The sequence below is a fragment of the Cibotium barometz genome, chromosome 35, assembly GCF_041138505.1.
Source record: "Cibotium barometz isolate CiBa-2024 chromosome 35, ASM4113850v1, whole genome shotgun sequence".
Lineage (NCBI taxonomy): Eukaryota > Viridiplantae > Streptophyta > Polypodiopsida > Cyatheales > Cibotiaceae > Cibotium > Cibotium barometz.
Window position 1 is genome coordinate 16,454,636 of NC_141080.1, and position 72,089 is coordinate 16,526,724.

Sequence of the window (72,089 nt, forward strand, 5' to 3'; positions counted from 1 at the left end):
ACAACTAACTTTTTATAATATATTGTAAATGTGTAATTTTCTCATATAAATGTGTGGTTTTTTTATATAAATGTGTATTTTTCATATTTTATAGACTTGACTATGTAAATGGGGGGGGGAGATAATGGGACAGAGAGAAATTAGATCTGATATATGTTGCTCTCTCATGTTCTATCCTCCCCATTTTTTTAAACATGGACTGCATCACCACTAGGCACACAGTTATGATTGTGGCTATATGTGCAGATGTAGCCACGTTCCCCTAACCTGACCAAAGCTAGATAACATAATTTCAAAACTCCCAAATTCCTTTATTGAGTCGTAGTTGTGGATATGACTAAGCCTTAATTCTCTTGTTAGCTCCTATATCAAATACAAAGAGGAGGAGGAGATGTTGTTGTAGTAGATATAGGAGAAACAAGCTAACCAAGATCTACTCCCAATTATCTCATGTATTAATGTAACAACATGGGGCTCATAACTTGAAGTGATGCTATGAATGAACGAGTAAAAGAGGCCATCCACTTACATATCCATATTTTCTACTTAGCCTTTAGGGTGTGTTGAAGAATCTAAAGATAGATATCAACTCAAAATAATCAACTTCCATACGGGCCATAACCTTTAATTATGAATAAATATATACCTTTGTAATCAAAATTGATGTAAATCAAAGGCTCTATGCTTTCCTACCCACGTGTAGTCCTCCTACTACTACTGAGCTAACAAATGAGCCTACCTCTTATGTGTGCTAAGACCAATTCGATAATGTTGGCAATAATTTATGTGGAGACATATCTATTACAATCGATTTATGCATGTATGATAATAATGATACATCACTTAAGTGAGGTTTTACACACAATTTTAGACAACTTTGGGGATGTTTAATATTTTTCTAATTTTGCTCAATTTTCTTACAACAGTTTGCAACAATGTCCATTCTTCTTTTACATTTGAAAATCGGATTTGTAATTTAAAGTGAACCCTACTGTTTTCTTTTGATGTTTACAACTGATTATCTTGTAAAAAAAGATTATTGATTATGTATATATTCACAAAAACCTTATTAAAACAATATTTCTACAACATATTTAAGCGTATCTTTACTCCATCAAAAATTTCACATGGACCTATCCACAAAGGACTCCCAAGACATTGAAAACATTTTCTTTTTATTTTTAGTACAACCAATTGGGTTGAAGAAACAAAAAATATCTAATAAAAAATCCCCAAGGAATTTTGGATTGGAAATTTAAGATAATCAAGAATTGGGAACTACACTAGTACAAAATAAGATGTTAATCTCTCCAAGTGGGGGGGAAATTTTAGTGTGAAATTAAGTGCAGGAAGTTTTACCCTTCAAATATTAGACAACGAAAAAAAGAACTGAACATATTTCAGACAACGAGAAAGAATTTAAATACTCATTAACATATACGACAATGAAAAATAATTTAAATACCCTTCAGAAGACGAAAAATAATTTAAATACTCATCCATGTATTTGAAGCCCACTAAACAAGTCGATTACATGGCATAGATACCATGGGCTTTGATAGTAGAAGTGAGCTTCTAATTATAATCTAGGTGTTAGAGATTCAACTTGAATTGACACTGGACATCATCTCAACAGAAGCTTATTGTTATGTGCATGCTGCACACTTATTCTTAAAATCTAAACCCTACTCTACATATTTGAGTGGACCGATGCCTCTTCTGCACACACAAAAAACATGTAATGATCAGTAAACTCGAAACAATGTCAATAGAAGCTATTCAATGTTGATACAAAGTATATCATTGAGCTTCTTACCTAGTGGTATGGCTATCTTCTTCTTCTGGCTAGCATCAAGTTTATCGTCAAGTTTCTTCTCTTCATAAGGCAAAGTACACACAAATAGAAGGCATCTATCACTACAGCAGTCCTTGTCTTTTGAGCATACCCCCCCAAAGGGTAAACAAGAAGGAGCAGCTTTGTCTGCACAAATGTTGTCCACACTATATGTAGGTGCACATATAATCATCAAAATAGAAAGCTCAGCAAACTCCCTTAGCTAAGCTCAACCTTGATCATAACGGAGTTTGGTGTTGATATCCACATTATATATAGGTGCACATGTAAATAATAGAAAATTAAACAACTTAGCATACCGCACCTATAGCTTAGCTTAGTCTTTGCAAGTAGGTGCCCACAAGGCATGGCATGATTCATGTGCTTCCATATTGTACAACAGTAAAGATAGCATGTTATTAAATTCAAAAGCTATCAAAGAAGAAAGTATAAGTGGGCTTGAATTTGCAGCACACAACCGTACAACTACTAATTAGCATGGCTATATTTATATTACCTGGAATTGCTACCTTCTTTGTATCCACTATCATGGGAGCCTTGGGGCCTTACTTCTCCTCGTAAGGCAAAGAGCATAGGAACAGAAGGCCTAGGGGCTTTCTCTGCATTTCACACATAAGGCAAAGAAGGCAGCTTGGCTTTGAAGGTGCAAAATTATCTCACCACGGGCTTTGAATAAACACTTAACAAGTCCTAATAATACAAACAAGCGCTTGTTCCTTGGATGTTATTACAAACGACGTCATCACCATTAGTATTGTTTATTATTATTATTTTTTGATGAAATAATACTTTAACAATACCGAATACATGCGCGAAGGATGCGAATTAATATTATGACCCTTCAATACTATAAATGATCATAGTGTTGCTGTAATTCTTGCCCATGCCGATGGCTTTCATCTTATTTTTCCAGCACTATCATGGTCATGGTGTAAGGACCACCACTATCATGGTCACGGTGTAAGGATTTACCTGCAATGGCTACCTTCTTGTTGTTGTCCATTATAATTGGAGCCGCCTCGAGTTTGTAGTCCTCATTATTGTAAGGCAAAGTGCATAGGAATAGAAGGCAGCTGTCACTGCAGCAGTCTTTGTCCTTTGAGCAAACTCCACCGATGGGTAAACAAGAAGTAGGGCCTCCCTCTGATTGGAGTTTTCGTGTGTACATGCACATGACACACACACACACACACACACACAGAGCACATCATTGCTTGTAAGCACACAAACTTTTGTGGAATAATAATATTGGGCTCCTATTAATCTACATTCGTAATTCTAGGCATGATATAGACATGGCACAGTAAATGTGTCATGGTACGTAGAGGAAGCTATTGGAGCCTTCTCTGCGCGGAGACAACACAGGTGTGTGCAGAAATATATTTCAACTCTACGAATCATAACATTTGAAATGGTTTTATATGTCTTAATTTCTCACCTTGGATGAGGGCTAGCTTCGTACTAGCCATTGCCACCAGGCCCTCTACTTCCTTTTTCTCGTAAGGCAAAACACACACAAATAGAAGGCATCTCTCACTGCAACATTCGTTGTCCGATACGCACACAGTATCGAGGGCTTTGCAAGGTGTTGGTGCCTTCTTCTTCATGTCTGCATGAATCAATAAAGATGTAGAGATTAATGAGTAATATGCACGCATGATCAGTTTGTTTAAGCTGTCAGTAGAATCGCATCACTATCCTGAAGATTGGGTAATTATCCTTGGACTGCTATTTCCTTGCTCATATGCGCTGCGTTCCCCATGAGGCCCTCCATTTCCTTCTTCTCATATAAAAGGCTGGCAAGACGCACAGAAATAGAAGGCAACTGTCGCTCGCTGCAACACTCTTTGTCCGTCGTGCCAACGCTAGCGAGGGGCTTGCGTGAATTAACAACAACTGGCCGGGGGCCTTGTGTGCATCACAAATTAATTCATGGGAGCAATGAGAAATGTGACTGAGAAAGGCTGGCCCTCTAGAGACGTACAGAGTCGCGCGTTGTGTGGCAGCGGACACAACGAGATTCAATACAGAGACTAAAAAAAAGAAAAATTAGGACATTAAAGCATATGATGTTATTGAATTATGTTAACGGCGGCAAGTAATTACCGATCATGCCGATGGCTTTCATCTTATTTTTCCAGCACTATCATGGTCATGGTGTAAGGACCACCACTATCATGGTCATGGTGTAAGGATTTACCTGCAATGGCTACCTTCTTGTTGTTGTCCATTATAATTGGAGCTGCCTCGAGTTTGTAGTCCTCATTATTGTTGTAAGGCAAAGTGCATAGGAATAGAAGGCAGCTGTCACTGCAGCAGTCTTTGTCCTTTGAGCAAACTCCACCGATGGGAAAACAAGAAGTAGGGCCTCCCTCTGATTGGAGTTTTCGTGTGTACATGCACATGACACACACACACACACACACAGAGCACATCATTGCTTGTAAGCACACAAACTCTTGTCGAATAATAATATTGGGCTCCTATTAATCTACATTGGTAATTCTAGGCACGATATAGATATGGCACAGTAAATGTGTCATGGTACTTAGAGGGAGCTATAGAAGCCTTCTGTGCATGGAGACAACACTGGTGTGTGTAGAAATATATTTCAACTCTATGAACCATAACAAATTTTGAAAACATTCGAAATGGTTTTATATGTCTTAATTTCTCACCTTGGACGAGGGCTAGCTTCGTACTAGCCATTGCCACCAGGCCCTCTACTTCCTTTTTCTAGTAAGGCAAAATACACACAAATAGAAGGCAGCTCTCACTGCAACATTCGTTGTCCGATACGCACACAGTAGCGAGGGCTTTGCAAGGTGTTGGTGCCTTCTTCTTCATGTCTGCATGAATCAATAAAGATGTAGAGATTAATGAGCAATATGCACGCATGATCAGTTTGTTTAAGCTGTCAGTAGAATCACATCACTATCCTAAAGATTGGGTAATTATCCTTGGACTGCTATTTCCTTGCTCATATGCGCTGCGTTCCCCATGAGGCCCTCCATTTCCTTCTTCTCATATAAAGGGCTGGCAAGACGCACAGAAATAGAAGGCAACTGTCGCTCGTTCGCTGCAACACTCTTTGTCCGTCGTGCCAACGCTAGCGAGGAAAGGCTGGCCCTCTAGAGACGTACACAGTCGCGTGTTGTGTGGCGGCGGACACAACGAGATTCAATACAGAGACTAAAAAAAAGAAAAATTAGGACATTAAAGCATATGATGTTATTGAATTATGTTAACGGCGGCAAGTAATTACGACATTAAAGCATATGATGTTATTGAATTATGTTAACGGCGGCAAGTAATTACCGATCATGCCGCTGTTGGCGATAGAGTTGATCACGCGAGCGCCATCCGTTAAGACTATCTTAACGTACGATGACACTACTAGAGTAGTAACCAAAGCCGCGAGCAACACATGAGCACGCATCGTGGAGTCGAGGGGCTCGCGGACGAGATATATAAGCTCTCTTCTATACTATACTGCAGCAGCTGCACTGATCTGATGAGCAGGGATGAGAAAGCTAGAAGAAAGAGTGTATCATGTAGACTGCAATGCATTCAGAGCTCAGCGGCCACTTCCTTATATAGCCACCACCACCACCAGATTAATAACCCTGATTCATTAAACTGCCATATAATTAACTCCTCATCCTACAGTACGACATTAATAACGAGTCTCCATGTCATCGAGGACCCTGTTGCGGCCAACACGAGCAAATCGACTTACGACATACGGCCACACCACCACGCTCCATCCGACTACTACTACTAGTACCACCTCAGGATAGATAGGCCGCTGAATCAATCCAATTTTTGCAACAGCCAGCCAATTCAACTTAGTATATTTCTAAATTCTTTTCCCTGCGCAATCTTAGTAAAATTTCAAAATTAAAAAGATCATGAATCTGCATACTTGGTTCTTTAATTCCTTGTCAAAAGCCTCCTCTGCCTCATTCATCGTCTCTCTCTCTCTCTCTATTAGACCAAAAGAAGCTTTCGGTCGGTTCGTACTCCTCGGCAGCCGGGCGGTCCTCCACCACGCGCAGCGCAGCGCACCGCGCTTAAAGAGAAGAGCATTACCCACGACGTGGATTCAAGCGCCTCGTGTCTGACTCTCACCCCGTGACCCCAAAAGCTTTATTAAGACCAGTGTTCACAACAGCAGAAAACATTTCATTTTGCTTAAGAGAGACCAAAACCTTGGTTTTGAACTTGAAATTTTTAAAGGTTTCTATTGCAAAAATATAACTAAAATGCCTTCAAATTTGCACGTCTATTTTCGAATTTCAAGGTTAATTTTTGAGATTTGCCATTCATCTCACATTAAACCTCCGTTTTTCGTAAACACTGACTGCTTTAGACTCACTCTAGAGTCCCGATGCTTCCCTCCCCCCCCAAAAAAAAACATTTTTCCCGGCCAGTGGAAAAAAAGAAAAGGTTGGAAAAACCTCGATTTTATTGTGAAACATTCATGATTGTTCGGGTTTCATAACTAAAATTCATAAAATTTGACCGGCCGTGCAAGCCTAGAAATTTGTAAAACTTTACCAAACTGTGCAAGCTCCTCCACAATTGTCAACGCCCGTCGAAATGATGTTTTCAAAATGCATCAATAAATGTGTTTCCTTTCAATATTTCATTGCACATCTTATGCTACGGCAAGCGAGGGAGAGAGAGAGAGAGAATCCTGGTAACAACATCATTTAGTCATGATCCATATATGGATTGGACGTTGAGCAGTTCCATGGTTGCTCAAAGTGTTGAATACATTGACACCCATTGTACAATGGTGGATTGGACATTGAGCAATTCCATGGTTGCTCAAAGTGTTGAATACATTGACACCCATTGTACAATGGTCTTGCACGTTGAATAGTTCTAAGGTTGCTCAAAGGGTTCAGTATTGACCTTCTTCATGCAACGATGTTGCAAGCTATTGAATAGTTCTAAGGTTTCTCTTGGTATAGTCTAAATTCTCTAATTAATCATCCAGTTGTAAGTGAATACTCTATCATCAAATGAAGATTCTATGATGGGTCTCGTCCTCATCGTCAACAACTAAATATAGCACAAAGCAAAAGCATTAATGGTGGATAAGCATAGAACTGTGACATAGTTATTCATGGTATGATTAGTACGAGTTCTTCACGCCCTAAAACACCAAATATTTTGAAGTCGTTAAAATCATAGCTCAAGTAAGAAAAGAGAGACAAAAGGGTAAGGAGAAGTGGGGAGAAGCTCTAAAGATACTCTTTAGAAGTCTAGAAGATACGATGAGGAAACAAATTAAGATACTCTTTAGAAGTCTAGAAGCCTTGCGATGCTCCTTAGCTTTTGCAACTCTAGCTTTAGCTTCTTCTTGAGCTTGACGTTTAAGTAGGTCATGTGCTTCTTTCTGTGTGTGGGCAGCATGCATTTGTTGAAGCATGGCTTCAGTTAATGGTTCATTGTATTTCTTGAGACGACTTCCATTAATGAAGTTAGGAATTTCCTCACCTTCTAGTGTGTCTAAACGTACTGCACCACTTGGAGTAAGCTTATTAATCACAAACAGTCCTAGGCCACGTTTCTTGAGCTTTCGCTTATCTTCTTAAGTGTGTACAAGAGCACAAGGTCCCCTTTTTTGAATCGGCCAGTTGTTACATCTCGATCATACAATTGCTTTTGTCTCCTCTTCTCGGCATACATTCCCATTAGCGCCAATAAGCGGGTCTCATCAAGCTTTTCCAATTGATCAATGCGTTGAGAAAGCTCATGACCAGTCCAGTCCAATTGTTTAGCAACTCGTAGAGTAGGTACAAGAAATTTAATGGAAAGAATTGCATCTAGCCCAAGAGCAAGCTTAAATGGGGTTGTGCCCACCACAGATGTTTTATAGGCTGTTCTATATGCCCAAAGAACTGAGTGCAACTTTTGCTCCCAATCAGTCCTATGTCCCTCAACAATCTTTGTGAGTGCTGTGCAGAGAATCTTGTTAGTACTCTCAGCTTGACCATTTGTCTGGGGATGATAGGGTGCAGAACGCTTGTGAATTACCATAAATTCTTGAAGTAAAAACTCTACGACCTCATTCACAAAGTGCACACCTTGATCACTAACAATTTCAATAGGTAAGCCATAGCGTGTAAACACGTACTCATACAGGAACTTGGCTGTGGTTCTGGCATCATTTTTGACTGTAGCCTTTTCCTCTACCCATTTGGTCAAATAGTCAGTGGCGACTATAATATATTCGGCATGCGTGTGACGAGCTGGAGGTTTAATGGGACCGACAAAATCAATACCCCATTTGGCAAAAGCACGTGTGATTAACATAGGCCGCAATGGCATATTGTCCTTTGTGATGGGAGGTTTGGTCCTTTGACAATCGTCACAACGTTTTACATATTCTTCGGCATCCATCTGTAAGGTTGGCCACCAAAGCCTAGACCACCTAATCAACTTAGCTATGGTATTTCCCGAAAAGTGTCCACCCCCAACACTTGCATGTGCATGAGTCAAGATTTTCAAGTAGTCAGCTTCACATACACATATGCGTAAGTTGCCATCCTTGCCCCTCTTGTAGAGTTGGCCCTCTATCAGCATATAGTTGGCCGCTTCAACTTCAATAGCATGCTTTCGATATTTAGAAATTGCTCGATCAGTATGACCATGTTGAAGATAGTCCACAATATACTTGCTCCAACTTGGTGTAGTTGAAATTTGGAATAATGTGACATTATGAATTAGTTTTTGAATTTCACATGAAGCATAGTTACGAACAAATTTTTCAGGATCCGCATGCATGGTAGGCCACCATTGCCCATCCTGAGATATGGTGTGTCTATTGGTGGTGTTATGAAGGCCATCACCTAGCATCCTCACAACATCATTCCAGTTGGAGATCAAAGGTGTTGTAGCCAGTTCATACTGGGGAGGACAATTGGAGGAATTAGTTGAAGCAAATTGGGGAGTGTTGAGGTGTGCGATTCTGTGAGCTGAAGGGCTGAGGATAGGAATAGAGTTGATTGGTGCCCTTGGAACTGGGATTTTAGTATCCCGTGATTCTCGTTCCTTTATGTTTTCTTCTTGTGTGTCTGTTGTGGTGGTGTTATGGAGGCCATCACCTAGCATCCTCACAACAACATCCACCTTCCCTTCTACTAGTGGTGTTATAGAGGCCATCTTGTGTGTCTGCTGGTGGTGTTATAGAGGCCATCACCCAGCATCCTTGTAACATCATTTCACCTTCCCTTCTATTTGATCTAGGGGATCATGCAACCTTGGTAGTGCCATCATGCAAATCATAATTTTGGCATCCATTTTCCTTGACATCGTTTGACACTAAGTTACGATCAACATTTGGCTTTTGCATGTAGCCTCTTGTATATGTTGTTTATGCATGACCACACTTTGATGTTGGGGATGAGATCATTGTAGGAGGGGAGGATTTTTAGTATGCACGTGCACATGGGGCATGGGCCTGAGCACCTAGAACTTAGGGCATCTTTATGCATATGAGACTAGGGTACATGTGGCCTTGGGACCATAAAAGGAACATGGCCTATGTACTTTGTACTTTTTAATTTCTTTTAATAATATACACTTTATATTTCTTAGAGACTATGGCCCAAGCTTCTATGGTGACTGCTGCTCATATGAGTAGCACATGTGTGTACTTCATACTAATGAGTACAAGGATGTATTATGTCATGGTAGACTTCCCATGTCTAGGTCCTACTCCATATGATGCAGTGGATCTATGCTGGTACTCCCTTCATGAGTACAATCTCCATCTCTATCCAATATTCCATTCTTACACATATTATTCATAGGCTCTATGCATAGTCTTTATACATAAAGTTTATTTCATAATCTTTGTTAAAGCCTAGAAGACTATATGACTCTATGCATAAGACTATATGCATAGAGTCTATTACACATAGTCTCTCATCCATAAGACTCTATGTATAGAGGAGGTATAGAGTCTATTGCATAGTCTTATAGATAAGAGTCTTTTGCATAGTCTTATGTCTTTTGTATAGCATTATGCATAGAGTCTATTACATAGTCTTATACAAAGAGTCTATGAGGTATAGACTCTTTAGCATAGTATTATGCATAGAGTCTATTACATGGTCTTATACATAGAGTCTATTACGCATAGTCTTATGTATAGGAGCTTTAAGTATTTATGTTTATGCATGGGTGATGGCAAACAACTTGTAGCGCGATGTTACATGTGAAGGAGGAATATATATCATGGTATTCTCTGTAAGTATCTATTTAGCCTCAATCTTGTGTAAGATTCATTATCTTTCACCTCTCATTATCTTTCACCTCTTAATGTTTATACATTACTATGATTATCTTCACGTTCACTTACACATGCACAAGTAAGAAACAGGGGGCTTCCCTTGCATGCATTGTAGAAAACTACAACGAGCATAGGGGGCTCCTATTATGGTTGTAGGCACAGCACTAACTTTTTATAATATATTGTAAATGTGTAATTTTCTCATATAAATGTGTGGTTTTTTTATATAAATGTGTATTTTTCATATTTTATAGAGTTGACTATGTAAATGGGGGGGGGGAGATAATGGGACAGAGAGAAATTAGATCTGATATATGTTGCTCTCTCATGTTCTATCCTCCCCATTTTTTTTAACATGGACTGCATCACCACTAGGCACACAGTTATGATTGTGGCTATATGTGCAGATGTAGCCACGTTCCCCTAACCTGACCAAAGCTAGATAACATAATTTCAAAACTCCCAAATTCCTTTATTGAGTCGTAGTTGTGGATATGACTAAGCCTTAATTCTCTTGTTAGCTCCTATATCAAATACAAAGAGGAGGAGGAGATGTTGTTGTAGTAGATATAGGAGAAACAAGCTAACCAAGATCTACTCCCAATTATCTCATGTATTAATGTAACAACATGGGGCTCATAACTTGAAGTGATGCTATGAATGAACGAGTAAAAGAGGCCATCCACTTACATGTCCATATTTTCTACTTAGCCTTTAGGGTGTGTTGAAGAATCTAAAGATAGATATCAACTCAAAATAATCAACTTCCATACGGGCCATAACCTTTAATTATGAATAAATATATACCTTTGCAATCAAAATTGATGTAAATCAAAGGCTCTATGCTTTCCTACCCACGTGTAGTCCTCCTACTACTACTGAGCTAACAAATGAGCCTACCTCTTGTGTGTGCTAAGACCAATTCGATAATGTTGGCAATAATTTATGTGGAGACATATCTATAACAATCGATTTATGCATGTATGATAATAATGATACATCACTTAAGTGAGGTTTTACACACAATTTTAGACAACTTTGGGGATGTTTAATATTTTTCAAATCTTGCTCAATTTTCTTACAACAGTTTGCAACAATGTCCATTCTTCTTTTACATTTGAAAATTGGATTTGTAATTTAAAGTGAACCCTACTGTTTTCTTTTGATGTTTACAAATGATCGTATTGTAAAAAAAGGCTGTTTATTATGTATATATTCACAAAAACCTTATTAAAACAATATTTCTACAACATATTTAAGCGTATCTTTACTCCATCCACATGGACCTATCCACAAAGGACTCCCAAGACATTGAAAACATTTTCTTTATATTTTTAGTAAAACCAGTTGGGTTGAAGAAATAAAAAATATCTAATAAAAAATCCCCAAGGAATTTTGGATTGGAAATTTAAGATAATCAAGAATTGGGAACTACACTAGTACAAAATAAGATGTTAATCTCTCCAAGTGGGGGGGAAATTTTAGTGTGAAATTAAGTGCAGGAAGTTTTACCCTTCAAATATTAGACAACGAAAAAAAGAACTGAACATATTTCAAACAACGAGAAAAAATTTAAATACTCATTAACATATACGACAACGAAAAATAATTTAAATACCCTTCATAAACATATGAGACGACAAAAAATGATTTAAATACTCATCCGTGTATTTGAAGCCCACTAAACAAGTCGATTACATAGCATAGACACCATGGGCTTTGATAATAGAAGTGAGCTTCTAATTATAATCTAGGTGTTAGAGATTCAACTTGAATTGACACTGGACATCATCTCAACAGAAGCTTATTGTTATGTGCATGCTGCACACTTATTCTTAAAATCTAAACCCTACTCTACATATTTGAGTGGACTGATGCCTCTTCTGCACACACAAAAAACATGTAATGATCAGTAAAATCGAAACAATGTCAATAGAAACTATTCAATGTTGATACAAAGTATATCATTGAGCTTCTTACCTAGTGGTATGGCTATCTTCTTCTTCTGGGTTAGCATCAAGTTTATCGTCAAGTTTCTTCTCTTCATAAGGCAAAGTACACACAAATAGAAGGCAACTATCACTACAGCAGTCCTTGTCTTTTGAGCATACCCCCCCAAAGGGTAAACAAGAAGGAGAAGCTTTGTCTGCACAAATGTTGTCCACATTATATGTAGGTGCACATATAATCATCAAAATAGAAAGCTCAGCAAACTCCCTTAGCTAAGCTCAACCTTGATCATTACAGAGTTTGGTGTTGATATCCACATTATATATAGGTGCACATGTAAATAATAGAAAATTAAACAACTTAGCATACCGCACCTATAGCTTAGCTTAGTCTTTGCAAGTAGGTGCCCACAAGGCATGGCATGATTCATGTGCTTCCATATTGTACAACAGTAAAGATAGCATGTTATTAAATTCAAAAGCTATCGAAGAAGAAAGTATAAGTGGGCTTGAATTTGCAGCACACAACTGTACAACTACTAATTAGCATGGCTATATTTATATTACTTGGAATTGCTACCTTCTTTGTATCCACTATCATGGGAGCCTTGGGGCCGTACTTCTCCTCGTAAGGCAAAGAGCATAGGAACAGAAGGCAACTGTCACTGCAGCAATCTCTATCCTTGGAGCAAACACCACCAATGGGCAGACAAGTAGGGGCTTTCTCTGCATTTCGCACATAAGGCAAAGAAGGCAGCTTGGCTTTGAAGGTGAAAAATTATCTCACCACGGGCTTTGAATAAACACTTAACAAGTCCTAATAATACAAACAAGCGCTTGTTCCTTGGATGTTATTAGAAACGACGTCATCACCATTAGTATTGTTTATTATTATTATTTTTTGATGAAATAATACTTTAACAATACCGAATACATGCGCGAAGGATGCGAATTAATATTATGACCCTTAAAAATACTATAAATGATCATAGTGTTGCTGTAATTCTTGCCCATGCCGATGGCTTTCATCTTATTTTTCCAGCACTATCATGGTCATGGTGTAAGGACCACCACTATCATGGTCACGGTGTAAGGATTTACTTGCAATGGCTACCTTCTTGTTGTTGTCCATTATAATTGGAGCCGCCTCGAGTTTGTAGTCCTCATTATTGTAAGGCAAAGTGCATAGGAATAGAAGGCAGCTGTCACTGCAGCAGTCTTTGTCCTTTGAGCAAACTCCACCGATGGGTAAACAAGAAGTAGGGCCTCCCTTTGATTGGAGTTTTCGTGTGTACATGCACATCACACACACACACACACACACACACAGCACATCATTGCTTGTAAGCACACAAACTCTTGTCGAATAATAATATTGGGCTCCTATTAATCTACATTGGTAATTCTAGGCACGATATAGACATGGCACAGTAAATGTGTCATGGTACGTAGAGGAAGCTATAGGAGCCTTCTCTGCGGGGAGACAACACTGGTGTGTGCAGAAATATATTTCAACTCTACAAATCATAACATTCGAAATGGTTTTATATGTCTTAATTTCTCACCTTGGATGAGGGCTAGCTTCGTACTAGCCATTGCCACCAGGCCCTCTACTTCCTTTTTCTCGTAAGGCAAAACACACACAAATAGAAGGCAGCTCTCACTGCAACATTCGTTGTCCGATACGCATACAGTAGCGAGGGCTTTGCAAGGTGTTGGTGCCTTCTTCTTCATGTCTGCATGAATCAATAAAGATGTAGAGATTAATGAGCAATATGCACGCATGATCAGTTTGTTTAAGCTGTCAGTAGAATCGCATCACTATCCTGAAGATTGGGTAATTATCCTTGGACTGCTATTTCCTTGCTCATATGCGCTACGTTCCCATGAGGTTCCCCATGAGGCCCTCCATTTCCTTCTTCTCATATAAAGGGCTGGCAAGACGCACAGAAATAGAAGGCAACTGTCTCGTTCGCTGCAACACTCTTTGTCCGTCGTGCCAACGGTAGCGAGGGGCTTGCGTGAATTAACAACAACTGGCCGGGGGCCTTGTGTGCATCACAAATTAATTCATGGGAGTAATGAGAAATGTGACTGAGAAAGGCTGGCCCTCTAGAGACGTACACAGTCGCGTGTTGTGTGGCGGCGGACACAACGAGATTCAATACAGAGACTAAAAAAAAGAAAAATTAGGACATTAAAGCAAGTAATTACGACATTAAAGCATATGATGTTATTGAATTATGTTAACGGCGGCAAGTAATTACGACATTAAAGCATATGATGTTATTGAATTATGTTAACGGCGGCAAGTAATTACCGATCATGCCGCTGTTGGCGATAGAGTTGATCACGCGAGCGCCATCCGTTAAGACTATGTTAACGTACGATGACACTACTAGAGTAGTAACCAAAGCCGCGAGCAACACATGAGCACGCATCGTGGAGTCGAGGGGCTGGCGGACGAGATATATGAGCTCTCTGCAGCAGCAGCAGCAGCAGCAGCAGCACTGATCAGATGAGCAGGGATGAGAAAGCTAGAAGAAAGAGTGTATCATGTAGACTGCAATGCATTCAGAGCTCAGCGGCCACTTCCTTATATAGCCACCACCACCACCAGATTAATAACCCTGATTCCTCATCCTGTTGAGGACCCTGTTGCGGCCAACACGAGCAAATCGACTTACGACATACGGCCACACCACCACGCTCCATCCGACTACTACTACTAGTACACTACCTCAGGATAGATAGGCCGCTGAATTCTTTTCTAAATTCTTTTCCCTGCGCAACCTTTTTCAAGGATTGGAATCTGCATACTTGGTTCTTTAATTCCTTGTCAAAAGCTGTAGCTGCCTCCTCTGCCTCATTCATCGTGTCTCTCTCTCTCTCTCTCTCTCTCTCTCTATTAGACCAAAAGAAGCTTTCGGTCGGTTTGTACTCCTCGGCAGCCGGGCGGTCCTCCACCACGCGCAGCGCAGCGCACCGCGCTTAAAGAGAAGAGCATTACCCACGACGTGGATTCAAGCGCCAAAACGTTTCGTGTCTGACTCTCACCCCTTGAACCCAAAAGCTTTATTTAGACCAGTGTTCACAACAGCAGAAAACATTTCATTTTGCTTAAGAGATACCAAAACCTTGGTTTTGAACTTGAAATTTTTAAAGGTTTCTATTGCAAAAATATAACTAAAATGCCTTCAAATTTGCACGTCTATTTTCGAATTTCAAGGTTAATTTTTGAGATTTGCCATTCACCTCACATTAAACCTCCGTTTTTCGTGAACACTGACTGCTTTAGACTCACTCTAGAGTCCCGATGCTTCCCTCCCCCCCAAAAAAAAAGACATTTTTCCCGGCCAGTGAAAAAAAAGAAAAGGTTGGAAAAACCTCGATTTTATTGCGAAACATTCATGATTGTTCGAGTTTCATAACTAAAATTCATAAAATTTGATCGGCCGTGCAAGCCTAGAAATTTGTAAAACTTTACCAAACTGTGCAAGCTCCTCCACAATTGTCAGCGCCCGTCGAAATGATGTTTTCAAAATGCATCAATAAATGTGTTTCCTTTCAATATTTCATTGCACATCTTATGCTACGGCAAGCGAGGGAGAGAGAGAGAGAGAATCCTGGTAACAACATCATTTAGTCATGATCCATATATGGATTGGACGTTGAGCAGTTCCATGGTTGCTCAAAGTGTTGAATACATTGACACCCATTGGTCTTGCACGTTGAATAGTTCTAAGGTTGCTCAAAGGGTTCAGTATTGACCTTCTTCATGCAACGATGTTGCAAGCTGTTGAATAGTTCTAAGGTTTCTCTTGGTAGAGTCTAAATTCTCTAATTAATCATCCAGTTGTAACTGAATACTCTATCATCAAATGCAGATTCTAGGATGGGACTCGTCCTCATCCTCAACAACGAAATATAGCACAAAGCAAAAGCATTAATGGTGGATAAGCATAGGACTGTGACATAGTTATTCATGGTACGATTAGTAGGAGTTCTTCACGCCCTAAAACACCAAATATTTTGAAGTCCTTAAAATCATAGCTAAGGTAAGCAAAGAGAGACAAAAGGGTAAGGAGAAGTGGGGAGAAGCTCTAAAGATACTCTCTAGAAGTCTAGAAGATACGATGAGGAAACAAATTAAGATACCACTTGAACGTATACTTGTGTTGGAGACAAGGGAGAAGTTTTTTGACAAAAATGTGGACGTCAAAGTCTTGCACAAAGTATTTACAGAAAAAACTCCATGTTTTAAGGTAAATGATAGATAGAGACTCCGAGGTTAAGTGTGCATGTTCAAGAACATAATAGGAATGGATGACCTGAAACAATATTAAATAACTCTGAAAAATTCAATTTCCAAAATGGACCTGTTGGGAGGAATTATAGTCTTTTTACATTAAAAAACAAAGAGAAATATGCAAAATAAAGCACATCCTCATCTACAAAGGTTTTCACAATAAATCTAGTCACGACTTTGGGCCAATTTGTACCAACTCCCAAGCTCACATTAGAGGGGGAGTTGTACCAACTCCCAAACTCATCAACTGCGTGAGGATCATCTCATGAACCTTAATTGTGTTCATAAACACAGTAACTTGAAACAAAAATAATGAAACTTTGGGAGTACATAAAACTCTAGTACTCGATATAGTACTCATGATGATTCAATAAGCATTTGCACTAAATAAACTACTCTTTGCAAAAATGTTTTAGTTGAGATGATTCAATTAGAATTTGTGCTAAATAAACTAATCATTGTAAAATCTTTTAGTCTATAAAAACATGCTAATATTTTTTTTTAACAATTTTATAACTAACCTATGCTGCCACATAGCCATAGGCATTTTGTAGTCGCTTTAGGTAGTCCTTAGCATTATGTGGCTTGAAAAAGTGACCTTTGTATCCTAGCTCTCCATCCAAACATATAGCTTTCATACGTTTTATCCTACCTATGGGTGCAGCATCCCTTAGAAGTCTTATTTGCGACGTATTAAGTTAAGGTAACTGATTATTACCACCACTATGACTTAGCCCAAAGGATGTAATCTTAGACAAACATATATGACTCACCACCCATGCATTTATGTGTGCATTTCACATCCCTCTTCTACTTTATATATAATTAACCATTGTTGTGTTGGGGAAAATTATGGTCTTTTTCTATTAAAAATCAAGAGAATTAGGCAAAATAAACTACATTCTCATTCACAAAGTATGGAAAATTTGCATTTACAAAGGTTTTGAGAGTAAATATAATCATGACTTTGAGGCAATTATTGCACCAACTCCCAAGCTTACATTTGGGGGGGAGTTGTACAACTCCCAAAGTCAATTCATAGAGCATCATCTCGTGAACCTTAGTGGTGTTCGTTAACACCATAACTTTCACATTCGCTATATTTATTTTTTTGTGTGATTTTTTTTTGTGAGATTTTTTATTTCAAAATATACAAAGCTATACACAAAAACCTATACTTATTTAAGTGAGCTACCATTATTGCATGAACCTTAGAGTGTTCATAAACATGGTTGGGGCATTCCGGCATCATGCATCGAGAGCTCTAGGTGCATGCCGGTAGCTTCCAATGCATGTCGATAACTACTGACATGCACTGGGAGGTACCGGCATGCACCGAGAGCACCCAATGCATGCCGCGTGCTACCTAAGTATGTCAGTAGCTACCGACATGCATTGGGTGCTCCGGGTGCATGCTGATGGTGGCTTCCGATGCATGTCAACATGCCACACCATTTGGTGACATCAGGTAAAGTGCGGAAGGAGGCAAGACTTCATATGGAAAGCATGGCTAAGACTCATCTTCACCAACTAATTAATGAGGTGCCTTCACTATTGCCACATGAGGAGGAAGAGGACGGTCTTAACCCATTTGTCTTCAAATCCACATCATGGTCTACTTGGCCTATTGTATTGGTGAATTAGAAACAAAGGCTGCGAGAAGAGAAGGGGCAAAGAAGCACGGACTTCTAAAAAGAGACGGCCCTCAGACACATGAGGAGTTTAATCCAAGATGCTAAACAAGCGGGGGTCGTACAACCGTTCTTTGGAATGATATCACACATTTTATGAACCCGTTGGATGAGAGTGTGGAGAAAAAAGTCTAATGCAACTCAAAGGTAGGGGAGTCAGCACACACAAGAGAAGCCCCTCATCGAGACAAGGAAGTCATGGAATCTCATGACTCTCGTAGACCTGGGCAAGGAGGTAGCAACTCACACATAGAGCAAGACTTCTAGTGCCCCTTAGCAACGAAGTCTCCTGGCAAAATGAGAAACGACAAGACCCATTCTAGAACCAACATGCAGAGAGCACCTTATGGGTGGAAGTGGAGTCAAGGGGGAAGAAGGAGGTCAAGAGAGCCTGAGTAGACAAAGTTTGAGAATGCAACCAACCTTCCAAAGCTAACTGAGCCGCACGTCTTTGCTATGGGGATAAACATTAAGGTAATGGAAAGAGCCAAGAAGAAGTACCCTTACACCAAACCCATTGACGTACAGTTCCGAACGGCGGATGAAAGGATGTGTATTTGTTGTGAGCGAGAGAGAGAGAGAGAGAGAGAGAGAGAGAGAGAGAGAGGAACAACAAGTGTCAACTGCGGACTAGTGCATTGTACTTTGGGCTAAATCTTGACCCTGATATACATTGATTATTATTGTAGTCCTTCATACTCTGCAATTCTCTCTAGTTTCTATGTTGTATCAATGCTTTTGGTTTAAACATGTCTTCTAACTGGAATCTGGGTCTAAGGTCATTCTTGTTTGGACATGACTCCTATCTGGAAACAGATCAGGAGCTACATCCAAGATCTCGTTAGATGCATGTACTAACCTTTGTGCTATCGCAACTAACTCCCTTAGCATGGGTAGATCGGTGGTGAAATGCGCTAGCATTAACTTATCATGTTGGGCACAACTGTATTAGTCGTGTCTCCTCCACCAGAGCCGACTAGGTGGTTTAGAGCCACACAAGTGCCGGGTCTCGATCGAACACCTAGTAAATGGCTTCTGGATGAGGAAATACAAAGGCCACCTAGTGATGATTACACGAAAAGAAGCGAAAGCGGAGAACCAGGAGCCGGTCTCGAGCATATGTTGTGGCATGATCTCACTAGTGGAGGTGGATGTGGAAAAATAAAAAAACCACAAAAACTGGGAAAGGATGTCCAGTCTTCAAGGGTGGCCAGACTGCAAATCCTTAGATCTCTGCAACCAATCAAATCCAAGATAGTAAAAAAGCAAGTGACTAGGTGTGTGCCAACCCAATCTATGTCAAAAACTCAAAAGGCCACGATGATGCCACAAGCAGTTGAATGGAGGACAAGTGTCACAACATCATTAAAACCCCACTCACAATGGTAAGACAAGAAGACAGTGAGAATGCTTTAATAATAAATTTGCAGCAATGTGATGAGCTATGGTGGATCAAATGCTAGAATAAACATCATTAACAAAGAGAGTAGATGATAATTAAGACATGATTAGTGAGCAATTAATTGATAGCTTTATGTAGGCATGGGTAATCAAAAACCAGCAAATTCTCATTAAGCCAATGCCTCAATTTATAGGGTTTACATCCAAGCATCTAATCCCACTAATCTCTCCCTGATTCACTCCACCTCTTTTGCTTGATTCTCTCCACCTCTTCCCAAAATATCTCCACACCTCCTAAGTCTCCTCATGCTACCCTTTATTCTCTCCCAGTAGATACTTCTCACCTTTCACAGCTTCTCTCACATTTATAGATTCTCTTTTACAGCCTCTTGCTAAGGGCTTGTTCCCGCACACACCCTATTCACATGTAATGTTCTCTGAGTTGCTAAGGGACAACAAAGAACTACCACCATATTTCTAGAATGAAAACAAAATAAGGTCAATTCTCACCAAAAGGCCTCTTCCCCCAAAACACCCATGCTCACAATTCTTATTCTCATAGATGCCGGAGGGAAGGAGAATGAGAGGAGAATGCTCCCACCTAGAATGCAACCACCCACAAGTGTTAATGTCTGGAGGTGGGGTATTGGAGACTCAGAAGTGGAAAAGGTACAAGGCTTTCCTGCAAATGATCTAGCAAAGTATGAAGAAGCCGTACAGGTTGAGTGGAGACCGATACCAATTGTAGAAAAGAAGATTCTAGGGCGAACCCCACTCAAACTAGTAATAAATTTATTTGATCAAAAGATGTCTCAAACCGACAACAAAGTTATGGGTTGCTCAAAAGAGCAAGTAGAAAAACTAAAAAGAATGCAAAAATGCACCATTTACTCAGATGAGATATACATCTTGGACCATACTCCCCCGAAGATGTTCATAAGATTCAAGGAGAAAATTATCAGGGCAACGGGTTTAGAGGAGCAGAAGCTCAAGCAGCAAGCATGTCAAGTGTTGCGCCTAGAACCTCACTGGTGGCAGAAGGCACCGACAACCCACTCCCCATTGTCATGAGCATCACCTCAGTATCACATTGTGGAGGTGGCAAATTGTAACTACTAGACAGCAGTTGTTAAGAACAAGAAGACTCAGCATAAAAGGGAAGTTGGTTGAGTCTAGAGATAGTGATGAGGGTTAACACTGTGTTAGGCAGGAGAAGAGATGAATACTTAGTTTTGAGAAGGAATGTATGAAGGTAGTAGTAATTTTCTGCTCTCAACAAATAGTTGACAGTTGTGTCATGATGCTTGTTATAATGAAAATACTAAGGGAATGTTAGTCTGTACTAGTCTGTAATGCTTCGAGAATATAACTAAGAGCAAGCGTGCCATCTCATTGTTATTCTTGATTGTTCTCTAAATTGTGTGGATTGAGTCCTTAGTATCTCTATTCTACTGAATATGTTGTCTTTGGTGTTCTGTGTATCCCCATGACCATATAAGAGTTGGTGTTCATACCCCAAAACTCTGGTGGACATATCCCATGTCACACCACACACTATTGTCTTGCCATTCCACTGAGAGGGAAATCAGTGAGAAACAATTACTTGCCTCAATCATGTTTAGCAGCGTGATGATGGATCCCATTAGTGGCCTTGTCTCACCACAGACTTGTTGGGGTGGTAGTCCTTAATCCAATGATCTATGCCACAATGGCTACAAAGTAGCTAGTGGCATGTTTGAGGACACATCTTGGTTGAGTTGAGGAAACCTTATAGGGAATCAGAAAACTCGATGGGAACCTTGACTATGGGTAACATTCAAGAGGCGTTCTCCTTCTTGGTGCATTGATGTCTCGTTCCCTTTCCATAGAAACAAAATGGTGAACTTGCTTGAATTCACCTCTCCCATCCAACCACTACATAATTGTCAATATGAAGCTCCATGGCATCCTCAAAGAGGTCTAGAATGGGTTTGACATCCACCTTATAGTCTTGGTAATCTCAGTAGGCTCCTCGAAGCTTACTTGATTAAGAGGTTTCACTCTGGGTGGGGGTAGTTGCAATCCTAAGACTGGTGGAGGTAATGGCATATTGGGTGTATTGTACATGTCCTTTAATAGTAGTTATTGTGTTGGATGCCCAACCATTTCTTGATTTGCTCTATAGCCAAGGCCAAGGGCTAGTTTTTGTGCCAATTCTAGCAAGGCTAGACTTGTTTTGGCAATAGCCGGTGTGTTTGGAAATCTCAAGCTTCGTGACCATAGTGCCCACAAAAAGCTACAATTACCATTGTAACGAGATCTTACAATTGGACATTTTTCTAGTGGTACATCCTATTACAACAAATGGAACAATAATGCATCTCTCTCCTTGGGTACATGTGTACATTGCCCAAAGCTTTACTAGTCTTCATTTCCTCTTAGGGGAGCTTTTGGAAGTGTGTCCAAGTCATTTTTGCTAAGGTATTCTCTTTAGCTATAGGTTTCACAGTGGTTGTGCTATGACTTTTGGCTCTGATCAAGTAACAGACTTAGAATCTAAAGCTCTAATTCTTCTTATCATCAAGTTATCCTCAAGATGGATGTCATTAGCTCTGACATCCTCCTCGGTGGTGATACCTCTAATGACCAAGCTATTATGGATATCTTCATGTTTAAGCCCATAGATAAACCCATCAAGAAGTTGATTGTTAGAGAAACACTCATGCAGAGCACTAATAGGAGTTCAATTGCTCGAGATGACTTATAAAATCTCTCACTGACTCATCTTCTTCTCTCTCGTCTTTGTGAAACTATGAAGCCACACTCCATAAATCTCCCTCGTGCACAAAATGCTTAAGGAATAACTATCAAAGCCTAGTAAATTTTAGATATTCTTCAACTCTTAGGGTCCGATACCAATCACTAACCATGCCATATAGTGTAAGGCTAAAGTTATTGGTCTTTGTGAACTTATTCCTCTCACCTAAAGCCTCACAAACTTGATCAAAGTGTCTTCTAGGATCTCCCTCTCCATTGAACTTGGCCACTGCCCTCCCCAATGCTTGTGCGAAGGCTATTAGATTAGTTAGAAAGGCTATTGTTGGAAGTACTAGTATAGTAGGGGAGCATGGGGTCCGAAGGGCACTTCTTGCGGAAAATTGACATACCCTACCACGGTTCCTTTTTAGTCACACAAAACCAAGTTGAGGCTACAAGATATCTGCATAGGTTATTTACATAAGATGGATGTAAAGAATGTTTTCTTGCATTGTTATTTGCAAGAAGATGTTTACATGATGTAGCCCCAATAGGTTATGAGAGTGATGCACAATCAAATTTTGTGTGCAAGTTAGACAAAGACTTATATGGCTTAACACAGGCACCCAGAGCATGGTCAAACAAGATCAAGGAGTATCTTGTTACCATTGGATTTCAAATATTCAATGTAGATTTTTCACTTTATCTGAAAAAGACAAATAGAGGGATCATGCTATTAGTCATTTATGTGGATGACTTGATTATTATTTGGTGATAATGATTTTGACATACATGATGTCAGGAGGCTTTTAAATAAAAAGTTTGAGATGAAGGATTTGGGTGAGGTGTGGTATTTCATGGGTATAGATGTGGTGAGCTCACCTCATGGCATTTTGTTCTTGCAAAGCCAATATGGCAGACATGCTATCCAAGTATGGTATGATAGGCATTAAGCCTATTTCAGTGCCATTAGAGTAGAACACAAAGCTTTCTCTGTAGATACAAATCAATTTAAGATGAAAGCTGATTTGTACGTCTTTGAGAAAGACATAATGTTTGTGGCAGTGAATTCAATGGTTTTCTAAGTCGTGAGTGAAGATGTTGCCTTGATGAGTTGTTGATAAGATCTACCTAGGGAGGATCCTTTAGGTTTTTGGTGTTTTCTATTCTCACGTTTGAGCCCATGTCTCAAGGATGTTGAGTCAAGCTCTAGTTTTGTTTTCATGAAGAAGGCTAAGAGTTTGAAGCTTGAATCTATTGTTGTTATTGATGTGATTTTATGATATAGAGTTTTATTTTTGTTATTTTGTTCATGTTTGTTTGAGAAAGAACAATTATGGGTGTATTATTGTCCTAGGAATTAGAGCTAACTCATTACTGAATCAATCACCTTCAGTTGAGAGGATCTAGTGTCAGATAGGGTCAAAAGTGTGTTAGGTACAGTTGGTTGTGCATCAAAGGTGATTACTTGGAGAGATACAAGGGTAGATATGCTCGGTTGAAGGTGACAACCCAAACGTACAAAAATGGATTATGACATTACATGAGTCTCATAAAGACAAATAGTGTGAGGGCTCACATGGCAGACATGCTAACCTAAAAGGAGGTTCAGGTTAAACCCAAACCCATTAAAGATTTTGAAAAACAAGTCTAATCATAGCATGCATGAGAGACAAATAGTGTGAGGGCTCACATGGCAGACATGCTAACCTAAAAGGAGGTTCAGGTTAAACCCAAACCCATTAAAGATGTTGAAAAACAAGTCTAATCATAGCATGCATGAGAAATTGTTAGATATAGAGGTTGAGTATTATAGCCTTAGTTTGGGTCTTGAGGAATGTAGACAAAGGAAGGTTAAGAGACTGGTTATAAATAGTGATTCTCAGCTGATTATAAGGCAGGTACAAGGCACTTGGAGGGTTAATAAAGATGAGATGAAAGTTTGGTTTTTCAAGGTGAGAAATCTCCTTAATTTGTTTCAAGCCTTTTAGATTGGTATGTATCTAGGGAAGACAACATAAGAGTACATGAGTTAGTAGAGCAGGTCTTCATCATCAAAAATGTACATGCTATGATAGTCCAAAAACCATTATATCAAGGCGGCAGAGAATATCTCTTTGAGAAAGAGCAAGTCCTTATAGGTTTTGCAAGAAAAGGATTGGATTCTTCAAAGAGGAGGGAAATTTTCAAGACATCCATGAGGTATGTGTAGATTGGTGACATACTTTATCATAAAGGAGTTGATGGTGTTATGAGAAGGGTTTTGTGTCAGAACGAGATTTAACATTTCTTCAAAAGCTTGCCATGAAGAAGGACGTGGAGGTCACTATGAATCTGACATCACAAAAAGAAAAGTATTAACATCAAAACTTATGTGGCCTAGTATGAACAAAGACATCCATCATTGGTGCAAAAGTTATCATCATGAGGTCCAAGCATTTTAGAAAAGGGTGCTAGTTCTTGAGCCCATGCATCACATTATGAGCTATGGAGCCTTTGAAACATGGGGAATAAATGTTATTGGGCCTCTTCCAATAACTAGAAACAAAAAGTATTGTATTATCACTCTACCTAACTAGGTGGCTAGAAGCTAGAGCAACAAGCAGTGCCACAACACAACAAGTTTTTCAAATTTATTTATGTGATTGTTTGTTATCATTTTGGTGTCCCTTTGGAGCTAGTCAATGACCAAGGAAGAGAGTTCACAGGCTAATGTGGTCAAAAGTATTACCAAGAAGTTCGGGATAACACATAGTTTTACCACACCTTTTCATCCCCAATGCAATGGACTGGTTGAAAGTTTTAATGTGGTGCTACAAAAATTGTAGAGGACCACCCCAATGATTGGGACTTGTACTTGGATAGAGCTGTGTGGGCATTAAGAGTGTTTGAGAAGAATGCAACATGTTTTACCCCATATCATTGGCTTCCTTCACTTGATTTCTATTGTAGCATAATATGACCTACGAGGAACAAGAGATGGTCCAATTTATACTCTCTAATTTTGGATCAAGAAGATGCCATCAAATGGTATGAAGAGACTAGTCAGAGGAGGTTTGAGGCATTTAATGACAAGTTGGGAAATAAGGATCTAAAGAAGGGAATGTTGGTTTTTAGATACAACAATGCTCTTGATACACCATTTCAAACCAAATTCAGGATTAGATGGGAAGATCCTTTCATTCTGCGCATGAAGCTTTTTCCTAATGGAGCATATAAATTGCAAGATCTTGAAGGTCAGATGCATTCTAGCAGGGTCAATGGCTTGAGGTTAAGGCCATACCGTATTAGAATCATGTAGGGTAGGAAACATAGAGTGAAACACTTGAAACCGTTTCACTAATGGGTTGGGGCAATATGTGAGAGGAATTCGGAGCCGAGTTCAAACATGATGAATAGATAAAAGAAATATATATATGATAATATATAGAAGATGCTTGGTGTCCAAAAAGCAACGTGTGGTAGGCAAGTATCTGGATATGTGCAGGTGCAAGAGAACAAGGGCGTGGGAAGTCGAGGGAAGCGGGCGGTGCAACTTTTTGGAAGAAAACAAGGTGGCGAACGACGAGTTGAAGAGGGAATTTTTTGAAGTTTTCGAGAGGAGAGAGAGTAGAGGGACTATGAAGAGGAGGTTACATGTAGTAGATGAGAGGTCTTACAGATCTTGAAGGTTGCAGAATGAAGATCAACCTAGTGGGAGTGGAATTGGTTGAGTTAGAGCTCAAAGAGTGCAGAGGACTAGAGTATCAGCTAGGATGTTGCTGCTGTCAAGTATCTCTAAGTGGCAACTCCGTTAGAGACTTGGCTTAGCCTGATATCTTTTCAGCTATAACTCTGATGTCTGTAAGATGAAAGCTGATTTGTATGTGTTTGAGAAAGACATGATGTTTTGTTATATTGAATTCAATGGTCTTCTAAGTCGTGAGTGAAAATGTTGCCTTGATAAGTTGTTGATGGGATCTCCCTAGGGAGGATCCCTTAGGTTTTTGGTGTTTTCTACTCTTACATTTAAGCCCATGTCTTAGGGATGCTGAGACAAGGTCTAGTTTTGTTTTCATGAAGAAGGCTGAGAGTTCAAAGCTTGAATCTATTGTTGAGATTACTATGATTTTATGATATAGAGTTTTATTTTTGTTATTTTGTTCATGTTTATTGAGATAGAACAACTATGGGTGTATAATTGTCCTAGGAATTAGAGCTAACTCATTGCTGAATCAATCACCTTCAGTTGAGAGGATTTGGTGTTAGATAGGGTCAAAAGGGTGTCAGCTCTACAGTACCTGGAGAGATCGAAGGGTAGATATGATCTTTTTGGGTTGAAGGGAATTAGTTCTAAGTCAAGTCTAACGGCGGCGATCAGAGGGCTGTTAGTAGTCAGATAGACTGGTCAATGAACTTAATGGTGATTTAGAGTCAGCTATGAGTTAGTTACAATCAATTGAGAGTCAAGAGTGTTGGATCCATGCGAGGTTTGAGTTTTTTGAGGGTCTTCATTTGTTAGAGGACGCATAGGAGAGGATGTATGATTCTGTTAAATCAGCTGAGTCTATTTTAGATAGTTGTGTCAATTTAAGGCAAACTCACCCCTGATAGGTGTCTCAAGGTTAGCACACAATTAGTTGTGCGTCTTAGGTTTGTTGTGTTGGTTCTTCGTGTTTTCTGAGGTTTTTGATAGTGTAGTGGTGTTAGAGGACACTGAGGTTGATGTATAGTGAGTCAGATTTGAATCATCTAAATTAGCCGGGTCTGCTACTTCAGGTTGGTGATCAGCAAGAAGTCAGTAAGGGAGAGCTAATAAGGTCGGTGAAGTTCTGAAGCAGGGAATTTGAAGTTTGCTGATACTAGAACACTTTTTGGAGCTTGGAGGACACTTCGAGAGGTTAGCGGACATATATCTGATTGGAATCAGTAGAGCAAGCATCTAACTCAGGTTACAGTCAATGACTAATCAATAGATTATCATCTTTTGAGGTTAGTCGAAGGTTAGTAGGTAAGATTCTGGCCAGGTTTTAGGTTTTAGGTTAGCTAATGCTAGAGGATAATTAAGGAGTAGAGAGGACTCATATCGGATAGGGGTCAACGTCAATCTTTTAAATAAATTTACAGTAAGCTATTTGTGAGCTCATAAGGAATCTAGTCAACCGAGTGTTAGAGGAGGTGAGTTGTGGCATAGAGGTTGGAGATCAAAGGTGTTAGAGCCAGATCATACTGGGGGGAGAACAGTTGGAGGAATCAGTTGAGTCAAATTAGGGAGTGTTGAGGTGTGGGATTCTGTGAGCTAAAGGGCTGAGGATAGGAATAGAGTTGATTGGTGCCCTTGGAGCTGGGATTTTAGTATCCCGTGATTCTCGTTCCTTTATGTTTTCTTCTTGTGTGTCTCTTGGTGGTGTTATGGAGGCCATCACCTAGCATCCTCAAAAACATCATTCCACCTTCCCTTCTACTAGTGGTGTTATAGAGGCCATCTTTTGTGTCTGTTGGTGGTGTTATGGAGGCCATCACCTAGCATCCTCACAACATCATTCCACCTTCCCTTCTACTAGTGGTGTCATAGAGGCCATCTTGTGTGTCTGCTAATGGTGTTATAGAGGCCATCACCCAGCATCCTTGTAACATCATTTCACCTTCCCTTCTATTTGATCTAGGGGATCATGCAACCTTGGTAGTGCCATCATGCAAGTCATAATTTTGGCATCCACTTTCCTTGACATCGTTTGACACTAAGTTACGATCAACATTTGGCTTTTGCATGTAGCCTCTTGTATATGTTGTTTGTGCATGACCACCCTTTGATTTTGGGGATGAAATTATTATAGGAGGGGAGGATTTTTAGTATGCACGTGCACATGGGGCATGGGCCTGAGCACCTGGAACTTAGGGCATCTTTATGCATATGAGACTAGGGTACATGTGGCCTTGGGACCATAAAAGGAACATGGCCTATGTACTTTATACTTTTTAATTTCTTTTAATAATATACACTTTATATTTCTTAAAGACTATGGCCCTAGCTTCTATGGTGACTGCTGCTTATATGAGTAGCACATGTGTGTACTTCATGCTAATGAGTACAAGTATGTATTATGTCATGGTAGACTTCCCATGTCTAGGTCCTACTCCATATGATGCAGTGGATCTATGCTGGTACTCCCTTCATGAGTACAATCTCCATCTCTATCCAATATTCCATTCTTACACATATTTTTCATAGGCTCTATGGATAGTCTTTATACAAAAAGTTTATTTCATATAGCATGTAGGTTCCACATGCTTCACCATAGATGTCATATATGCATAGTGAATAGCAAAATCTCGATATGTCAATCTGTCAACTCGATATCTGACTCTCTAGGACCTCCGCAATGCATGCGGGTCACTCTGTACACCTGTAACTCTAGCATGTGGTGGCACATATCCTGCCTAGCACCAGGTGTGCATAAAATAGGTATGCCAAGCTCCTCATCCAAACTCTCAGAACTAGATGACTCATAACCTGTGATTCCAATTCCTTCAACTTTCTTCTTTCCTTTATCCATAGCACTACTCCCAGTGCTCACACTCTCATGCCTCAAACGTCCTGACCATGGACGTACAGTACTACTCTCAGCTTTCGTTGATGGCCCAGACATAGTAGTAGAATTAGAACTTGCTTGTGGTGGCAAGTTCGCATGCACATCAGCCTCAAGTGACTCAATGACACTCTCATCTTTTGCTTTGTACCAACTAGCAAGCTCATCAAACACCACATCTTGTGAGATGACCACTTGTCTAGTTTGTGGGTTGTAACATTTGTATGCCTTTCGATCCTGTGCATATCCAACAAATACACATTTCTCTGCCTTAGGATCCAACTTCCTTCTTCTTTCATCAGGCACATGTACATAAGCTATGCATCCAAAAACTTTAAGGTGTCCAATGTCTGGCCTATAACCTATAAGCCGCATCTCTGGCGTGCTTCCATGAATGGCTACTATAGGTGTTTTGTTCAGTATATACACTACAGTAGCACATGCTTCTGCCCAATAGTAATCTGGCATGCTCTTTTCATTGAGCATCGCCCTAGCCACTTCCCATATGACTCTATTCTTTCTCTCAGCCACACCATTCTGCTGAGGTGTATACCTGCAAGTCAATTGTCTTCTTATTCCATGCTTCCTCAAGAAATGCTCAAAAGCTTTTGAGGTGTATTCACCACCTCCATCTGTCCTCAAACATTTAATCCAACAGCCATATTGCTTTTCTGCAAAAGCTTTGAAATCCATGAACTTTTCCAATACTTCACTCTTCTCCCTGAGAAAGTATATCCATGTCATCCTGCTGAAATCATCTATGAATGTCACATAGTATAGACTACCTTTGAGAGATGGATTTTGTGCAGGACCCCATACATCACTATGTACGATCTCAAGTGGCCTGCTACTCATATTTCCTTCTCTAGGAAACCTCAACCTTGCCTGCTTTCCAAACTGACAGGCTTCACAAACATGCATATTTCCATCATATTTGAATCTAGGCAATCCACTGACAATGCCTCTTGTGTCTGCATGTTCTTTAATCTTTGTATATTGACATGTCCAATCCTCTTATGCCACATATCAATGTCCTGTACCACATTCCTGCTGTTAGAGAACATGGCTGATTTTAGCTCAGGAATTCCAGCATCCACCAGCTTAAACAATCTACCTTCTTTCTTGCCTTTAGCAATGACTCTACATCCATGTTTGAAATCTTCAACGAAGCATCCATGCTCGTTGAAACGAACCTGTAATCCCTGTTCCACCATTTGACCAACTGAGGCCAAGCTCTTTGTGATAGAAGGCACATACAACACATCTGACATAGACTTTGTCTGACCATTGTGCATAACCAATGGTACACTTCCAACGTGTAACGACATGCTGGGTATCATCACCTGTTTCCACATAGCCTTTTACATCCATAGGCTTCATATGCTCAAATCATTCACCATGACATGTCATATGGTTTGATGCTCCTGAGTCCATATACCATGTGTCATCATTCTCAGCATTTGTCGTCATAGAACCCACAACATGCTTCATGGCAAACAAATGATTTGTAGTGCCATCATTACTGCTTGATGCATAGTTTCCACCATGCTGTGCATAATTTCCACCATAATGACCACCACGTTGTGCTCTACCCCCTCTCAAATCATTTTGTTTACGGAAACAATCTCTCGCCATATGTCCAAATTTGCCACAGTAATGGCATTCCACATCTTGCATAGAATTTTGTTGGCCTTGCCAACGTCCTCTACCATGGGGGTTACCTCTGCCTCTCTGAGGTGTATATCCACGACCACCTCTAGCACCATCTGAAGGCTGAAAATGCTGCTGTGGTGACCTGTCCTGCCATCCACGACCATTACCACCATGTCCACGTGATGTGAATCTCCCCCTGCCTCTAAAGCCTCTCTGCGAGTAGAAAGCCTGATTTCTGCCATTATCATCATGGCTAGTAGATGCATCCAGAAATGAATCACTGAGTTTGATTTCCTCAACCAGCAAGAGGGAAACCAACTCATCAAAGTCTGGTAAACCTGTACTCCTCACTGAGATAGATGTATCAAAATATTTGTATTCCTTGCCAAGACCACGCAAGGTAATATCCACCAAATCATCATCAGGCATAGGGGCATTATTTGTGGCGAATGCATCTGCAATCTTCTTGATTTCTTGCACATAATCATGTATGCTCCTTTTATTCCTTTTCACATTATGTATCTGCTGTCGCAACTGAGACTTACGAGCACTCGTGTCTGTATCAAACATTTTGACCAAAGTATCCCATGCATCTTTGGGATTCTCAGCATCCTGTATGTGTATGAGCATAGCATCAGAAATACATATAGACAAATAATGCAGCACTTTGAATGCTCTCTCTGACCATTGCTTATGAGCAATAAGCTGCTACTGTGTAGGTTGTCTTGAGGTAGCTCAGGCTCTGGCTCAGCACTTGTAATGAGATTCTAAAATCCTTTTCCTTTCAAGAAACTCTTTATCCTGTACTTCCATGCCTGGAAGTTCTTCCTATCCAGCTTTTCACCAACAATCTGAACTGGATTATCCGACATGTTTGCTCAATGCATACACCTTCTGCACACTTCAAATCTATAAATGAGCCTTCCTCAGCTCAACCACACTCCAATGAATGTTCTAGATACTCCAAGATAGCCAACAAACTCCAAATTTGATATAGAAAATCAACCTGTATGCATCCAAGATGAACTGACTCACGCAGTCCGAGATACCCTGTTTTGATGGGCTTCCACGGCTCCAAATCACAATGTAGTGGTGCAATCAAGTATGGGCAACTTGCATTGACACCTAAACAACCTCAATGTAGAGTATCAACACCATCTGACATGTGTACATATCAATTTTTGAAAACCCCTTTCTCTGTTTTGGGAAAAACCAAAAAAACCAAAAAAACCAGTAGTAATTTGGCTCTAATTTCTTCAATATTTGTCCAAATTGAGCAACCAGGCATTCATTAGCTTAGCAATAGTGTCCATCAACTCCATGTAAGAGTAATTTGTCCAATTGTATAAGACCAAAGATTAATTGCTCAATTAAAATTGCTCTGTTTCTCTGTAACCAGTGAATAGCCTGTTTAATCAGCTCATTCCCAGCTCAATTAGGCATAATTACCAAGCCAATCACATAGCCCTCTTCTCCAGTGTGTGTAGCAACTAATTCCTAAAGCAATTGTGAAATATAACAAGCAACCAATGAGAAATCGACCTCCTCGCTTCAATTTTATCAAAAATCTGCTCTGTTTTCTCTGTGCTGGTTGCGCCGCCTACTCTATAGTGATTTGGGAAGGTTTGTAATACTATTTGATGATGAATATAGGTGCCCAACACACTTGGGCATGTGTGCAATCCATCAATGGTTGGATTTTTGCCAAAAACTCACTCCAAATGCATCAATTTCTGACTTGCTTTTCTCTGTTTTGTGAGAGCTCAAAAACCAGAGTTTTTCACACATCCAAATGCTTCTCCAAAAACACAATAGGGCTTGCATAGAAGTTGCCAATACATCCCTCATTGTCAGATACATGTTTGCTTTGCCTTACATGTATTTCCACCATACATCAATGTTGCCAAGCTTTAATGGAAAGCTTCCAAAAACTAGAATTTTTCTTTGCTTTGATTTGATCTAACTTGCTTTGTTTTTTCCTGTATCACCTGCAATCTGCTCAAGGATGTTTAGAAGACCTTACCCGATAGGCCAAGCTCTCAGATCCGATAGTATTTGGTGTGCTCCAAGCTTCACAGCTCCAATGGCAAGCTTCATAGCTTCTCTTCACAGCTTCTTCTCCCTCTTCACTTCACTCACTCATAAACCCTAATAAACAGCACAAGGCTCTGATACCATGTTGAAAGAACGGTAGAGGGGGAGGAGACACACACAGAGGAGCAAACCCTAATGTATATTACAAACCCTAACCATAGAGGGAAGCCATCTCCACTCTCACACAAAGCATAATGCCATAATCCATAATACACACAACACACTATGAGTTGTGTCCACACTCATCTAACCCTAGCTAATGTCCACACACTATGACCAGCTGGACACGCGGTCATTTATGTCTCACACATGTTCCTACCTAATTTGCCAGCACATAGCATAGCTGGCTCACACTGACATCGAGCTTGAATCTCAACATGCTTGCCTAGAAGCTTTTGCCCTAATGTTTCTCCTAGAGGGAGATCAAGCCCTCCAGTGGCTGCAGAGAGCTAGTTGAAAAGAGGTAAAAATCTTAATTATCTACTAATCCTAATTAGCCAAGTGATTAGCAAGATAATGGGCTCACAAATTGATAAATTCTAGGCTAGGATCTGATACCATGTTAAATTTGCAGCAATGTGATGAGCTATGGTGGATCAAATGCTAGAATCAATATCATTAACAAAGAGATTAGATGATCATTAAGACGTGATTAGTGAGCAATTAGTTGATAGCTTAATGTAGGCATGGGTAATCAAAAACTAGCAAATTCTTATCAGGCCAATGCCTCAATTTATAGGATTTACATCCAAGCATCAAATCACACTAATCTCTCCCTGATTCACTCCACCTCTTTTGCTTGATTCTCTCCACCTCTTCCTAGAATATCTCCAATGCCTCTTCTTATCAGGCCAATGCCTCAATTTGTAGGATTTACATCCAAGCATCAAATCCCACTAATCTCTCCCTGATTCACTCCACCTTTTTTGCTTGATTCTCTCCACCTCTTCCTAGAATATCTCCACACCTCCTAGATCTCCTCATGCTACCCTTTATTCTCTCTTAGTAGATACTTCTCACCTTTTCACAGCTTCTCTCACATTTACAGATTCTCTTTTACAGCCTCTTGCTAAGGGCTTGTTCCCGCACACACCCTATTCACTTGTATATTTCAACATTTAATGCCATTAAGCTAAGACAACGGCCATGATATGAATCAAGGGTCACATCACATCAAAAAGCGGAAAGCTAAAAATGACAACGCCCCAAAAAAGGAAGCGAAAAGGAGAAAACATCGCAACAAAGAACACAAGGATTCTAAAAATGCTCATTCACAATCTACCCTCTTGTGCACAACTCTCGCACCTATTTGCATCAATTTCTTAGAAAACATCACCATGCCAAAGATTAACAAGTCCCATAGGCCAGACAAAAGGCCTAAGAAAAGCATCTGCATGACCATGATCATGCCCGATATGAGGAAGAAAGAGCATCAGAAGTGGGCAAGGAATTGTGGATTTGAGAAACTGTTGGAGCACGAGTGGGAAGAGCTGCAGGACCCTGACGATGGAGGAAAGCTGATAAATCAATTTTTGGAGACAAGCACAATTCACATAGAGGGAAAGGAGCCCATAAAAGTTTCTAACATTCACAGTGCATCATGCAGTGGGATTACCAATGGGTGGTGTGATGGACATAAATATAAAGTTGAGGGTGGAAGAATAAGTTCCAAAGACTAGAAACATGCATTAGGTGAAGGACATGGCAGATGAAAACGGACGGGAACAGTTCACTTTCTTCTTGTAGAACTCCATGTTCATGGGCAAAAGAGAGGATATGTCCAAATAAGAACTAAAGATTGCTCAGAGCAGCAAAGGCGAGAGAAAAAATAAATTGGGCTGCCATCTACAAAGAAAATATGGTGAAGAGAATAGCCCAAAGTGATACATGCGCACCTACGAGCAATTTCTCGGGCTGCCACGTCGATGGACGCCGAGATAGGAGACATCCATGTCATACATCAACATAAGAAAGCTGGAGAATCCTTGAAATCTACCAACGTCACTTTTAGTTAATTTGAAGATGACATAGACGATGAGGAGGAATGGTACAAGATTGCTTAGAAAGCTAGCAAGAAGAGAAAACACAGGGTAGATGAAGAGATGCTGCTTGAACCGGAAGAGGTCAAGAAAAAAAGGGGCAAAAGAAGAAAGAAAAAGGGAGATGGAGGAGAGATAGAAGCAGGAAGTCACTATGGAAGAAAGGAAGAAGAAACTTTAAGAAGAGGAAAAGAAGAAGAAAAGAGAAGAAAGGAGGAAGAAGAGAAGAAAAGGAAAGGAGAGTAGCAGAAAAGGAAAGAAGAAGCTCAAAAAAGGAAACCTTCCCATAAGAACAAAAGTGGTTGTCCCAGTAGAATTGTAGCCTTGGGTAGTAAATTTGGCACAAAAGGTGCAAGAAGGACCAAGCCACAACTTCAAGCTACCCAGAGATATAGAGCAAGACTTCCCAGCCACCAGCAGCTACATATAAACAAAGGGCTGATGACTGTAGCCCAAAGCATCCTCTCTTGTCTCTGTGAGGAGTATGAGAAGAAGGCTTGGAGCACAATCAATTGACAAGTGCGCCCGAAATCATAAACAATATGGAATATTAGTGAACGCCACAACTAAAGCCAAAGAGTTAGAAAGCAAAACACAGATGATGGCATAACAAAACGAGGAGATGCAAAAAAGGATTGCCATTGCAGAGAGGGCCGCCTTAGTGCAACAAAAAGAGCCGAGCTACCCTACTCCAAGCGCAAGTGGAGAGGCTCCGTGAAGAATTAGCACAAGCAAGAAAGCCAGAAAAGGTCTGGGCTGATACCATATAAGGACTGAAGGATGAAGTGCTGGATAGCACAACAACGGTGACTATAGCACAATTAGAGGCCCAAGCCCTGAAAAACCAAGACGAAGAAGAAGTTTTGTGCCTACCCCTAGATGCCAAAGCAGTGGTAATAAAAACAACAAAGGCCAGCAAGGTCTGGGATAAGGCACTACAATCCCTAATAGAAATTCAAAAATAGATGTCTGCGAACTGCAACAAGTCATTCATGACTTGGATAAAGATGATGATGTAGACGGGGAGCCGAGGCAACAGCAAATAGCAGCAGCCATAACAACAACAACAACAACGACCAATGGGCCAAGAGTCTCCCAAAACAAGCACTTCAAGAAATAGAAAGCAAGTGGAGGATGAATACCATAATATGGCACAAGCAAAGGAAGAAGTGGCCAGATTTCAAGCAATAGTTAGCCATGGAGAGAACAACAATGTTGTCACCCAGAGTTTCCAAAAAAGAAAGAGGAGAGCTATTAGTTGAGGTCCAGAAATTGAATGACGTCAACCAAGCCCTACACAAAGAGAATGAGCACCACCAACTAGTCAACAACTCAGCAACTCCATGATCCAGAAACCCATTTTTTAAAGCTGCACATGTAATGTTCTCTGAGCTGCTAAGGGCCAACAAAGAACTACCACCATATTTCTAGAATGAAAACAAAATAAGGTCGATTCTCACCAAGAAGCCTCTTCCCCCAAAACACCCATGCTCACAATTCTTATTCTTACCGGCCGGAGGGAAGGAGAATGCTCCCACCTGGAATGCAACCACCCACAAGTGTTAATGTCTAGAAGTGGGGTATTGGAGACTCAGAAGTGGAAAAGGTGCAAGGCTTTCTTGAAAATGATCTAGCAAAGTTTGAAGAAGCCGTACAGGTTGAGTGGAGGCTGATACCAATTGTAGAAAAGAAGATTCTAGGGCGAATCCCACTCAAACTAGTAATAAATTTATTTGATCAGAAGATGTCTCAAACCGACAACAAAGTTATGGGTTGCTCAAAAAAGCAAGTAGAAAAACTAAAAAGAATGCAAAAATGCACCATTTACCTAGATGACATATACATCTCAGACCATACTCCCCCGAAGATGTTCATAAGATTCAAGGAGAAATTTGTCAAGGCAACGGGTTCAGGAGCAGAAGCTCAAGTAGCAAGCATGTCAGGTGTTCCGCTTAGAACCTCAGTGGTGGCAAAAGGCACCGACAACCCACTCCCCATGTCATGAGCATCACCTCGGTATCACATGTGGAGGTGGCAACTGTAACTACTAGAGAGCACTTGTTAAGAACAAGAAGACTCAGCATAAAAGGGAAGTTGGTTTCTAGAGATAGTGATGAGGGTTAACACTATGTTAGGCAGGAGAAGAGATGAATACTTAGATTTAGAAGGAATGTATGAAGGTATTAGTGATTGTACGCTCTCAACAAATAGTTGACAATTGTGTCATGATGCTTGTTATAATGATAATTATAAGGGAATGTTAGTCTGTACTAGTCTGTAATGCTTTGAGAATATAACTAAGAGCAAGCTTGCCATCTCATTGTTATTCTTGATTGTTCTCTACATTGTGTGGATTGAGTCCTTAGTATATCCATTCTACTGAATATGTTGTCTTTGGTGTTTTGTGTGTCCCATGACCATATAAGAGTTGGTGTTCATACCCCAAAACTCTGATGGACGTATCCCATGGCATTGCTTGATTGTTGTGTCACCACAGACTATTGTCTTGCCATTCCACTGAGAGGGAAATCAATGAGAAACAATTACTTGCCTTAATCATGTTTACCAGTGTGATGATGGATCCCATTAGTGGCCTTGTGTCACCAGAGACTTGTTGGGGTGGTAGTCCTTAATCCAATGATCTATGCCACAATGGTTACAAAGTAGCTAGTGGCATGTTTGAGGACACATCTTGGTTGAGTTGAGGAAACCTTATAGGGAATCCGAAAACTCGATGGGAACCTTGACAATGGGTAACATTCAAGAGGCATTCTCCTTCCTAGTGCATTGATGTCCCGTTCCCTTTCCATAGAAACAAGTTGGTAAACTGGCTTGAGTTCACCTCTCCCATCCAACCACTACATAATAGTCAAGATGAAGCTCCATGGCATACTCAAAGAGGTCTAGAATGGGTAACATTCAAGAGGCATTCTCCTTCTTGGTGCATTGATGTCCCGTTCCCTTTCCAAAGAAACAAGTTGGTAAATCGGCTTGACTTCACCTCTCCCATCCAACCACTACATAATAGTCAAGATGAAGCTCCATGGCATCCTCAAAGAGGTCTAGAATGGGTTTCACATCCACCTTATAGTCTTGGTAATCTTAGTAGGCTCCTCGAAGCTTACTTGATTAAGAGGTTTCACTCTGGGCGTGGGAAGTTGCAATCCTAAGGCTGGTGGAGGTAATGTCATATTGGGTGTATTGTACATGTCCTTTAATAGCAATTATTGTGTTGGATGCCCAACCATTTCTTGATTTGCTATAGCCAAGGCCAAGGGGGCTAGTTTTTGTGCCAATTCTAGCAAGGCTAGCTATGGTGTCCTTGTTTTGGCAATAGCCAATGTGTTTGGAAATCTCGAGATTCGTGACCATAGTGCCCACAAAAAGGTACAATTACCATTGTAACGAGATCTTAAAATTGGACATTTTTCTAGTGGTACATCCTTTGACAGCAAATGGAACAGTAATGAATCTCTCTCCTTGGGTATATGTGCACATTGCCCGGAGCTTTACTAGTCTTCATTTCCTCTTAGGGGAGATTTTGAGAAGTTAGTCCAAGTCACTTTCGCTATGTATTCTCTTTAGCTATAGGTTTCACAGTGGTTGTGCTATGACTATTGGCTCTGCTAAAGTAACAGACTTAGAATCTAAAGCTCTAATTCTTCTTATCATCAAGTTATCCTCAAGTTGGATGTCATTAGCTTTGATATCCTCCTAGGTGGTGATACCTCTAATGACCAAGCCATTATGGATATCTTCATGTTTAAGCCCATAGATAAATCGATCAAGAAGTTGATTGTTAGAGAAACACTCATGTAGAGCACTAATAGGAGTTCAATTTCTTGAGATGACTTATAAAATCTCTCACTGACTCTTCTTCTCTCTCGTCTTTGTGAAACTATGAAGCCACACTCCATAAATCTCCCTCATGCACAAAATGCTTCAAGAATAACTATCAAAGCGTGGTAAATTTTAGATGTTCTTCAACTCAGGGTCCGATACCAATCACTAACCGTGCCATATAGTGTAAGGCTAAAGTTATTGGTCTTTGTGAGCTTATTCCTCTCACCTAAAGCCTCACAAACTTGATCAAAGTGTCTTCTAGGATCTCCCTCTCCATTGAACTTGGTCACTGCCCTCCCGAATGCTTGTGCGAAGGCTATTAGATTAACTAGAAAGGCTATTGCTAGAAGTACTAGTATAGTAGGGGAGCGTGGGGTCCGAAGGGCACTTCTTGCAAAAAAATGATGTACCCTACCAACGGTTCCTTTTTAGTCACACAAAACCAAGTTGAGGCTGCAAGATATCTTCATAGGGCTTAGCCCCTAATCCCAAAACCTACTAGAATGCCTCTCTTGCCACGAAAATAGGGCTTAGCCCCTAATCCCAAAACCTGCAAGAATGCCTCTTGCCAGGAAAATAGCGCCCACACACAAAAAAACTCGAGCACAGAGAAATTATCATCATCATCCCCATCCTCACTCTCTCCCTCATCCTCCATAGTGGCAAGAAAATAGGAAAGCACAAGAAGTAGGAGAGAAAGAGTTTGTGCCAACCAAGAGAGATAGAAAATCGCGTGCATGAAAGATATAGAGAGAGGCACAACCACCCTCCAGCCTCCCAAATCAAACGACTCCCCAACTATCTCCTTTTTCTTGATTTTTATTAACTTTTCCAAATATTACAAAGTATCAAGGTCTCTCAGACCTTTGTCACCCTCCTCAAAAGATGAAACACACACTGTCTTTATAGATCTAGCCATGCCAAATACAATAATAAATGATAGGATTTTACAATGAAATTACATTGTGATAATGATTATGAGGGAAATAATTTGTCCATGAAGCCCAAAAAAAGCACCTAAATTTGCACCAAATTAAGGGGTCAACAGCATAATGGCATAAATCCAGGGGGAGTAACACAAGTCTAATAGGTGGGGTCATAGAGAAATTCATAGGTACCGATGACACATGAGCCGAGGGTGCCACTAGTCTAGTAATTTATGGAGGATGCCCCCTTGCTCTAGGTTGCATTGTTAAAGTAGAGGAAGACGTGAGGAATCGAGAATTTTGGGTGAATTCTCCTCCTTATGTGGTCCTAGCAGATGATATGGATGTGGTAACTAGGCCTGGAGTCCTTATTGATCAAGGGGTTCATCTAAAAATATGTAAGTATACCACGTGAGTTCAAATGAAGGGGTTTTTTAATTCAAAAATTGAGGGTAAACTTGAAATACATTTACAAAAGGGGTTTTTTTTATCCATTTTGAAAAAAAACCCGTAAGTCCATAAAGAAAAAGGGGTCATTTCATTCATGAAAAATTTATAGGTAAGGGGTTTTTTAAATACTCCTTGAGCGCACGTGATACATAGGGTTTCTTAGTAGTGCACCCCCCGAGCCTTGTTGTAAGGACTCTTATAACCGTGCTTACCATAGTTATGACCAAGGGCATAGAACTAAAGGGCAATGCTATGTAGTTGGTTACAAGTGGTGTAATACCCAATACCACAAAGTCTAGAATTGTGCTAACAGCATCTTGAGTGGATACCCCTCTACGGTCTTGGAATGTGAAGCCCATGCCAGTAGATTGTTGGATTCCCATGTAGCCTTCAAGAACACTATAAGCAGCAATCATGGCTTGGTCCATCGTGTAGCCACATTTCACCACATATGTGGGATAAATAGGTATTATTGATTGTATCTCCATCTCACTCAAGGTAGGGCCTCACACATTGCTTGTCCCAACAACTAAGTCACATGGGCATGGTGGCTCCCTGTCTAAGCCTCTCCTAGTCTACATAGCCTAAATATATTCCAAGACCATCTAAAGTCACTCTTCCTTGTTTTGGAAGTAGAGATAACTTGCTTAACTTCCTCCCAGGCTAATAGCATAAATATGGCCCATAGCCAAGTCCATCAAGGTTTCTTGGGTTGCATTGAATTCCCAGCTCTCATTTTGTAGTAATGTGTTTGAGAGTCTTCTACCTAGATCCACCTTAGATACCGATTCATGTGGCCTCGCACTCTCTAGGCTATCAGTCACATGGGAAATGGGTGAAGTTTAGGTGGCTTGCCTGATTGGTGCAGTTTGGGCCACTAAAAATTGCTATTGGGCTCGACATAAGGTCTCTTCCTCTTTCTCCCTAGTAGCTTGGATTAGGGCTTCTACTTCTTGCACCTCCTCTTCAGTCCTACCAGCAATAAGGTTTGGGCAAGGTTTTGGTCCATAAGCATGGGATTTTCGGTCAAGATTGGTCCCATGTGGACAAGGATTTCCACATGCATGGGGCTCGTGTGTAAGGTGACACTAGGTGTTATTGAGGTATCGAGCTCAACTAGTGCTACAACCAAACATTGATGACCCGCTTGGGTGATATCTTCTACACTTATGTAACTAGCATGGTTGATGCGATTATGGTCGATATGCTACCAGTGGATGATAGGTTGTGTCATAGCCACTTTGGAGTACTAGAGTTATGGCATAGTTATAGAGCCATCTCATATAGTTAGGTTCACACTTTAGACTGACCACTATGTATGTTGTAGTAGGAGAGTACTTTCCCTTTATGTATGTACTCTTATCTTTTAGTTATATGGTTTTAGAGAAGAGAAGAAAATAGAAGAAAATTCAGCCATCCATCTTTCTTGTGTCTTGCACTCTCTTTTGTGTGTGTGTGTTTACTTGCAAGCAACTCAAGCTCTCTCTCTCTCTCCCACATTCTCTTTATGGTATCAGATCTTTGGTTTGTGTGAGAGATAAGGAGGAAAGCAAGAGGTAAGAAGAGGGTAAGAACAAGCAAGGAAGGAAGTGGTACACGGGTAAGAGCATCATCATCTATTTCCCTTCTTGGTTTAGGTACAACACCCCTTGGTAGCTCCTGGAGCTACACATCTCTAATTAAGAAGCTATCTTCGTCGCAGGCTTGGAGGTGCTTGTGTGATACATAGTACTTTATACTACAATTTTACGGCCAAAAATATGTTTTGAGCGTGTCACGATCTCCGTTCTATCACGGCAAGGTATTTTCGACAGTTTCAAGAAGTTTTAGTTATGAAGAATCTCTGATCGAAATCTAGTTATTGCAGTGCAGCAGTGCATTTTGGGAGTGTAGATAGTGTTTGCACATGTATTACTAACATAGGGTGTATGTACATGTACCTTGGTCAGATCTGGTGATCTACAGGTTATGCTAAAGTACCATTGTGTGGAGTAGTCTCAGAAGATATTGCTATGTTACAAGTTGCATACAGAAATTATGTGTTGTAGTTTTTTATTATTGTAGGAAAACATGTCTAGTGAGGGAATTAATCAAATGTCAGCCGCCATGAGAATCTAGACAAGAAAAATATCCATGCCTAGAAGTTCAGAATGAATAATTTCCTTATGGTAGAGTAGAAGGTCTGTTCTAGTGTGTTCTTGGTTTGTGAAGAGGAGTCCTCACCTAGTGATTTTTCTTCTATTATCAGCATGGTCACCAAGTCCCGAATGTTGGGAATATTATCCCTGACTGCAATGGAGGTTGAATGGCTTGTACTCTTTGCCAAGCCCATTCAAACAGACACTTGCCAAGCCCATTCAAACAGACAAGGTTGGAGGTATTATGTTATATTCATTGATGACCACACTAGGAAACTGTGGGTTTACTTCATGAAGGAGAAAAGTGAGGTGTTTGCTCACTTTCAGAGATTTAAAGCCTTGGTCGAGAAGAAAAAAGGCATGCAAATAAAATTATTCATATGGAAAGCATGGCTGAGACTCATCTTCACCAACTAATTAATGAGGTGCCTCCACCATTGCCACATGAGGAGGAAGAGGACGGTGTTAACACATTTGTCTTCAAATCCACCTCATGGTCTACTTGGCCTATTGTATTGGTGAATTAGAAAGCAAAGGCTCCTAGAAGAGAAGGGGCAAAGAAGCACGGACTTCTACAAAGAGACGGCCCTCAGCCACCACATGAGGAGTTTAATCCAAGATGCTAAACAAGTGGGGGCCGTACAACCGTTCACTAGAATGACATCGCACATTTTATGAACCCGTTGGATGAGAGTGTGGAGAAAAAAGTCTAATGCAGCTCTCACAAGTAGGGGAGTCAGCACATAGGAGAAGCCCCTCATCCGTATCTCGAGTTGTTTGGAGGGAAGTCGTGGAATCTCATAACTCTCGCAAACCCGAGCGAGGAGGCAACAACTCACGCACCAAGCAGGACTGCTAGTGCCCCTCGTAGGGGGCCTGGGGACTCTTTTCCCTGGTACCCAGGACAAAACCTAACCAAATTCTTTATTGGATCTACCGATGATCTAGAATTCGGCCTTCCAGCCTCTACATGCTGGGCAAAACCCTACGCGACCATACACCTCATCCGGAGTTCTATGTACCCTTTAATATTAGAGGGCATAGATGTTATTTCCCGATTCATGCTGAAGAAATCAACATTTTGTTTGATCCCAAAACTGAAGTCAACGACAAAGTGCTCAGATGTGTTTTAAGGTATACTCTTTTCTCTGTCCTCCCACAATTTTTCATTCTTGGCTCTTAAAGTTGATGCCTCACTCTTGATATGTTTCCTTGTGAAGTTTTGTTATTTCGCTATTGCCCGAGGATGTACAGCAACGAGTGTTCCAGATTGATTCACTGGTCTCAACACTGTTGCTGGACTTTATAGAACAGTATGAGCGCTCACTTTTTCCTCACCTAGGAACTTCTGTAGCTCAGACCAAATGGCGGACCTATCAAAACATAACTAGGGTAACACCCTGGGGTCAGCAGCACTTTCGTAACAATGTCCGCTTGGCCATGGTTATTGAAGCTTTGGGTTTGGGTCCCCGATACTACTGCGTCATGAGATCAAGGCATCTTGGGTTTTCTGAGCGGGTCTTCTTACTGGCGTGTTTTCTTCCTCATGAGAAGATATGCCTTTATCCCGTTTTTGGCTTGCCTCTCAGAGGTCCTTTTGTTAGATCACCTCATACCACTGAGATAGGTGCGGCAATAACCAGCAGAATCATTCCCATAGATGAGTTACCTTATACTTGTGCAGCTTGTGAGTGCTGCTTTTGTGACTATATGATGGACGGGCTTATGGACGTGTAAAGAGTTCTTCTATCTTTACTGTATAAGTTCCGAGAATGAATAAAGTTTAAATCTTGTTCTTATCTTGCTTTCTTTAAGACTTTTCTTGGTGGTTAATCTTGATTAAAATTTTTCTCTAAGTCTCATATTCGTGCATCTTGCGAAATTATCCCAGTTTGCGAGATGAGGACATCTTGCATTTTTTAAGTGGGGTAGAATGTAAGATTCCTCCCCCAACCCCCTTTTTGATGTCTAGCATATTCCCCTGTAATCAATTCCTTTTCTGAAATATAAGAGATCTTGTTTGTGGCTATTTTAACCTAGAGAGAGAAAATATTCTAGAGAGAGAATATTCAGATTATGAATATTTTTGGATAGAAAAATAACTCATCTTATTAAAATAAGCTCCCCTGAAACAGAAATTCAAAAAGAATTTTCGAATGTGCAATTGGAATTAATTGGAAATAGGTATAAAGAACCTTAGTCTAAGGGTCTAGATTTTCAGAAATTTTTGGATTATGGTCCAATTAAGGTTCCTATGGGCCAATAGCATCAATCCATGTGTAGGGAGGAGATAAATCCAAATTGTAAAAGAAGATACCCAAAAATGAGTAAATGCTCACATAAGATGAAGAGTTGAAAATGTACAAGGTTTATTAGTAAAAAACTATGAGCAATAAAATTTTGACACATATGTAAGGAAGGAGAGTTCTTTAAAGAAGGTGCATATTTCACATAAGATGAAGAGTTGAAAATGTACAAGGTTTATTAGAAAAAAAACTATGAGCAATAGAATTTTGACACATATGTAAGGAAGGGGAGTTCTTTAAAGGAGGTGCATATTTCACATGCTTGAATGAGTTTTAAACTCAAAAATTAATGTGATATTTTTATCTCTCATATCTCTTGAACCAAACCAAATCAAAATAGAGCCAAATCGAATCAAAAAGTAACCAAACTAGGTCCAAATCTGGTCCAAATTCAACCAAACTGACTTGGAAAATTCTAGAATCAGTTTGTTTGGTTAGGAGCTCAATTTTTCCTATAAATAGGAACCTCCCCTTGTTGAAAAAAATATAGTGTCTTGTGCATTGTTACTCTACTCTACCTAAGCCAAGAACTGTGAATTCTTTAATAATTCACTAGTTTTTGATACTTCTCTCTTTCTTCAATCCCCATTGAAGACAAATTTAGGAATTTTGGGAATTATTCGAGTCCCATTTCTTATAGGATTGGTTGGAAACTCGGTATTTTTGTGTAGTTTGAGCTAACATCTATTTGTTGGTGCACTCTTTGTGCCAATAGATTATATCTTGACACAACTATTTGGCGTATTTGTTTGTAGTTGTATAGATACATACGTGACACTAAACTTAATTGAGATTATACAACACCTTTCATATGAAGAAGATAATGTTAAATACTATCTCCACTTTGAGACATTGAAGTAAAAAAATGGGGTTTATTTAATTTGCCAAAAGAATTCTAAATATCATTATAAAAAGGAACCTTAAAAATGAGAGATCTCTAAAGGGTGTGGTGTTAGAAACAACAAAACAAAAAGTAAATCTCAATGACAGTAACAATATGCTAAGTTTACGATTGATCCACAGATAAAAACCCATCTTAGACACTATATCAAGATTATAAATCATGATATATATGCTCAAATTTGAGGGACATTGAAGTAAAAGCATGGGATGATAATGCCAAAGAACACTTGTTACATTCAATGAGATTGTTACATTCAAGTTTACAATTTATCCGAAGACAAAAATCCTTCGTCAAGATAATAATTGAGTACAAATTGTATCTCAAACATAGCGTTTTCTCATGTATTGCTCCAATACATACAAAGTTTCTCTATCATAAGCTGCTTCATTTACTAAAGTGTTGCAAGTATACTCCCGTTTGTTCTTTGCATAAATCCAACCAAGTAACCATGCGCTGATTGTTGTCTCCAAAAAACTTTGAAGCTCCTCTATATTTTGATTCCACATCTTTGGAAAAATCAAGTAGGTTCCGGGCATATTCCACATTACATTGTAGAGGGTATCATCAAAAATTAGTGTGTTATTTCCATCCAGGTCATGAAAAATTCTCCATGCTACATCTAAGTTTTTGTGGTATACAAATCGATATCCAATAAGAAGATCCGTCTTTTGACATGCTGCATGCCCTGCTACGACCTTAAACTTTTGATGGTGCCGAGGAAAGCACAACTCAAGAATGCGTCGAGTCCTTTGTAGTCTATTAGTACTCCAGATCGATACCTCAAACCATTGCATACAAAAATCAAGGAAAGTGAATGCATCTTTGCGAATCAAATGCCAAACACTTGTATTCTCTTCCACAAGATGCATATGTTTGGCCCAGTCTGGACATACATCACCATGTTGCATCTCAATGGTCTTAAGTAAAACACCATTGAGTTCAAGTATCAATACTCTTCTTTGTTTCCTTATTGTATCTGGGGGTGGTGGAACTCTTTTGCCTCTAGGTACATAAGTCACCAATGATTGGTGCCACCTCAATAGTAAGTTTTCTGTACACTTGAAATCAAAGCTATATGCTTCAACATATCCTGTTGAAAACAAAATGTTTGGTTAATGTACATTCAAAATTTTCATCCATGATATGGATGGTCTTAAACCTTCATAGACAAATGCTCCAAAACCTCATTAGTTCAACCAAAAAAATAAAAGAGCGAGTATATTGTCAATGCTAAATTTCATCAAATTTATTGAATATGATGTATAAAAAATTTTCACTATTGAGATAATTGAGTCTATCCAAATTAAATTATTATGATATTCATAGCCTTACACCTTGACAAGGCAATATATTCAATAAAAAACAAACACATCTTTATTGCAATCGAATTGCAAATATTGACAAAAGAGATAATCAAATGACAGTAAGTTTGAAGGCATTTGATTTCTTGATACAATAGTGTAAAGATTTGGCTCGTACAATCCAAAAATTAAACCCATCTAAGTACATTGTTTTGGCCAAAGCTTAAGTCTATCTTATGGGCTTTTAGGTACAAAATGGCTCCAAACATTCTGCACCCAACAAGTCTTGATATTTGTACAGATCTCATACTTCAAACTGCACGTTTAGACCTCAGAAATGGTTTCCTTCGACCTGCACAGCAATAACTAGTTTGGGTTAGGTTGGAATCTGATTATACTGTCACTCAATGTTTAATGAAACCAGACATTATCCTACCCATAAGCTCAAGTAAGCCTTTTGTAGCCTTGATATGTATGCTTTTGCTGCAACTCCACTTATGAGATGACCACGATCATATCCCAAGCGAGTAGCATAAGCAATAGCGTGTTGATCACTCAAAATCCTTCTTTTGTAACACACTTTTAACAAGCTTAGCTGGTCTTTGGATAGTAATGGTACTCCAGCTTTGGATGCCAACATTGCTAGATCCTTGCTTATAGATTCTACTTCTCTTTTTTCCCCTCTTGATTGGACATACTTTAGCTTATCACCATATAATGGTAAGTGTGAAGATGCAGAAGATGAGTTTTCCACTTCTTCTCGCAAAAATAGGGAGGTGAATTGAAGCCATTCTTCCAGTACATCTTGAAAATCGATAAATAAATTATGGCCATGTGTGATAGGAGATTGACCTAGCCGATTAAGCAAAATAATAGACCTAATGTCATTTGTATTATTTAGATTTAAAAGGTAGGGTAGAAGGTCATTGCACAGTACGTAGTCGTGCCCTCCTTGAAAACTTTCAGGGAAGAGACAGTTGTCTTTTGGATTAACACATCCCTTGAAAGGGCTATCATCAATAAGCAATGTATTCTTCTTATTGCAAATATCTTGGAACTGATTCCAAACCTTGAGTAAAGGTTTAAACATAGCCTCAACAGTAGGCTTATCTGGCCTATACACTTTTCGAAGATTATGGATATAACATTCTTCTTGTCCCCACACCATAAAGAAATGATATTTCTTATGTGCATACTGTTCAAGAGTGTTTACATAGGCACAAACATTCTTGTGTAGCATGGTGGACCAAATACCAACATGAAAGTACTGGCAAATCTCATCCAAAAATTCAAAACACCCGGGGCGAATAACAACTGTGGTGCGACCAATATCAATTCGAATACAATTTGTTTGTGGATGCCTCTTCTCTTCCTTGTTGAGTAAAACTCCATTAAGATCAAGTATAAGTGCATGTTTCTTTATGGTGATTGCACGAGGAATATTTTCTGCATACAATACAGAAGAATGATAACACTTTAATGTGTTTACATACTTAACAATATTAAAACAAGTGATCCTATATTATCAATGAGAGCTAATTACAACAAAACATCCACAAGTTTACTTTCGTTTCATGCTCCCATATTCATCTATGACGATGGCTCCTAGACGTGATTGCATTTCCCTATTGATTGGTGAAGATTGAAATACTAATCTATCTCCATCTCTCTCAAAAGAATATAAACTTCCTAGAGGCCTACTCTTTTGTGTATCGGAACGTAGCTCCTCAACACGTTGCTCTATTTCTTGCGTACTTAACTTGTGATTGTTAGAAGCAGCTATACCTGCAAAAACAACTCTCGCTGAGAAACATACTTTCTAACACACAAAATTGCTGAATAAATCATCTTAAATAACATCCTATTGAAAAAGATATACCTTTAGTTTTCTTGGCACCCTCTGCCACCACAGAGTCCTTGATTTCAACTATTCTCTCTTTATTCGTAGCATATGTAGCCTCATCAATTTCTTCAACACCCTCTGCCACAGAGTCCTTGATTTCAACTATTTTCCCTTTATTTGTAGCATATGTAGCCTCATCCATTTGTTCAACAATCTCTTCTTGTCTCTCCTTGGTTGCAGAAGTGTCTTGAAGCTCTTCATTGACTTTATCTTTATTCTCACTAACCTCAACATTAACTTTCAAATTAGGAATGTCCTTAGTCTCTTTAGTCCTATCACTTGAAGGCCTTGAAGATGTTTGCAAAGCTGAATCATTGATGTGATCTACCTCCACCATGTTGTCTTCATTATTTCTAGCATTTAAATCATGAGAGTTGATCTCTCTAGTAGGGCTTTCATGATGATGTTCTAGTTGAGCAATGTTATCTTCGTCTTTCCCTTCTTTGTATATATCTGTAAGATTAAAATAAAATGCTATTACTTTTAGGATTTAAATAATACAACAAGGCTAATACAATACTAGTCATTTTTATATCTACACATATACTTTGTATCCAAACTTAGATTACTAAACTTCGACTGATGTACCATAATGAATTAGGAACCATAACATAAGAGTCAAACTTGAGTTTGAGCCTCACTTACAAGGGCAACGTAAAGATTGCTCAACTTGAGATTGTGCCTTGTGTTGGAAGACATCCCCAAGGTTGGACATAAGTGGAGGTACGGTTGAAACTTAAGTTTGAGACTCACCGCTACACTAGGATATGGAGTAAGTGTAATTTCTTAATAGTAAGTGTGCGTCATCATTTGTATTAGGCTCAAACTTAATTTTGAGCCTCACTGCTACACTAGGATATGGAGAAATTTCTTAATAGTAAGTGTGCATCATCATTTGTACTAGACGTTGGCATTAAATAAAGGATAAATAGAATAGAAATATTCACTTTAATAGAAAAATGTTAAAAGTGAATCCAAAAAAGCCAATGTATTAATCAAAAGACAAATTATTTTTTCAACAAATCCACACTTTGAACAAAACCTTTGCTAATATTAGTTGTTGATAAGCTCCTTTCAATGATTCGTTGTACATTCATAATAAGCACTATCAATGCACTTTTCTACCTTTCTTTGGTTGAGAGCTTGATGGGCTATGAGCATGGAAAGCCTTGTTGACATCTGTATCCCCAATCTTCTCAACGGCCATAGCAACCCCAACATTTGTAGCTTCCATGGCTTTTGCAGAATCCAATATATCATCACCATTCCCACCTTCATCATCATTTTCATGCCTTCCAATATCTTCAAAATTGTCTTCGGCATCCTCATTGAATAGAGCATCATTCCCTTGGTCCTCTTCATTCCTTTGCCTTGCATCTTCAAAGTCTATAGCATCCCCAACTTCTTTATCATCATCTGTGTCATTTTTGTTGTCAATATCATCACCTTCCTCTTCGTCCTCTGTACTTGGTGGGTCATCAATGTGAAGATTTTGAAGGTTCTCTTTTTCTGCATCATCTAGTGTTTGCTTTTTTGTGCCGCCACTTGCACCACACCACTCTTGCAAGGACGGGTGACCATCTAAAAGAGCAGAGCACTTTGATTCTAATGCCATCGCTTCCAAATCATCTTTGCATAAAGCAATACATCGTCTCTTCTTTAGCAAGCTCTCCTCTAGCACAACTCCACCACAATATATCTCTACAACATAGCTCTGTTCAGGACAAAACCCTGTGATGAGACCATCAATAAAGCCTTTGTCAATGAATTCTCTATTTTGGCCACTAGATCCTGAGATGAATACCTTTTTTGTGAGAACCTTATCAATGGCCTCAAACTTGTCAACCTTGCTGATGAAAAGAATAACAGTTGCAATCTCAACTGTTCCAGATGTCCAGGCATCATCTTTTTGTGTGTGGATAACACCAAATTCATAGTGCACCTTTGTTGACTGGCTAGAAATCCCTTCGATAAGCATTCCAATGGTGATGAAATCAACAAAACACACAAGAATATATTCATATTGTGAGTTTAGTGTGTTCAAAGCAAGTGCCAACTTGGAGAAAAATTCTGACGAGAGCTGCTCCTTTGTACCATGTAGGTCCATGATTGCCAGCTGAAATGGTACATGCTCTTCACTACAGAAGGCTATAATCTTTGTCATATCAAAACCCACCCCCCTAATTTTCCAAGGAATAGACTCTTGTTGAGATACAATACCCATAGATGCTCTATATAGGTGATTCAGTAAAGTTACTACACTTTTTGAAAGTGAAGGATTTTTTTTTGAAGGATTGAGAGCATCCCTAACAAAGGACTGGCTGTAGCTCCTCAATTGATTATACTCATACTCCCCTAGCTTATATGTCTCACACACCTGTTCCCAAGTCATCTTTTCCCTTGTCAGATCAAAATAGAAGGCGGTTATTGCATCTTTGAGAACTCGATCTGTTTTTAGCTTCCAAGCCATCTCCTCCATATCCATTCTTTGATGGGTTTGCTTTCCCTTTTTAAGCAGTATTCTCTTGTCAAGAAGTGATGTTTGAATGTCCAAAACTTCACTCTTCTGAAGGCCTAAAATGCACCTAAACAGCGTTGGGCCTAGTTGGACTGTTCCTGGTGCCTGCTGAATTTGCCCACTCTTCAAAGTTGGAAGTCTGGGATTTTGATCAAGACCTTTAGTTGGAGTTTCGCCCTTTGTATTTGGTAGCAAGCCTTTTGCATAAAGCCTCATGATCTTAACCCAGTTCTGCCATACATCATCATCACATAGAAGCAAGTGTAAATCATTTTTGACAAAGTTCTTATGTAATGTGTGCTCCGTGGTCTCCACAAAGGCCTGCAAAGTTGCAAAGTAAGAAGTTAGCCCCCTCACTATAGATATCACAAAATATTAGGAGGAATTATGCATCTATGGGTTTTCAATCATTTGGAGCTTATGCTCAAACTTGAGTTTGAGCCTCACTTGTAGTGCTAAACTAGTATATAATCGTGATGCTCAATCTTAGGTTTGAGCATCACCTCCGTATGCAAATCTAGCACTTGCAAGTGAGGCTCCAACTTAAGTTCGAGCCATAATTAGATATGCAAGTGCTACACCATCACAGAGAGGTGAGGCTCGAAGTTCAATTTCAAACCAAACTATTAAGTTTATGTAGTTTGAGAAGAAGCCTTACATGCATCTTTCTTATGCTACTGCTATACTTAAAACTATAGATCTATGAAAAAGTAAAGAAGAAGTAATGTAGGTCTATGATTTACCAAGATATAGCAAAGAATCAAAAGAGTACCTTCCATGACTCGTCCATCTTGGGTTGATTGACACCAGGCAAAGGTTTACTAGGACGACCGTTTGCATGCCATTGTGCTCGAGCTTGTAGAAGTTGATCGAGGAATGGCTCCTTTTGCATTGACTTTGCAACAGATAAATTCGCATCCTTGGAAATGTCACGAGAAATCTTGGGCGGGCAATTTACAATTATCTTATATCTCCTGAACCTGAATTGCTGACGCAGTGGAGGGGTCACTTTAGCCATATTTAGAGCTTGCAAGCTTTTTGCAGCACTAATGGAGTGTTGACCAGAGATAATCCAATATTCAACTTTATGAATATCTTCTTTTGCGAGTTTATCAAGGGGTTGTTTTGTAGCACGATTACAGGGCATCAAAATTGCAAGTATCTCCTCTTGCTTTGGGTCCTCAATAAAGTCTTGGGTCAAAATACGAACCCAATCCTTATTTAACCTTCTATACACATAGTTTGAAGGAGCAGGATAACATTTCATCACATCAATGCTGAAGACCTCATTTAGACCAAAGGGATAATATCCCTTCTTTATTTCTAATGAGATAATTGCATTGCTGCCCTTGTTTAGAGTCTCAACCTCCATTAGCTCGTCCTCGGACGCATCTATCTCCTTTGAACCACTTGCTGGTTTTGTCCTTTGCCTCTTTAAAGAGATTTCCTGAACCTTTGTGGAGTGCTTTGCCTTTCTCTTCTTTGCAAGTGCTTGCTCCTCTTCTTGCACCTGAGAGCCTGCCATGTCTTCAGCTGCTATTGTGCTTACATCAAGGACTTTTATTTTGTCATCCTCCTTTTTATGTTTTGAAGAAGTTGCACCAGCATTTGTAGATGCTTCAAGTGCACTCTTCACTATGGCCCTGCCTTTTTTCTCCACAATTTTCCTAACTTGAGTGGTTGTTGTCTCCTTTTCAGGTATGGACTTTTTTCGTGAATCCAAAGCCTTCTTTGCATGCCTCACTGCTTTCACCAGGTCCTCCACATTATCCACCCCTGAGTCTTCTTGATTGGAAAAGTCAATGATCTTCAATCCTAACTTTACAATACAATTGTCCTTTCCTAGTTTACTGCCAGTCATGTCTGCTGGGTGAAAAGTTTCCAATGATAAGCAAAACTTATTTGCTTTTGTAGTTTCTCCTTCTGGCAATACAGTGCATGTGAAGCATGGATTTGCTCTTGCATCCACATCATCCTTAGCGCCTACCACAATCCCCATATCTCCATATGATGTATCACCTTGAGACAAAAACAAATGGAGGACTCCTTTGAAGTTTGCACTAGCATCGTAGCTATCCACAAACCATTTTACTCCTTCTTTGTTACTCAATTCGAAGGTTTTATCCACCTTAATTCTAGGAGTGACACTTTTAGCTTGAGTTGTTGTTTCGAGAGCATCCAGAGTAAAGATTGGTGCACCATGTGGTTGCGAGGTAGCGGGCGCTCTGCTAGCTTCCATTCCTGTGAAGCAAAAAAAAAAGTTTCAAAACCTTAGAAAAAAATGGATTTAAATGCTACATATCAAATCAAAACCTATCAAACTTAAAAAACTTAATGCATGCTACAAAAAGTTATCTTGAATAGCAAGAGCCTCACTTGCATTTACTTAATCTATACAGAAGCTCGACTTGGAGCCTAGATCCAAGTTGTGTACTCATATGCTAGGGGTACGCTAGCATAGAGAGACAAGGCTCAAACTCAAGTTTGAGCCTTAAGGCGAAGTTCCATGTATGGGAGACTTGAACTTAAGTTGGAGTCTTAAGAGGCCAGAGTACAGTAGCATGGAGAACAAAGGCTCAATCTGAAGTTCGAGCCTTAAGGCCAGTGTACACTAGCATCGAGAGCCAAGGCTCCAACTCTAGTTCGAGCCTTAAAGCCGGTGTACACTAGCATGGAGAACAAAGGCTCCAACTCAAGTTCGAGCCTTAAGGCCGAGGTGCACTAGCATGGAGAGCAAAGGCTCAAACTTAAGTTCAAGCCTTAAGGGGCCGGGGTGCATTAGCATGGAGAGCAAAGGCTCAATCTCAAGTTCGAGCCTTAAGGGACCGGGATGCACTAGCATGGAGAGCAAAGGCTCAAACTAGAGTTCGAGCCTTAAGGGACCTGGATGCACTAGCATGGAGAGCAAAGGCTCAATCTGAAGTTCGAGCCTTAAGGAGCCGCGGTGCACTAGCATGGAGATCAAAGGCTCAATCTGAAGTTCGAGCCTTAAGGGACCGGGATGCACTAGCATGGAGAGCAAAGGCTCAAACTGGAGTTCGAGCCTTAAGGGACCGGGATGCACTAGCATGGAGAGCAAAGGCTCAATCTGAAGTTCGAGCCTTAAGGGGCCGGGGTGCACTAGCATGGAGAGCAAAGACTCAAACTCAAGTTCGAGCCTTAAAGCCAGAGTACACTAGCATGGAGAACAAAGGCTCAATCTGAAGTTCGAGCCTTAAGGGGCCGGGGTGCACTAGCATGGAGAGCAAAGGCTCAAACTCAAGTTCGAGCCTTAAAGCCAGAGTACACTAGCATGGAGAACAAAGGCTCAATCTGAAGTTCGAGGCTTAAGGCCAGTGTACACTAGCATCGAGAGCCAAGGCTCCAACTCAAGTTCGAGCCTTAAGGCCGGTGTACACTAGCATCGAGAGCCAAGGCTCCAACGCAAGTTCGAGCCTTAAGGCTGGGGAGAGCCAAGGCTCCAACTCAAGTTCGAGCCTTAAGGCTGGGGAGAGCCAAGGCTCCAACTCAAGTTCGAGCCTTAAGGCCGGTGTACACTAGCATCGAGAGCCAAGGCTCCAACTCAAGTTCGAGCCTTAAGGCTGGGGAGAGCCAAGGCTCCAACTCAAGTTCGAGCCTTAAGGCCGGTGTACACTAGCATCGAGAGCCAAGGCTCCAACTCAAGTTCGAGCCTTAAGGCCGGTGTACACTAGCATCGAGAGCCAAGGCTCCAACTCAAGTTCGAGCCTTAAGGCTGGCGAGAGCCAAGGCTCCAACTCAAGTTCGAGCCTTAAGGCCGGTGTACACTAGCATCGAGAGCCAAGGCTCCAACTCAAGTTCGAGCCTTAAGGCCGGTGTACACTAGCATCGAGAGCCAAGGCTCCAACTCAAGTTCGAGCCTTAAGGCTCGGGAGAGCCAAGGCTCCAACTCAAGTTCGAGCCTTAAGGCCAGTGTACACTAGCATCGAGAGCCAAGGCTCCAACTCAAGTTCGAGCCTTAAGGCCGGTGTACACTAACATCGAGAGCCAAGGCTCCAACTCAAGTTCGAGCCTTAAGGCCGGTGTACACTAGCATCGAGAGCCAAGGCTCCAACTCAAGTTCGAGCCTTAAGGCCGGTGTACACTAGCATCGAGAGCCAAGGCTCCAACTCAAAGCCAAGGCTCCAACTCAAGTTCGAGCCTTAAGGCCGGTGTACACTAGCATCGAGAGCCAAGGCTCCAACTCAAGTTCGAGCCTTAAGGCTGGGGAGAGCCAAGGCTCCAACTCAAGTTCGAGCCTTAAGCACACTAGCATCGAGAGCCAAGGCTCCAACTCAAGTTCGAGCCTTAAGGCTGGGGAGAGCCAAGGCTCCAACTCAAGTTCGAGCCTTAAGCACACTAGCATCGAGAGCCAAGGCTCCAACTCAAGTTCGAGCCTTAAGGCCGGTGTACACTAGCATCGAGAGCCAAGGCTCCAACTCAAAGCCAAGGCTCCAACTCAAGTTCGAGCCTTAAGGCCGGTGTACACTAGCATCGAGAGCCAAGGCTCCAACTCAAGTTCGAGCCTTAAGGCTGGGGAGAGCCAAGGCTCCAACTCAAGTTCGAGCCTTAAGCACACTAGCATCGAGAGCCAAGGCTCCAACTCAAGTTCGAGCCTTAAGGCTGGGGAGAGCCAAGGCTCCAACTCAAGTTCGAGCCTTAAGCACACTAGCATCGAGAGCCAAGGCTCCAACTCAAGTTCGAGCCTTAAGCACACTAGCATCGAGAGCCAAGGCTCCAACTCAAGTTCGAGCCTTAAGGCCGGTGTAGCATCGAGAGCCAAGGCTCCAACTCAAGTTCGAGCCTTAAGGCTGGGGAGAGCCAAGGCTCCAACTCAAGTTCGAGCCTTAAGGCTGGGGAGAGCCAAGGCTCCAACTCAAGTTCGAGCCTTAAGCACACTAGCATCGAGAGCCAAGGCTCCAACTCAAGTTTGAGCCGTAAGGCTGGGGAGAGCCAAGGCTCCAACTCAAGTTCGAGCCTTAAGCACACTAGCATCGAGAGCCAAGGCTCCAACTCAAGTTCGAGCCTTAAGCACACTAGCATCGAGAGCCAAGGCTCCAACTCAAGTTCGAGCCTTAAGGCTGGGGCGGGGTACACTAGCATGGAGAGCAAAGGCTCAAACTCAAGTTCGAGCCTTAAGGCCGGTGCACTAGTATGGAGAACAAAGTCTCAATCTAGGTCGAGCATTAACACATAAGTTCTATGTAGAGGAGGCTCGAACTTAAGGTGGAGTCTATATCCAAGTTGTGGAGTCTATCTTGGATCAGTTTTACAGGTTCTTGACATATATGAAGATACAGAAGAGAGCAGCAAGAGGTGGAAACCATCTACGACGATCAACGATCGACAAATGACACACTTAGCGTGCAATCAAGTAAGCGTTTATATTAGTGTAGACAATCAATTAAAGAAGGACTTACTTGCTGAAGTCTCCGATGTTGCACAGTCTTGATCTTGACGGATGCTTGAGGTATCCGTGGAAAAGAAACCGCTAGAAACGCAGGGCTGCAGAGATTATTGCTGCGAGAGGTCTGCTCTCCGGGGTGCGCTTGAAACGCAGGGCTGGATCTGCTCCAAGGTGCGCTTGAAACGCAGGGCTGCAGATGGCGCGCTTGAAACGCAGTGCTGCAGAGACAGGAGGAGCGGAGAGATTCGCTGCGAGAGATTTGGTCGAGGGTGCGCAGGGTTTTTGTATGGGCGGAACGCGAGGTCGGCCGTTTTTCCTTTCTGCGAGCGAAGGCGGGTGCGCAGGTTTAGTTTGGTCGGTCGGTTCTGTGAGAAGGCGAAAAAGTTTTTCGGAGAGAGAAGGCGAAAAAAGTTTAGGGGTCGGCAGGGAATTTCGGGGTGCGGGCGGAAATCCGTTGGGGGGAATTCGAATTCGGGGGGAATTTTTGAATTTTGAATTCGAATTCGGGGGGAATTTTTGAATTTTGAATTCGAATTCGGGGGGAATTTTTGAATTTTGAATTTGGGGACGGAGGAGGGGGGGCTGGTGCGCGCCGGAGGAAGGGGGGCGCTGGGCGGGCCTGTGCGCCGAGAGAGAGGAGGAGGAGGGGCGCTGGGCGGGCCCGAGGAAGGGGGGGCGGGGCTATACGCTGACGCCGGGGGAGGAGGAGGGGGGCGCTGTGCGCGCCGGAGGAAGGGGGGGCGCTGGTCGGGCCTGAGGAAGGGGGGGGCGGGGCCGAGGCTGTACGCCGACGCCGGGAGAGGAGGAGGGGGGGCTGTGGGCGGGCCTGGGGCTGCACGCCGACGCCGGGAGAGGAGGAGGGGGGTCTGTACGCCGCCGGGAGGACGCAGAAAGGGGGGCGGGTCTGTGCGCCGACGCCGGGAGAGGAGGAGGATCTTGACGGAGGAGCGCCGGGGCGGCCCGGCAGAAAGGTGTTTCGGTTTCGGTTTCATTCCCCAAGCCCAAGCCCAAGCCCAGGCCCAGGCCCCAGGTCCCAGGTCTTTTGATAATAGTCACTATCACTTTTGGTTATATACTCATCTTCATCCACACCCCACTTGTTCTATGGGATTAGGCTAGTTTCCCTCTCTATTCCTACTTGCTTGTGTAATAGACAAGGCTCCAACTCAAGTTCGAGCCTTGAGCTTGAGATTTCTTGTTTTCTTCCCTATTTTTCCCATACACCCCACTTATTCTATTGGATTATTCTAGCTTCCCTCTCTATTCTTACTTACTTGTGTAATAGACAAGGCTCCAACTCAAGTTCGAGCCTTGAGCTTGAGATTTCTTGTTTTCTTCCCTATTTTTCCCATACACCCCACTTATTGTATTGGATTATTCTAGCTTCCCTCTCTATTCTTACTTACTTGTGTAATAGACAAGGCTCCAACTCAAGTTCGAGCCTTGAACTTGACCTTGAACTTGAGATTTTTTGTTTTCTTTCCTATTTTTCTCATACACCCAAATATACTTATAAACTATGCGATTAAAAATTCAACTAAAATCTATATAATGCACAATGGCTCATTCCCCAAGCCCAAGCCCAGGCCCAGGTCCCAGGTCTTTTGATTATAGTTACTTTCACTTTTGGTTATATACCCATCTTCACCCACACCCCACTTGTTCTATTGGATTATCCTAGCTTCCCTCTCTATTCTTACTTACATGTGTAATAGACAAGGCTCCAACTCAAGTTCGAGCCTTGAACTTGACCTTGACCTTGAGATTTTTTGTTTTCTTTCCTATTTTTCTCATACACCCAAATATACTTATAAACTATGCGATTAAAAATTCAACTAAAATCTATATAATGCACAATGGCTCATTCCCCAAGCCCAAGCCCAAGCCCAGGTCCCAAGTCTTTTGATTATAGTTACTTTCACTTTTGGTTAGTTACCCATCTTCACCCACACCCCACTTGTTCTATTGGATTATCCTAGCTTCCCTCTCTATTCTTACTTACTTGTGTAATAGACAAGGCTCCAACTCAAGTTCGAGCCTTGAACTTGACCTTGACCTTGACATTTTTTGTTTTCTTTCCTATTTTTCTCATACACCCAAATATACTTATAAACTATGCGATTAAAAATTCAACTAAAATCTATATAATGCACAATGGCTCATTCCCCAAGCCCAGGTCCCAGGTCCCATGAGTATAGTTACTTTCACTTTTGGTTATATACCCATCTTCACCCACACCCCACTTGTTCTATTGGATTATCCTAGCTTCCCTCTCTATTCTTACTTACTTGTGTAATAGACAAGGCTCCAACTTAAGTTCGAGCCTTGAACTTGACCTTGAACTTGAGATTTTTTATTTTCTTTCCTATTTTTCTCATACACCCAAATATACTTATAAACTATGCGATTAAAAATTCAACTAAAATCTATATAATGCACAATGGCTCATTCCCCAAGCCCAAGCCCACAGGCCCAGGTCCCAGGTCTTTTGATTATAGTTACTTTCACTTTTGGTTATATACCCATCTTCACCCACACCCCACTTGTTCTATTGGATTATCCTAGCTTCCCTCTTAGCAAATTAGCATTGATAGGTGAGATTCAAACTTTGGTTGGAGCCTGAACTCATGTTGAGATTGAATTACATTTATAGTTTTGTGTACTACCGCAAAAACATCGCTTCAGTCTTTCTTATTGAGATTTTGATTTTTTCAGGGATTGGAGGGTCTAAAACAAGGTGCTTCAGTGTTTCTCACTGATGGTTCTGCAAGGAAGGCACGCGGGGTTATTCATTCTATTGATGCATCTCAAACATGTGGTTTTCAATTCATTGGTGAGACATGTGCAGCAATACATGTTCAACAAAGCTTTGATGACGCATTTCTCATTCCATTTGCCACAATGGATGCAAGAACAATGTCTCAAGCAGTTGGAAGCATCATCAAATGGCCATTGGTCAACCTTGTTATGGACAGAGACATTACTAATACCAAAGAGGATAATTTTGCGAAACTTCTTGTTGATCAAGAAGATCACTTTATAGATAGGGAGAGCTGGAAAGAGAAAAGTGTCATCCTCTGGGATGACAACAGATCTACAAAACTTGGCAATGGAGTAGTATTGCTGGTCCACCCATACGAGGCTATAAATTGTAGAGAACTAGGGGAGAGTAGCTTGGGTGTCATTGTAGAAGGATCTTTGCATCCAAGTTCAACTTGTGTTTCAGGTTTGAATTTGGTTAGTTGGCCGATCAGGCAACTCACATTTGAGAATGGTGAACCATTAGTGAAGGACACAGAATCTTCTTCTATTGATGAGGGTATTCAAGATCACTTCATGCAAAAAAATATTGACAGCCTAAACAATTCAAGTGATGAAAAAGAGGATGATGATGTAGAGGGCAATGATGGCGATAGTTCTGATGACAAACACCATGATGCCATGATCACTGACTATGATATCATTGAAGGGACAAATAAGAAAAGGAGCTATGTCCATAGGGTAAGGGTGATGAAAAATTACGATAAAACCCATGGAGCTGGCAAAAAATGTGATGTTGCAAACATTCACAACGTCGCAACCATTGATTGTTGCGAGAACCGATGTTGTCAAATTGGAGATAGATCCAAAATCATGCAAGCTAGGGTACACTTTTGGGGACAGAGCTATAGTACACGATACACATTTGTACTAGATTGCATGGGCATGGCCTATAGACAAGGTCAAGATGACGAGTGCTTTGAGTTCACATTTGATGGGAAGAAGGTTTGTAGTAAAGCATGGTATGTAATGCATGGCATCGGTAAGTCAACGTTCTATAGGCTCAGAAAGAAGTTCTTGAATGGTGCATGTAATGTCAGTCATGGCAACAGTGGGATAATACGGAAGGGCATGACACATGTTGAGATGGCAAAATCAATCATACAGGGCTTCATAGATAATAATGCCGATCAAATGCCACATAGGTCAAGGACAACTATGCATGGAGCCCGCGAGACCCAACGTGTTCTACCAACAATGTACAAACAGGTGGACATATTGCGTGAAGTGAATGACACACTTGTCTCGTTCGAATACCGGCCACTGTCACAACCATCATTCTCAAGATTGTGGAACACAGAGTTCAAGACAGTTAGTTTATCAAAAACCAGCACCTTCTCAAAATGCGACATTTGTACGGCAATCAAGGTCAAGTTGGAATCAACAAAAAATCAAGAGGAGCGTGCCAGATACATGGCACAAAGAAGGGCACACATGTTGAAACAAATGAGTTGTAGAAATCTATACTATGCTTGGAGGAGCTCTTCCGAAATGAACCCAAACAGGTATTTGTGTATTATACATGATAAGATGGACCAGAGCAAGACTGCCATACCACAAATTAAACCAGTTCCTAAATCTCTCAATGGGGTTGAGAGGCTTCCAGTATCCTTAACAGGAATGCTCACTCATGGACATGGACAAACAGCTTATGGTCACTTTGCCTTGGGGTTATGGCCAAGTGATCCCAACTTCACAATTTCATCTCTCTCAAAATGTTTAAGAAACTTAGAAAGAGGAGAGCAACACATGTATGGTGACTTGAGCTCACAAAACTCAGATGCTGAACCACGAACAGATCTTTTTGATTGTGTTTTGTCTACTATGGCCCTGTATCAGCATATGGAAGTACTGAAGGAGAGAAATGCATATTGCAAGCAGAGCATTGAGGATGCAGATGCAGAGACAGAAACAAATGTGGATATAGAGGAAAATTGTTCTTCACATATGCAGTCAGTCTTTCATACTAACACACATGTGCAATATAGGGGCAATGGAAATGCGTCAAGTTTAATGCCATCAAATTCAAGGACATTTTTTAAGAGATTGCCAAGGACGTTGTTGTTGCAACTTGACAATTGTGGTTCTGAAAATAAGAACCGTTATGTATTTGCCTATCTATCCCTATTGGTTGCACGAGGAGTGTTTGACATGGTGCAGCTTGGTTTTCTTATGGTTGGTCATACTCATGAAGATATTGATGCATTGTTCAGTCGCTTCTCTGAGAAGTTAAGGAAACAAACCATTTTCACATTTCCACATTTGATGAAGATCTTTAATGAGTGTGTTAGCATGCATCCAGCACCCTTTCTCCTACAAAAGGTGGCAGACTTCAAAGGCTTTGTCAAGGGATGCTTACATGATGGAGCCGATAGCTTGATTGGACATTCAAAGCCATTGCAATTCAGGTTTTATATGAGTGATGGAATACCTTTGATGCAATACAAAGTACATCCCAAAAATGTTGATTGGTTACCAGAAAGCGGTATAGAGTTATGGAAGAGAAATGACGAGGGAGGACCCAAGCTTCCTGAAGGTTTTCCAAAAGTATTGCCACCCTTTGAGTATGTTAAGGAAAATGAGAAGGTTGTGGAGGGCTTAAAAAAACATGTCAATTGGTGGAAAGAGCACTTGCAAGAGAAAGGAGACCAAAGTGATTATGCTAAGTGGATCAATCCGGTCCTTGCCTATTGGGAGAATCTTATGCTAAACATGCAAACCCCTAGTGCAAGGGAAGACATTGGATTTTATGACTTTTGGCCAAGGAGTGTATGCGAAAAAGCTGAGCCTCTTAACCTTCAAGTGGAGGATAATGTAGATGAAGGGTTTGATGTAAATGAGGACCATTATTGTGGTCCAATGCGCAACAAACCTGCTGAAGAGTTCAACCCGACTCTTGATGTGTCTAAAGGAGATTTTGCACTTGTACAACCTTGTGATGCAAATTACCCAATATGGTTGGGAGTGACAACAAGTGATGTTGATCAAAACAACAACTCGATAAACTACCTACAAGTTCAGATACAATATTGGGCACCAATTTCAAAGAAGAAGAATGCAAGTGATGTGGAGGTTTATAAGGATTGCTGGAACAAGTATTGGCGAGAGAACAGAAATGATCCTCAGCGCTGGGAAGATACTAGCTGCATCATTTGGGCATGGAAGCCCAAGGGTGGACGACTTCCAGAGAAAATCAAGATTCCAAAGGCTATAATACTGAAGGCCAAACAGAATCAATTGAATCAACATGTCAGTGCAGTTGAGCAAGAATGATTTGTTAGCATATGGGCAACTAGCTTCGTAATCTTTTAGCAATGTTGTATGAAGCTACCAAACTCATAGTTCGATCATTATTCAGATTGTAAGGCTTTCTTAAGCTTTTAGATTTATGGTTCACCCATTGTTCAAGAATTTTGATTCAATACAGATGGTGATCTTTTTAATTCTATCACCTAGACTTTCTTACAACTTAAAGTTACATTGAATATCCTTTCTTTGTTAAAGTTTCTGTGTTTGATGGTCAACTGCTGGAGGCTATGTGATATAACAAGCTTAATTCCTGGTGTGCATGTGTGTGTGTGTGTGCAGGCAAATTTACATCCCACCACCAACATCATATACACTTGTTACAAATGTACAATAGTATATAAATCATATCGCATTATTCAAATGCTTGTTGAGAACATCCAATAATAAATCTTGCATATCGTATAGTAAACATTGTATTGGATCTAACAACAAAGAATGCTTGTTGAGAACATCCAATAATAAATCTTGCATATCGCACAGTAAACATTGTATTGGATCTAACAAAGAATTGTCCCAAAATTGTGCATATTTCCCAAAATTCCTAAATTTGAGTTATTGGTGGCTCCATCAACATACTAAACCAATTGATTAGTTGGGGGCCTCTACCGTGAATAAAGAATCAAGCAAATTATAAGGTAAGTATAGTGAATTTTGATCCTTTCTATAATTTCTCAATGATTCTCTCTTCTCAACCCCTCTCAAGCTTGAGAAGCTTAATTGGTATGGTTTTTGAAATGCTATTGAAGTTAATTAATTAATGATAGTAAAGAATTACATAAAATTCTATTTATATTTAATTCTAATGGTTTTTCTCTCTCTCACTTAAGAAATGGTCATACTCATGACCCTTTTCAATCCAAATGAAGCTTTTCATAAGGCTTTTCCTTAATCCAAGATTAAGCTATGCTTGAGGCCAAATTAATGGCTTTTTTCTATGCTTTTAGTTTATGTATATCGATGATTCAATCCATTATGGATTGATGATCCAATTAGAGACCATTCTAATTATTTCCTTAATGATAAGCCTTATCCCTTAGAAGAAATTGAGATTTATCAGTCATAGTAGCGGAGCTATGGCAAAATTTTTATAGAAATTACGCATAAAATAATTTCATTCAAAGCATAAAAAGAGGACTTCCTACCATATTCTAGGAACTATCATCCTAGATTAATTAAAAGAATTTTATTATGCATGGAGATGTGGATGTATGCATGTAGATGTAGATGTATAGATTTAGATGTAAATGGAGATGTGGATGGATGCATGTAGATGTAGATGTATAGATGTAGATGTGAATGGAGATTTGGATGTATGCATGTAGATGTAGATGTATAGATGTAGATGTGGATGTGGAGGTGGATGGATGCATGTAGATGTAGATGTATAGATGTAGATGTGAATGGAGATGTGGATGTATGCATGTAGATGTAGATGTGGATGTGGAGGTGGATGTATGCATGTAGATGTAGATGTGGATGTAGATGTGGAGGTGGATGTATGCATGTAGATGTAGATGTATAGATGTGGATGTGAATGTGGAGGTGGATGTATGCATGGAGATGTGGATGTATGCATGTAGAAGTAGATGTATAGATGAGGATGTAAATGGAGATGTGGATGGATGCATGTAGATGTAGATGTATAGATGTAGATGTGAATGGAGATGTGGATGTATGCATGTAGATGTAGATGTATAGATGTAGATGTGGATGTGGAGGTGGATGGATGGATGTAGATGTAGATGTATAGATGTAGATGTGAATGGAGATGTGGATGTATGCATGTAGATATAGATGCATAGATGTAGATGTGGATGTGGAGGTGGATGTATGCATGTAGATGTAGATGTGGATGTAGATGTGGAGGTGGATGTATGCATGTAGATGTAGATCTATAGATGTGGATGTGAATGTGGAGGTGGATGTATGCATGGAGATGTGGATGTATGCATGTAGAAGTAGATGTATAGATGAGGATGTAAATGGAGATGTGGATGGATGCAGGTAGATGTAGATGTATAGATGTAGATGTGAATGGAGATGTGGATGTAGATGTATAGATGTAGATGTGGATGTGGAGGTGGATGGATGCATGTAGATGTAGATGTATAGATTTAGATGTGAATGGAGATGTGGATGTATGCATGTAGATGTAGATGTATAGATGTAGATGTGGATGTGGAGGTGGATGTATGCATGTAGATGTAGATGTGGATGTAGATGTGGAGGTGGATGTATGCATGTAGATGTAGATGTATAGATGTGGATGTGAATGTGGAGGTGGATGTATGCATGTAGATGTAGATGTATGGAGGTGAATGTGAATGTGGATTTGGATGTATGCATAGAGATGTGGATGTATGCATGTAGATGTGAATGTACGCATATAGATGTGGATGTATGGATGTGAATGTGCATGTAGATGTGGATGTATGGATGTGGATGCATGAATGTGCATGTAGATGTGGATGTGAAAATAGATGTATGGATGTAGATGTGGATGTATGGATGTGAATGTGGATGTGGATATATGTATGGATGTGAATATATGATATGTGAATGTAGATGTGGATGTATGGATGTGAATGTGGATGTGGATATATGTGAATGTGAATATATGATATGTGATGTGAAGGAATATGAAGTGATGACATGGAAAATGATGTGATGGGATGAGTATACATATAAATGGAATATGGAATAAGTAATGTGGATTGATGAGGGATAATGTGGAAAAATGAAAGTTAAAATAGAAACTCTATTGTAAACTGTTTGTAAATGCTGTTTGTAAATGCTTGTTTTATGTCAAGAATGCTGGGGGAGCATTTTGACCATCTTGTGATTAAGGTCGTGGAGACCTAACTGATAAAGTTGCAACTGCTGACGGAGAGTCAATGAAGGACGTCTCGCGTAGCAAGGTCGGCCGAGGTCTTGACCAGCCTCGGTGCGATTAAAATGGTGAGCTTCCGGTACGGTGGATGAGGGGCCAAGGAAGCGGCCTATGAGTGAAGCGCTAGGTCACCTGCGAAGGATCCTAGAGGGTGCTGACCATACGGTGCTCGGGCTCTGGGTTGCCTAGGATACCCACGCGTGCGTCGAGGAAGATATTGGAACAAGAGTAGGAGTTCTTTTCTGAAATCGGGCATGGATCTGGTTGATTGACCTTGCTGGTCTTCAATGGATGAGTCCATGGCTCTTTATATGGATCTGTTGGTTGATCTTGCTGATCTTCAACGAGAGTTCATTTTGATAAGTGATTATATTGCCGAGTATTATGGGCTAGGAACTATCGAAGGCCCCTGAGCGTTCTAGTAACCAATGATGCCGTAGATACTCTGATGAAGGAATGATGGGAAATTAAGAATCAATTGGATAAATTGGAAGGTGGTGATCAATGATACTATGGTTTTATGAAAGGATTGTTTTAAACTGGTTGAATCTGTGAAAAGGCAATTTCATATTGGGTGTGTGAGTGGTGTGACTAGTTTTATTTTTGCATGAACATCCGGCTAGGGGGCCTTGGAACTCTTTTCCTTGGTACCCGAGACAAAACCTAACCAAATTCTTAATTGGATCCCATCACTACAGTGGTTGGGCGGTTGGCTAACCCATGGGATCGGATGGGGTTAGGCTGGACTGATGGATCCGTAAATCGAGATTTAATTTCTATTATTACGACGATAGATGAAGTAAATCCCGGATAGAAGTTGTTCTATGGATAGGAATCAATGGCTGTGCCTCTTGATGGGGAAAAAAGCGTTGATCCCAATGATCCAAGTGCAAGTTTCTTCCTTGATTTGACCAAGTACCGTTAAAGGTGCAGTCAGATCAGTTGATCCGTAATGATCTTGACTACGTTAGAGTAAAGAGTTATCCTGGTGGAATCGCCCATGCTTTCCGGGTAAAGGAAGTTTTTTCGGTTTCGGTTTTGGACAAACCGACGGATTAGTCTCTTGTCCGGATATCCATGGGCGAGGCCCCGAGTGTGAGACCCCTACCCACGCATGATGTGCTACTTCCGCTGCTAGTACCCGAATCCGTTGCGCGGTGGAGACGGTATCTCACATGGAACTTTATTCTTTGATGGGCCTCTTAAAAGGAGTATTGGTAAAGGGTTTGTTTTTGTTAGCAACAAGGGTTAAGAACTATGGTCTGGCAGCTAAGAAATATAGGCTAAAAGCAACAATGAGGTTGAGTATTATAGCCTTAGTTTGGGTCTTGAGGAATGTAGACAAACGAAGGTTAAGAGACTGGTTAACAGTGATTCTCAGCTGATTATAAGGCAGGTACAAGGCACTTGGAGGGTTAATGAAGATTCAAGGTGAGAAATCTCCTTAATTTTCAAGCCTTTTAGATTTGGCATGTATCTAGGGAAGACAACATAAGAGCACATGAGTTAGTAGAGCATGTCTTCATCAAAAATGTACATGCTATGATAGTCCAAAAACTGTTATATCAAGGCGGCAGATAATATCTCTTTGAGAAAGAGCAAGTCCTTATAGGTTTTGGAAGAAAAGAATTGGATTCTTCAAAGAGGAGGGCAATTTTCAAGAGAGCCATGAGGTATGTGTAGATTGGTGACATACTTTATCATAAAGGAGTTGATGGTGTTATGAGAAGGGTGAATGAGATTTAACATTTCTTCAAAAGCTTTCCATGAAGAAGGACGTGGAGGTCACTATGAATCTGACATCACAAAAAGAAAAGTATTAACATCAAACTTATGTGGCCTAGTATGAACAAAGACATCCATCATTGGTGCAAAAGTTATCATCATGAGGTCCAAGCATTTTAGAAAAGGGTGCTAGTTTCTGAGCCCATGCATCACATTATGAGCTATGGAGCCTTTGAAAAATGGGGAATAGATGTTATTGGGCCTCTTCCAATAACTAGAAACAAAAAGTATTGTACTATCACTCTACCTAACTAGGTGGCTAGAAGCTAGAGCAACAAGCAGTGCCACAACACAACAGGTTTTTCAAATTTATTTATGTGATTGTTTGTTATCATTTTGGTGTCCCTTTGGAGCTAGTCAATGACCAAGGAAGAGAGTTCACAGGCTAATGTGGTCAAACGTATTACCAAGAAGTTGGGGATAACACATAGTTTTACCACACCTTATCATCCCCAATGCAATGGACTGGTTGAAAGTTTTAATGTGGTGCTGCAAAAATTGTAGAGGACCACCCCAATGATTGGGACTTTTACGATAGAGCTGTGTGGGCATTAAGAGTGTCTGAGAAGAATGCAACAGGTTTTACCCCATATCAATGGCTTCCTTCACTTGATTTCTATTGAAGCATAATATGACCTACGAGGAGCAAGAGATGGTCCAATTTATACTCTCTAATTTTGGATCGAGAAGATGCCATCAAATGGTATGAAGAGACTAGTCAGAGGAGGTTTGAGGCATTTAATGATAAGTTGGGAAGTAAGGATCTAAAGAAAGGAATGTTGGTTTTTAGATACAACAATGCTCTTGATACACCATTTTAGACCAAATTCAGGATTAGATGGGAAGATCCTTTCATTCTGCATGAAGCTTTTTCCTAATGGAGCATATAAATTGCAAGATCTTGGAGGTCAGATGCATTCTAGCAGGGTCAATGGCTTGAGGTCAAGGCCATACCATATTAGAATCATGTAAGGTAGGAAACATAGAGTGAAACACTTGAAACCATTTCACTAATGGGCTGGGGCAATATGTGAGAGGAATTTGGAGCCGAGTTCAAACATGATGAATAGATAAAAGAAATATATATATGATAATATATAGAAGATGCTTGGTGTCCAAAAAGCGACGTGTGGTGGCAGGCAAGTATTCGGATATGTGCAGGTGCAAAAGAACAAGGGCATGGGAAGTCAAGGGAAGCGAGCGGTGCAACTCTTTGGAAGAAAACAAGGTGGCAACGAGTTGAAGAGGGGATTTTTTGAAGTTTTCGAGAGGAGAGAGAGTAGAGGGACTATGAAGAGGAGGTTACATGTAGCAAATGAGAGGTTTTAGAGATCTTGAAGGTTGCAGAATGAAGATCAACCCAGTGGGAGTGGAATTGGTTGAGTTAGAGCTCAGGGAGTGGAATTGGTTGAGTTAGAGCTCAGGGAGTGCTGAGGACTAGAGTATCAGCTAGGATGTTGCTGTCGAGTATCTCTAAGTGGCAACTCCGTTAGAGACTTGGCTTAGCCTGATATCTTTTCAGCTATAACTCTGATGTCTGTAAGATGAAAGCTGATTTGTACGTGTTTGAGAAAGACATGATGTTTTGTTATAGTGAATTCAGTGGTCTTCTAAGTCGTGAGTGAAAATGTTGCCTTGATAAGTTGTTGATGGGATCTCCCTAGGGAGGATCCTTTAGGTTTTTGGTGTTTTCTACTCTTACGTTTAAGCCCATGTCTTAGGGATGTTGAGACAAGGTCTAGTTTTGTTTTCATGAAGAAGGCTAAGAGTTCAGAGCTTGAATCTATTGTTGAGATTACTGTGATTTTATGATATAGAGTTTTATTTTTGTTATTTTGTTCATGTTTGTTGAGATAGAACAACTATGGGTGTATGATTTTCCTAGGAATTAGAGCTAACTCATTGTTGAATCAATCACCTTCAGTTGAGAGAATTTGGTGTTAGATAGGGTCAAAAGGGTGTCAAGTACAGTACCTGGAGAGATAGAAGGGTAGATATGATGTTTTTGGGTTGAAGGGAATTAGTTCTAAGTCAAGTCTGACAGTCAGAGGGCTGTTAGCAGTCAAATAGACTGGTTAATGAACTTAATGGTGATTTAGAGTCAGCTATGAGTTAGTTACAATCAATTGAGAATCGAGAGTGTTGGATCCATGCAAGGTTTGAGTTTTTTGAGGGTCTTCATTTGTTAGAGGACGCATAGGAGAGGATGTATGATTCAGTTAAATCAACTAAGTCTATTTTAGATAGTTGAGTCAATTTAAGGCAAACTCAGTCTGATAGGTGTCTCAAGGTTAGCACACAATTAGTTGTTGTGAGTCTTAGGTTTGTTGTGTTGGTTCTTGGTGTTTTCTGAGGTTTTTGATAGTGTAGTGGTGTTAGAGGACACTGAGGTTGATGTAAAGTGAGTCAGATTTGACACTGATTTGAAGCTGGGTCTGCTACTTCAGGTTGGTGATCAGCAAAGAAGTCAGCAAGGGAGAGCTAATAAGGTCGGTGAAGTTCTGAAGAAGGGAATTTGAAGTTCGCTATACTAGAACACTTTTAGGAGCTTGGAGGACACTTAGGGAGCTTGGCAGACATATATCTGATTGGAATCAGTAGAGGAAGCATCTAACTCAGGTTACAGTCAATGACTAATCAACAGATTATAAGCTTTTGAGGTTAGCCAAAGGTCAGTAGGTAAGATTCTGGCCAGGTTGTAGGTTTTAGGTTAGCTAATGCTAGAGGATAATTAAGGAGTAGAGAGGACTCATATCAGACAGGGGTCAGCATCAATAAGCTACTTGTGAGCTCGTAAGGATTCTAGTCAACCGACTACTAGAGGAGGTCAGTTGTGGCATATAGGTTGGAGATCAAAGGTGTTGGAGGTCAGATCATACTGGGGAGGACAGTTGGAGGAATCAGTAGAGTCAAATTGGGGAGTGTTGAGGTGTGCGATTGTGTGAATTGAAGGGCTGAGGATAGGAATAGAGTTGATTGGTGCCCTCGGGGGGATCACTCACAAAAAAATGTGAATATCACGTGTGTTCAACAGAAGCATAATTTTAATTTATGAAACTTACAGAAATATATTTACATAAAGGTATGATTTAAAAATTTTTCAAAAAAAATTACAGATTCATAAAGAAAAGGGGATATTATATAGATTAAAAAATTCACAAATAAGGGATTTAAAATATAGGCCTTGAACGCACGCGATAGGAATATTTTACATATAGTGACCCCCCCGAGTTGGTGCCCTTGGAGCTGGGATTTTAATATCCTGTGATTCTCGTTCCTTTATGTTTTCTTTTTGTGTGTCTGTTTTGGTGGTGTTATGGAGGCCATCACCTAGCATCCTCACAGCATCATTCCACCCTCCCTTCTACTAGTGGTGTTATAGAGGCCATCTTGTGTGTCTGTTGTTGGTGTTATAGAGGCCATCACCCAGCATCCTTGTAACGTCATTTCACCATCCCTTCTATTTGATCTAGGGGATCATGCAACCTTGGTAGTGCCATCATGCAAATCATAATTTTGGCATCCATTTTCCTTAACATCGTTTTGACACTAAGTTATGGTGAACATTTGGCTTTTACATGTAGCCTCTTGTATATGTTCTTTGTGCATGACCATCCTTTGATTTTGGGGATGAAATCATTGTAGGAGGGGAGGATTTTCAGTATGCACGTGCACATGGGGCATGGGCCTGAGCACCTGGAACTTAGGGCATCTTTATGCATATGAGACTAGGGTACATGTGGCCTTGGGACCATAAAAGGAACATGGCCTATGTACTTTGTACTTTTTAATTTCTTTTAATAATATACACTTTATATTTCTTATAGAGACTATGGCCCAAGCTTCTATGGTGACTGCTGCTCATATGAGTAGCACATGTGTGTACTTCATGCTAATGAGTACAAGGATGTATTATGTCATGGTAGACTTCCCATGTCTAGGTCCTACTCCATATGATGTAGTGGATCTATGCTGTACTCCCTTCATGAGTATAATCTCCATCTCTATCCAATATTCCATTCTTACACATATTATTCATAGGCTCTATGCATAGTCTTTATACATAAAGTTTATTTCATAATCTTTGTTAAAGCCTAGAAGACTATATGACTCTATGCATAAGACTATATGCATAGAGTCTATTACACATAGTCTCTCATCCATAAGACTCTATGTATAGAGTCTATTGCATAATCTTATAGATAAGAGTCTTTTGCATAGTCTTATGTCTTTTGTATAGCATTGTGCATAGAGTCTATTACATAGTTTATACATAGAGTCTATGACGTATAGACTCTTTAGCATAGTATTATGCATAGAGTCTATTACGCATAGTTTTATGTATAGGAGTTTTAAGTATTTATGTTTGTGCATGGGTAGATGGCAAACAACTTGTAGCGTGATGTTACATGTGAAGGAGGGAATAGATATCATGGTATTCTTTGTATATTACCTTGAATTATATCTTATTATTTACAAAAGAAAGATTTCCCTATCACAATATAAAATCAAATTTTACTTGTTTGTATGTCTGGATCTTGAAGCGGTGGACCACCCTCTATGGAGGATGAATATGGTTTTGCATTACAATGAGGTTTAGAAGCTCTCTTCAAAAGGGTGTAAGAAGAAGGATGGATTATTATTTTGAAGGCCCTACTTGGGAAGTATGGCAAAGTACATACATTCCTAAACCCATAACCACTTTGTTTTTTCTAAACTAGGTTCAATTGTATTAGTTTTGTTGTGTTTTAGGATCATGTTACTACAAAGTGTGCCCATGTGCAACTCAAAAAGCAATGAAAACGTGAGAGTAGAGGTTGGAACTGAAGCAACAACAATCAGAATGTGTGAGAGTGTGTTTATTAAAGATGATGATGAGAGGACCTCAACCTCAGCCCAATTCCACTCCCGCTGGGTTGATCTTCATTTTGCAACCTTCAAGATCTGTAAGACCTCTCATCTTCTACATGTAACCTCCTCTTCATAGT

At 40.5% G+C, this 72,089-nt stretch overlaps 1 protein-coding gene across 1 annotated transcript; it reads right to left on the reverse strand.

Moving 5' to 3' along the window:
• Positions 1-5,531: 5,531 nt before the first annotated feature.
• LOC147618193 (uncharacterized) lies at positions 5,532-48,722 on the reverse strand. The gene is made up of 3 exons (XM_086775202.1): positions 48,352-48,722; positions 48,124-48,257; positions 5,532-5,663 (listed from the first exon to the last, which is right to left on the reverse strand). The coding sequence occupies exons 1-3, from the start codon at positions 48,710-48,712 to the stop codon at positions 5,532-5,534; spliced, it is 627 nt and encodes a 208-aa protein (XP_086631328.1). The 5' UTR covers positions 48,713-48,722.
• Positions 48,723-72,089: the final 23,367 nt, after the last annotated feature.

What these genes read in the sequence shown, in the direction of transcription:
- LOC147618193 (XM_086775202.1), bottom strand. Translation starts at nt 48,712, where the DNA reads ATGGTGGAGGTAGATCACATCAATGATTCAGCTTTGCAAACATCTTCA. An exon ending in GGGTGCCAAGAAAACTAAAG is followed by an intron (nt 48,258 to 48,351) that starts GTATATCTTTTT and finishes TTGTTTTTGCAG; the next exon opens with GTATAGCTGCTTCTAACAAT. An exon ending in AGAGAGATGGAGATAGATTA is followed by an intron (nt 5,664 to 48,123) that starts GTATTTCAATCT and finishes GGATTGATTCAG; the next exon opens with CGGCCTATCTATCCTGAGGT.